Raw genomic sequence first — 72,089 nt, forward strand, 5'->3', positions numbered from 1 at the left:
GTTATAATTTTACATTTTGATCAGTTAGAATAAAGGTTTTCAATCACATTTCATTTGATATTACGTGCAAATTGGTTTTTGTTAAGCCTATGCATTGCATAATAGCCACAAGTCAGAATACTGAAAAATATATTCTGTTTTGAATAAGTGCTTTGCTGATTTTTTTTGTTTTTGTTTCTTTTCTTTACTGCATTTGTTGTCTTCATTAGTCAGATAAGTAGGAATTTATATTAGCATTTCGTTTAAGACTCAAGTGCAAAGTTATATTCTGCTATTGTGTGCACAGAAGACAGATTCTTAAGAATCTGATTTTTCTGATTTTCTGTGCATTGATTAACCTTGTAGTGATCTTGATGATTCATTGTTGTTTTCTTTTCTTGCTGCATATTTTGAATTTTTTTTAATTAGGTAGGATAGGGCCTTACATGAGCATTGCATTTAATCATAAGTACAAGTTGATTTTGCTGTTGTGTGTGCACAGAATACAGATTCCAAAGAATCTGATTTGCTGATTTTTCTAATTTGCTTGTATTGTTGCATTCTTTTCTTTCTTGTACATTTGTGTATCATTTTGTTTTGCATCGATCATCATGAATGAGGAGGATAGGAGGTGGTTCCTTCAAGAGACCCTAGCTGCTATAGACCACAAATTTGCTGAACTTGGCATGATGAACCAAAACAGAAATCATCAAAACAGAACCACTGAGGAAGGAAGCTTGAGGGTAGACTTAGCTGCGTTTAGTGGCCAATCCTTAAAACCCGAGGATTACTTGAAATGGGAGGCTAGGTTGGAGAGTTTCTTTGAGATCAAAGAAACCCATGAAGGACAGCAATACAAACTAGCCAAAAGCAAGCTAACCAAGCTAGCTGCTCTATGGCTTGAGAGAGTGCAAGGGCAAAGAAGGAGGGAGAACAAGGGAAAGATTAACACGTGGGCTAAACTGAAGAAACACCTCAGAATGAAATACGTGCCCTTGTACTATAGACAACTACCAAATCGTACACCCCTACCCCCACGCAAGACCATGACTACTCCTACAAAACAAAACAAAGCAAGGTATGAGCTGACCAAACGTGACTGTCATAAGGGAGTTCAGAATGGAAGAGGATCTAGGCATTTGATTATGAAACAAACTAATGAGGAACAAGACCAACAGCACAACAAAGCATTAAAAAAACTAGAAGGCAAAACTGTAGACATTGAGTTGACTAAGCCTACGACTGTTGATGATATTGAAATGAATAAATTGCGTTTGAAAGATCCATCTGCATACTATAATGAAAATGATTTTCAATTCATGTACGACAAGGAAACAAGCTATGTTCTGAATCACAGTGAATACCACAAAGAAATTCAGAATGGGGAAGAATTTGTGCATATGTTCACTAAGGAGATTAGTGAGAACCAAGTCCAACAGCAACCCAAAACTTGGAAATCAGTAGGAGATGGAGCATTAGGCACTGACTTGATTAAATGTATACCTACTGCTGATGTTGAACTAAATAAGGAGGACCTGCCCACCACAAGGATTAGTGAGGATCAAGCTAAACAGCAAATCAAAGCCTTGAATTCAGTAGAAGATGAAGCACTAAACACTGAGCTGATTAAAACCATACATATTGATGATATTGAATTAAACAACCTGCAATTGCAAGCTTCATCTACATGCTGTGAGATGAATGGCTTTTATTTCATAGAAGATGTGATTACTAACTTTTCTTATGATTGTAGGTACCATACAAATATTGAACGAAGGACTGAAAGGCTGCTACAAACACAAGAGGAACTCAGACATGAGGAGCTGCAGGAAGGACCTTTGACATGGAAGCATGTGCACTTGCTGAGTAACCATGAAGTCTCAACAGCCTCTACCTTTGATAACACAAGAAACCATGAGGGCAACGCAGAATTGAGGACAATTCTTTTTGAAGAAGGAGGGAATGATCCAAATATGGATCATGAGGACAACCCACAAGCCAAGACAAACCAAGGAGGAGGAGACATGGTTAGGCAACCTACTGATTTGATGCTCATTGACTTACCTACTGTCCTTGCTGAACATATTGACTTGGACGTGACAATTGAGGAAGGCCAATCCCAAGCTAGACCAAGCATGAACATGGAATCAAGGCAAGAGCAAGAAGTAACAAAGGAAAGCCTCACAATAACACGCAAGCAAAACAGAAGGCTGCTTCAAAGCCCACAAACAACAGAACCAGCAGCACGTCATGTCATCTGCCAGACCACCTTGCAAGGTCTAGAACGTTCAGCCTATTGTGTGTTTGAGCATGGGAACTTGGAGAATAGCATCTCTAGACATGGAATATTAAGCCAAGATTTAGAGCTAGCATGGAGAACCCTCACAGAGCCCACAAGACCAGCTCCAAGGTCACGTGTTCGCCAGCTGTTTGATAGTGGCTGATTTCAGAACACCAACCTTATGATCAGCTGACCTTGTTAGACATGGCTAGATCGTATCTTCCAAGCATTTGGGCCTCCAAGGGTAGAAATGGAATCTTTGTACTAGAAACTTGCCACCTCGAATAATCATGGCCATCAACAATCATTTTAAGAGCACAAGAAGATACGTGGAAGGTCACCTGCTCATTAGATTGTCAGAATGTTTCTGTTTAGCAAGTTCTCTTGTTTTAATGTGCACATGTTTTGCACGTGCCTTTTAATGGCCGTTATAATTAGTTATACGTGTCCTTAGCTTGCCAATGTACTTTCCCCTTTCCCCAAGTCTATATATAGGCGTCTCTAGCATTGTAAATAACAAGTTTCAAGTTGAATAAAATTCAGAATTTCAGAATCATTGGATTGTTTCCTTTGCTTCTTCCTTGAATGTGTATGTACATTCAAAAGGGTCTTGAGTAGTGCAAGATCTTCAACCTACTATAGCTGAGAGTAGTCCTTGGCTATACTTAGGGGATTGTTGGCCTTGGAGGGTTAAACTCCTAGTCTTTCAATCCAAGATTCACCCTACAAACTTGTTCTGTTTGTGTGAATCATATCCTTGTTTCATGTGTGTTTTGGGTGTGTTTGGCTATCATAATACGTGGGATTGAAGGTTGGCTTAGTTCTTTACATTGCATTGAGGAATTCCAACCCAAACACGCATCAAATTGTGAGCTCTTCATAATTGAATCAATCCCTCCTTCTTTAAACAGAATTGTCCTCAATTCTGCGTTGCCTTCATGCTTTCTTATGTTATCAAAGGTGGAAGCTGTTGAGATTTCGTGGCTACTCAGTTTGTTCACATGCTTCCTTATGAAGGTTCCTTTTTGCAGCTCCTCATACTTGATGTCATCTTCTCCTTTGGCACTGCACTTCTCCTCTTCTACCACGATATGCTTTTCGAGTTCGTTTTGTGGTTGCAGCACCCTTACAGTCCCTTGTTCATCATCTATATAGTACCTGCAAACAGGATCAATGTCAATGATAGTGTCATCCATGAAATAAAAGCCACTCATTTCACAGCATGTAGATGAATCTTGTAAATGCAGTTTGTTTGATTCAACATCATCAATATGTATAGTTTTGTTCAGCTCAGTGCCTAATGCTTCATCCGCTGGTGAATTCAATGTCTCGGTTTGTTGTTTGACATGATCACAGTATGTAGGTGAGTTTTCCATATGTAATTTATTTAATTCATTATCATCTTTAGCCAAGGGTTTAATCAACTCACAATCTAATGCCTTATCTTCTAATGATGTCAAGGCTTTGGTTTGTAGTTGGTGATCCAAACACGCAATGAAAACGTATGGGAATGGATTGAAAACGGAGATATATTGAGGATATTCCAAGACTGAACACAGTGCCTTGACAAGAGGTGGACTGCCAAGCCCCTTTTCAACGCAACAATGATGAATTCCTTTGATTAATCAATGGAATTATCAATGTTCTTGGATAGAATGACGTGCAATCTTAAAGACTGATCAAGGAGTTGCACAATCACGAAGGGTAGACTGACCCTTGGTAACCCAATTGCAAGCAACTGAAGAGAAAATTCAAACACTTGAAATTTTCTGAAATTTGGAATTTTATTCAACAATCAACGTCCATTACAATGCATGAATCAACTATATATAGAGCTAGGAATGAGAGGTAGGCTATTTACATGGATGCCTAACGGTTATTAACGGTCATATCTACACACGTGCCTATACACACGCTTAAGAAGTTTAAAACAGAATACTCAAGACTGTGCAGTAGCTGTTGGCTTGATCTGTTGACTAAGCGACCTTGTGCTCTGATTTCAATGCCTTTCCGTTGACTTTCAAGAGGGCTCTTGGACCATGGTGGCTAGACCCTTGTGCAAAGATTCCAACCCTACCCTCCACGTCAGCATACGGGTTCAGGTCGTGTCTGGATGGGCTTGCCAAGCTGGCCTGGTCAGTGGTCAGAAGCTGTTGCATGTTGACTGTGTGACCTTTGCCTCACTTTTCCACATGCTTCCAATGATCATGCGTAGGACCTTTGGACCATGGTGGCTAGGTTCCAGTGTGGAGATTCCAATTATGTCCTTCACGTCATCAAATGGGCTTAGGGTTCGTCTGGGTAGGCCCGCCAAGTTGGCCTGGTCAATGGAATTGGTCAGAGGATGCTGATGTCTCTGATCTTGGGTTGCTGCAGGTCTTCTGTATTCATTTGATGCTTCAAACTCTTGGCCTTTTTTTCCCATAATTAGTTCATGATCTTCCTTATTATTTTGATTTATCTTGATCTCCTTGTCATGTGTAGATAATGGCCTAATGTGCATAAAATCAGAAGCTATACAAACTCCATAAAAATTAACATGGTGGTGTTTGTTGCTCTTGTTGTTGTTGAATTCCATTCTTCTTGGGTTGCTTCTTGAGTCTTTGCTGCTATCTCCATTTGAGCCTAGCTGATATGGTTCAATCCCCCCTTCTTGAAAAAGAATTTTCCTCAATTCTAAGTTCGTGTGGTAGGGTGAAACATCATGGTTGTTGGCTGCATCAACAGAGTAGGTCTTTGCTACTGTTTGCACCTGAGCAGCGGTGTGTGGAACTATGCTTGTTGGCTTCCTGGTGTTCCATACACCTTTGTCCTGTAAAAGTAAATAGACTAAGGTAGTAGCATTCCAAGGATTAAGGTCATACATGCATGCAAATGAGAAATGTTCAGAATGGAGATGAGGATTTCCATTATGTGCAATTTCAGAGTGGGCTAAATTTTCACTCCAATCCTTGTTGTTCTCCTCAACTAAGTTCTTTAAGATATGCCCCAAGGTCTTATTGGTCACTCTCCTTTTATCATCCAGTTGAGGGTACCATGCAACATTGAATATTAATTTTGTGCTCAACATAGTGCAGAAATGACTCAGACGAATGTTAGGGGTGATGCGTGTTTGGGTTGGAAATCCTCAATGCAATGTGAAGATCTAAGCCAGCCTTCAATTCCACGTAATGTGATAGCCAAACAAACCCAAAACACACATGAAACAGTGATATGATTCACACAAACAGAACAAGTTTGTAGGGTGAATCTTGAATTGAGAGACTAGGATTTTAACCCTCCAAGGCCAACAATCCCCTTAATCCAACCAAGGACTACTCTCAGTTGCAAAAGGTGATGATCTTGCACTACTAAAGATCGTTGAATGTTCATACACATTCAAGGAGAAAACAAAGGATCAAAATCCAATGAATTAATTTTCTGAAATTTCAAACTTAAACTTGTTTATTACAAGGCTAATGCCATATATTTATAGACTTATGGGACGAGGGAAATATAATAAGAAGGCTAATGACACATCCAACTAATTATAACGGTCATAAAGGGACACGTGTACATCATGAGTTTATTTAAAAGAATGAAAAAACAAAGTAACTCAGCATTCTGATTTCTGAAGAGACTTGTTGACCAGGCGACCTTCGCTTTACTTTCTTGTGCTCTTTAAAAGGTTGATAATGGTCACTAAGAGTCTTGGTAGCAAGTTCCTAGTGTAGAGATTCCATTTCTACCTTTGGTGGCACAAGATACCATGAAACACGATCGGGCCAAAACATGCTAGGTCAGCTGGTCAGAACAATTCTGAAATGCTGATTTGTTCTGTTCTGGCACACCTTGCGACTGGCTGACCTTCACAGCTGATTTCGGTGGCTTCTCTATGATGTATAGCAACGTTCTTGGGCCAAGGCATGAAGGTCCATGTACCAAGATTCCATTTTTATCTTCCATGGCCTCTGAGTCCCTCCTGGTTGGTCTAGGCAAAGACTGCAAGGTCAGCTGCTTGACAGTTGACGTCTGATTCTGCTGTGTGGTCTGTGTGGTCGTTTTGAGTTCTGAATTCTCTTCTTCTGTTCTTGGATTAGTGTTCATGCTTGAGTTTGATTCCATGAATTTCTCTTCATCCATGTTGCTTATGTGAATCATCATTGAACCATCCCAATATGGTTCATTCCCCCCTTCTTTAGAAGGAATTGCCCTCAATTCAGCATCCCCTAAGTAAGGAGCTAAGTCCCCTGCGTTGAAGGTAAGAGGTATGTCAAATCCTTCTGTTATTTTCAATTTCATTGAGTTGTCCCCATATTTAATAATTATCTGAAATGGTCCAATAGCCTTGGTTATTAACTTATTCCTCCTGAAGTGAGGAAACCTTCTTTGCTTGAGTAGAATCCATGCAAATTCACCAAGCTGCATCAGTTTGTTCTGTTTTGCTTCTCTGTTCGCTCTGTGCTGGTGTCTTGCTTTTGTTTTCTTCAACTTCTTATGCACTGGTTTGTGGTTTTTCCGGAGATACTCAGCATGCTCATGAACATTAGTGTTATATCTGTATAAAACAAGGAGATCAATTAGTGATGAAGCAGGAGAAACAACTGAAAAATTCTTACTTATAGGCTTATCTTCCTTAGTGCTCACTATCCAACATTGACCTGCTGCCTTCTGCTCTTTCTCTTAGTTTTTCCTCATTATTAAGTGTATAGGTTGATTGGTTTTGGGAGGAGGTACAGATTTCTTCCCCTTAAGGGTGGTGTGTAGACTTTTCCTAATCACAACAGCCCTATGTTCTTCCTCAGGGTATATGCGCTCTTTCTGATTCTGAATCAGAAATATAAGGTGCTATCTCCCCTGATTCCTTCTGTATGTAGGTGCCATCAGGGTCATTGTCATTAGTAATGGTGCCCATCTCTTCCTCCCTACCATTGATGCTAACAAGGATGGTCTTAGGCCTCTCCTTGCTCTTAATTTCATCCCACTCAAGTAGGGTGAAGGATCTATTGTTAGGACAATCTACTTTGGAATGACCATGACCATGACACTTATAACAAACAACATCTTTGATTGGTGTGACACTCTTAGACTCAATGCTACTGGTCTTGGTGGAGGAACTAGTGTTCAAGTGCTGCTGATTGCTACTATGCACAGATGGTTCATTAATTTGTGTAGCTCTTTTCTTGGAATATTGCTCTAACATCAGTGCATGTTCACTATCTTGGGTGACTGTGTTCCATTGCATAGAGAGTTTCTGTGTGTAATTGCTAGGCACATACTTCCTCCTCATCTTTTTCTTAAGTTTCTCCCAAGATTTCAGCTTCTCTTTCCCTTCCCTCAACCTCTGCCTTTGAACTTTCTCGAACCATGTGGCAGCTAGTTTTGTGAGTTTTACTTTGGCCATTTTGAATTGCTTGTCTAAGGGTGTGTCCCTACACTCAAAGAAGTTATCAAGGCTGGTCTCCCAATCAATATAGTCCTCAGGTTTAAGAAATTGGCCACTAAACTCAGCTACATCTACCCTCAAACTCATATCCTCTTGTGTTCTGTTTTGAGGAGTCCTATCTTGGTTCATTAAGGTAAATTCAGCAAACTTATGGTCTATGGCGGCTAATGCTTCCTGAATGAACAATCTCTTATCCTCCTCGTTCATGATGCTCTATATGAATGAAAGCAAACACGGATGTACAGAGAAAGAAAAGAATGCAACAATACAAGCAAATCAGAAAAAAATCAGATTCCTATGAATCTGTATACTGTGCACACAACAGCAAAAAATCAATTTGTACTTTGAATTAAATGAAATTCTAATGCAAATCCCTATTTTATCTGATTATTTAAGACAGAAAATAAGAAAGAAAAGGAATAACTACTATGAACAGCAAAATCACTTGATCACAGAAGATCAGTTTCTAAGGATTCTGACTTTTGTGATTACAATGCAATGCATAGCCCTAACAAAAATCAATTTGCACGTAATATAAAGTGAGATGTGATTGCAAACCTTTATTTCTTCTAATTAAAACGTTAAGATATGAAGAAAAGATCAGAAATACCATTTATGAACCACATATCAGAATCTTGAATTTTCAAGATGCTGTTTCTGCAGTTTGTGCAAACACTTGCGCCAAATTTTGCACACAACGTGAAATCCAATTTTTCTTTCAAGAACTCAAAGTTAAGACACTAACCTTGATTTCTCTAAAAGGATTTGATGAAATTCTACGTCTACAAAAAGATATGCATAAATTTCTCACCAGACAGACTGTAAAATCACAAACAGGATGAACAAGGCTTTTCTTGATTTTCCGGCAACCGTAACCAAATGCTCTGATACCAAATTGATGCGTGTTTGGGTTGGAAATCCTCAATGCAATGTGAAGATCTAATCCAGCCTTCAATTCCACGTAATGTGATAGCCAAACAAACCCAAAACACACATGAAACAGTGATATGATTCACACAAACAGAAAAGTTTGTAGGGTGAATCTTGAATTGAAAGACTAGGAGTTTAACCCTCCAAGGCCAACAATCCCCTTAATACAACCAAGGACTACTCTCAGTTGCAAAAGGTGATGATCTTGCACTACTCAAGATCGTTGAATGTTCATACACATTCAAGGAGAAAACAAAGGATCAAAATCCAATGAATTAATTTTCTGAAATTTCAAACTTAAACTTGTTTATTACAAGGCTAATGCCATCTATTTATAGACTTATGGGACGAGGGAAATACAATAAGAAGGCTAATGACACGTCCAACTAATTATAACGGTCATAAAGGGACACGTGTACATCATGAGTTTATTTAAAAGAATGAAAAAACAAAGTAACTCAGCATTCTGATTTCTGAAGAGACTTGTTGACCAGGCGACCTTCCCTTTACTTTCTTGTGCTCTTTAAAAGGTTGATAATGGTCACTAAGAGTCTTGGTAGCAAGGTCCTAGTGTAGAGATTCCATTTCTACCTTTGGTGGCACAAGATACCATGAAACACGATCGGGCCAAAACATGCTAGGTCAGCTGGTCAGAACAATTCTGAAATGCTGATTTGTTCTGTTCTGGCACACCTTGCGACTGGCTGACCTTCACAGCTGATTTCGGTGGCTTCTCTATGATGTATAGCAACGTTCTTGGGCCAAGGGATGAAGGTCCATGTACCAAGATTCCATTTTTATCTTCCATGGCCTCTGAGTCCCTCCTGGTTGGTCTAGGCAAAGACTGCAAGGTCAGCTGCTTGACAGTTGACGTCTGATTCTGCTGTGTGGTCTGTGTGGTCGTTTTGAGTTCTGAATTCTCTTCTTCTGTTCTTGGATTAGTGTTCAAGCTTGAGTTTGATTCCATGAATTTCTCTTCATCCATGTTGCTTATGTGAATCATCATTGAACCATCCCAATATGGTTCAAGGGGGCTTAGGATCCTCATAACTACTAACACCTTTAAGTATTCCATGTAGTTTAATGGTCTTATAGAAGGTTAGATTGGTTATGTGTCTAACACTATCATCCTTGGCATAACACTCCTTCTTTCCTAATAAATGCGTAGGTGTTTCCTTCTCTGTGTAAGGACTAGTGATGGTGTTGTGAGGTTGTGTACTCTTGCTGTCAGTGGGTTGTGTAATCTCATCTTCTATGAAATAAAACCCATTCATCTCACAGTATGTAGATGAAGCTTGCAAGTGCAGCCTGTTTATTTCAACATTATCAACATGTATAGTCTTAAGAATGGGTGCATACTGCTGTGTTTCCCTAATTTTAGAGGAGTGCTGTGCAGTACTGCTGTGAGGAAAATGTGCAGCTTCCCTATTGCCAACAGGTGAGTCTTGTGCTGTGTTTTGTGTAGGTGCCCTATGGTTGCTGTGTTCTCTCATTTTACTGACCAAGGGTGTAGGTTGTGCAGCTCTCCTCTTTGCTGATTTCTCAAATGTTAGGGCACTATTGCATGCTCCTTCATAAGTCAAGTTCTGCATCACCTCCATTCTCTCCCTTAAGTCTTCCCTTAACCCACTTAAGAACCTCCCAATCTTCCTCTCTTCTGGTTCGTTTTTCTCACACAGGGCAGTCAATCTTTCCCCTTCTTGCATACACTCAGCTACTGTCCTAGGGTCTTGCCTCAAATCACTCCACTTGGTGTAGAGTTGTTACTTGTAATTAGTGGGAATGTACTTTCTCCTTAGGCGTTTTCTAAGTTTCTCCCATGAATGAATCTTAGGTCTATTCTCACGTTGCCTTTGCCTTTGTAAGCCTTCCAGCCATGTTGCAGCTAACATGGTCAGTTTTGCCCTGGCTATTTTATATTGTTGGCCTGGGGGTGTATCCTTAAATTCAAAGTAGCGTTCTACCCCTTTCTCCCACTCAATGTACACCTCTGGATCATGAGATGTGCCATCAAATTCATGAATATCAATTCTCATGGTTTTATCCTCTTTTGCATGTTCATGGTTAGGGTTAGGTTGTGGAGTTGATGGGTACTGTGGTGTGGTGTTCTTCAACTCATTAACAGTTAAACTCAATTGAGTGACCATATTTACTAATGCATCAAATTTTTCTTCTAAATTCATGATGATCTATATGAATGCAAACACACAAGGCTATGCAATATGCAAATATGCAATGATGAACTTGTAGGAATGTTAATAGATGATCGAATGCAACAAGAGGGGGGGGTGAATTGTTGTGTTGTTAGTTTAAGATTTTTTGCTCAACTTTTTGCGGAATTGTATCAAGTAAAGAACAAAACTTAAACTTGAAAACGAAAAGAGAAATAATAAAGGAGACAAGAATTTTACGTGGAAACCTTCTTGGCCTAATAAGAAGGAAAAACCACGACCCCCCGGGATTTCAAAATTCTCACTATGTTAAGGCAATCAATTACAATTACACATAACAATAATTTGCTTCACTTGAAGCTTCTCAATTCTCTAAGTGCTTTTCTCAAAGCTTCTCAACTTAGACCTAATTCTCTCTTCTATTCTCTCCTTCTCTTTCTCTTCTCACGATTCTCTCTTCTACTACCCTTAGACTTCCCACAAGTCTAATTACAACAATAACACTCAATTACCCTTTACAAGGCCAATTCATAAAGATCAAAATGAAATAGTTGCTTTAAGAAAAATATTATGAATTAATTGGCATTAAAAACTTAGAATATTTTTCTCAAATAAATCTCCCTCTTGATGGACACTCTTAATTCATGCATACCCATCTGAACCGTAAGTTCCCTCTTTTAAAAGGGGAACAGCAAGCAGTGCACTCAGCCCATGTTCTCCAGGAGCTGCACATATCCCACGTTCTCCATAACTAACTTACTCCCAAAGAAAACGGGAAGTTAGTTAAAGGTAAGAGTGAAATGTAACTGCTGTATGCACGGTTAAAACATCATGGGTCAAGGAGATCCTAAATTGTAGGAGACCAATTCAAAGTAGAGAACAAGTCTCTTGAATTCCGAGTTTATAGGAGATAAACAAGGAATTGATTTTCTCCATGTTTTTAGGCGAATTAAAATTATTTTGCCAATTAATAAATAAATTTAATTAAGCAACTAATTAAATTTTAACCTTTTACATTAACCAAAAACAGAAAACTTAATTTTCGTAATCTTCCAGTCAATGTCTTCTTCAGACCTGCATCGTAAGGAACAGCACACTGTCTCCATCTACAACCTTCGTCAGAACTTCAACTCCTAGGAACAGTAAACTGTTTTCCAGAGCCATTGCCCAACTTCTTGGATATTTGAGACATGTACAGCTTCCACGAATCAAGTCATAGGCTTCATCAACGATTCACATTAAATCGGATATGTTCCTACAAAACAATCTCTAATAATATGTTTGTTTATTAAAGGTAAAGTCATCATCAAAACCTTAAGAGGCCAACAAATTCCCCCTTTTTGATGATGGCAAACTTTATAAACAAACTTAAGTGCAAAATAGAGTAAAACATAATACATAGAGCATACTAGAGATTAAAGTAACTCTAATTAACTTAGCAAATCAACTTGTTAGAATATAATTTACCAAGCATTCATAATCAAACAGTTTACTCTAAAATATCAAATATTTTTCTAAAATTTTCAAAGTAATTAACTTAAAACTTCAATAAAATAAACTAAGTTAAAATAATATAAATATCCTGACATAATTAAAACTAATCACAATAAAACTAACATAATAACTAATATAATAAAACTATGAAAAACTAATATAATAACATAACTAATTAAACAAAACAAATATAAAACACAAAAAAAACATAAAACACAAAAAAAACATAAAACACACATTGCATTCATAAGAATCAATATAAATCAACAAGATATGTAACTGTGTAATCACTGCTCCTGTTAAGTTTGTGCAATAATTTATCTTCCCCCTTTTGACATCAATCAAAAAGAATTGGGAGTTATCAAATCTCAGCACAAACCATATAGATTTGTTAGTGATGAAAGCAACAAACAACAATAATAAAAGCAAGTGCTATGAACAATGATTAAACCTGCATAGAGTTAATATCCACAGACCATAGAAAATAAAAACAATGAAAAGTAGCAATTGTTCAAGATTACAACTACAATGTACCCCGGATGGTACAAGGTAAAGAGAAATTGTTTGTTAAGTAATACAACCAATAAGTTCTTTTAAAAACAGAGGGAGAGGATTAAGGGGCAGTCTCTTCATCAATATACTCAGTCTGCACCTCCACTGTGTCCAGCTTGGCACCAAGGCGTTGTTCCATTTGGTTCAGCTGATCCACAATTGAAGCTAGCGAGACACGAGTCTCATCCTGAAATGCAATTAATTGAGACTGTAGATCAAGGAGTTTTGAAAGGATGGAGTCTGAAGATGCTGTAGGAGTAGGGTCAGCACAACCAACACCAGGAGAGGATGGAAATGGTGGTGGTGTGAAGTGAATGGGTGATGGAGGTGGTGATAAGGTTTGAGTTGGTGGTGGAGTGGTTGGCTTGGGAGAAGGAGGGTCATATGAAGTAGGCTCAGGAATGGTTTTTGAAGTAACATCATCAACCTTTACTGCCTTACCCTTTGAAACAAGCCTCCTACTCTTCCTCTGAGTGGCTTTACCCTTCCTCAGCTTAGCAATCACGACCTCCTCATCACTGGAATCTCCTTCCTTTTCTCCTTGTTCCCCCTCAACTTTAGTCTCCTCTTCCTGTTCCCCCTTGTTTTCTGCTTCACTGGGAACAGGCCCTTGTTTTACTTCTTCTTTTTCTTCTTCTTCCTTTTCTTTTTCTTTTTCTTTTTCAATTCCTTTTTCTTTCTTTATTTTTATTTCTTTTTCAACCTCCTCTTCTTCTTCTTCTTCTACTTCTTCATCATCAGAACCAACAAAAACAACTTCTTCTAAGTCATTTATTAATACCCCCTCATCAGTCACTCTCAAATGCAAGTTTTTCAAACAACGAGCACCAATCTTCATATTTGGTCCCATTGGGTACTCCAACCCATCCAATGGCACACCAAATTTACGGAAAATCCAAGTTAACAGCCCCCCATACCCTACAACATTTTTCTTTTCTATACAGTCAGACAAATGCGAAATCATTAAAGATGGAAAATTGATTTTGATTTGATTATCCATGCAATAAATCAGAGTTGCATCACGCAGACTCACCTCACTCCTTTTGGAATTTCGGGGCAAGATGAATCTTCGTGCTACATTATAAAGTAATTTATGCAATGGGGACAACACATTGTGACTGATTTTACCCCTTTTCTGTTCAACCCCTAAAAACTTAAAGATTGTTTTTTCATTTATCCCAGAGAAAACTATCTTAGCACCAATACTGTATGTATCAAACCCTACATTCGAAATTTTAAACCATTCTGCCAATAAAGCACTATTAAACTCTATTTTAATGTTCCTAACCACACTGGAACACTTACCACAATCATTTGAAAAGTTTGAAATAAACTCTCTCATGATATTTGGGAAGAGAGAATTGCAACAATATTCAGTCATCAAACCTTCCCATTCTTGAAATTTTAAAATGTCATGGAGTTGTGGAAAGTAAGTAGAGTCATACCAGAATTTGTCAACCCCAAATCCAACAGTCATCTCTTTAGCAATCTCCTCGGCACTATTTGGGTCGACTTGCTTCAAACGTTTGGCAGTTTGGGATGATGATTCACCTCTTGGTGTGAATGATTTGCGTTTTGGTCGAGCACTGTCAGTGGTTTCTTGTGAGGGTGTTGGTGGTGGTGCATCTTTTAACAATGGGGATGGATGAACAACTTGTAAGGGTGTCGGCTGGATGTTTTGGTGGGATGAGGACGCTTTCTTTCCAGATTTTGATGTGTTCTTGCTTGATTTGGGAGTTTTCATGGTTGAGTGTTGAAGGTTTGAGGGAGAAGAAGGACAGTTTCTTGTGAAGGTTTGTGAGGAGGGAGAAGAATGACGGTTTGAGTGATTGTGATGTAGTGAGGGCTTTTTAAAGAGAGTTGACAGTTATCAAACGTCCCATCTCATCAAAGCCTTTTCATCAATGCATTAGATATGGAAGGATTGTGTATTTTGGTTATTAAAAACCATTTCCCATTAGTTTTAATTTTAAGTTGGCTGTACTAATTTCCAAACAATGTGATGATATAATATGAAAAGATATGAAATAAAATAAAATAATTTTTCGAGAACAAAATGAATTATTATTTTATGAAATATTATGGAGAAAATAATGAACATATTGCATTGGTCTGTTTGAATTAACAACATGCAAACGTAAAAACATTCATAGTACAAACTTTATTACGTGTTTACCTGATCCATGCAATAATTGATTTTCAATCAAGATTTTGAGATTGATTCCTGACCTCTTCATTCTCATAATGCTTCAAAGGGAAATATATGCAACTAACTTTAGTGGAGCTTGATCATACCAAGTTCCAATCTCATCTTTTCATATTGTTCCCTAGGAAGTGGTTTGGTCAGAATATCTGCAACTTGTTCATTTGTGTTAACATGCTTCAATACAATATTTTTGTGTTCTACATTATCCTTAAGAAAATGATGTCTAATATGTATATGTTTAGCACGTGAATGATGCACTGGATCTTTAGATATACATATGGCACTAGTATTATCACAATAAATAGGAATGCATTCAACTTTAATACCAAAATCTCTAAGTTGTTGTTTTATCCAAAGCATTTGGGAACAGCAAGCTGCTGCTGCTACGTATTCAGCTTCGGCAGTGGATAATGCAACCGTATTTTGTTTCTTGGAACTCCATGAAACTAAACATGAGCCAAGATATTGTACCATACCTGATGTACTCTTTCTATTAACAAGATCACCAGCATAATCTGCATCACTAAAACCTTTTAAATCATAAACATCACTTTTAGGATAAAATAGGGACAAGTCGTCTGTTCCCTTCAAATATCTCAAAATTCTCTTTACTGCCGTGAGATGTGATTCTTTAGGACTTGATTGAAATCTAGCACATAAACCAACACTAAAAGAAATATCAGGTCTACTTGCAGTTAGATACAATAAAGAACCTATCATGCCTCTATACATGGTTTGATCTACGTTGTTCCCATTTAGGTCTTCATCTAGTCTAACATTGGTAGCCATAGGTGTGTGGTTGGTTTTAGAGTTGTTTAGTCCATATTTCTTAAGAAGTTCTTTGATGTATTTTTGTTGATGAATGAAAATACCATTTTCAGTTTGTTTAATTTGCAAACCAAGAAAGAAATTTAATTCTCCCATCATGCTCATTTCAAATTCTGTACCCATAAGGTTAGCAAATTCTTTACATAATAAATCATTAGTAGCACCAAAAATAATATCATCAACATAAATTTGAACAACCAAAATATGAGAACCTTTATTCTTAAAGAACAAGGTTTTGTCGATTTTTCCTCTTACAAAGTTATTTTGAATCAAAAACTTTGAAAGTCTTTCGTACCATTGCCTAGGTGCTTGCTTCAAGCCATATAGGGCTTAGTCAAGCTTGTAGACATGATTAGGACAAGAGGTATTCTCAAAACCTGGGGGTTGTTCCACAAAAACTTCTTCATCAAGATAACCATTCAAAAAAGCACATTTCACATCCATTTGATATAGCTTAAAATTCATAAATGCAGCAAAAGAAATTAAGATTCGGATAGCCTCTAACCTTGCTACTGGAGCAAAAGTCTCAGTGTAATCAATACCTTTTTGTTGATTATAACCTTTAACCACAAGTCTAGCTTTATTTCTAACAATTATACCATGCTCATCAAGCTTGTTCCGAAATACCCATTTCAAACCAATAACTTTCTTGTTTTTCGGTTTGGGTTCCAAGTGCCACACTTTATTTCTCTCAAACTCATTTAGTTCATCTTGCATGGCAACTATCCAACCGGAATCCTTTAAAGCTTCCTCGTGATTTTTAGGTTCAAGTGATGATAGGAACGCAAAGTGTGCACAAAAGTTTCTCAATTGAGATCTAGTTTGTGTTCCCTTATTTATATCACTTACAATTGAATCAAGAGGATGATATCTTTGATACTTCCAAGGTTTAGGCACAAATTCTCTTGAAGGAACAGTAGCATGTTCTTGTTCAGTAACTTGATTGACATTCTGTTCAGCTACTAGATCATTTTGTTCATCTGTGGGAACAGCTGGATTGGGAACAGTCTGCTGGTCCTGTTGTGCTGGCAGTTCCTGGATTTGGTCAGTTTCTTCTGCCTCTTCTTGTATCGACTGTTCGCTTGCTGTTCCTCGATCTTGCACTTTTATTCCTTCATCTTCATCTTCCAAATTTGCAAGACCTATTTTAATATTACTTGTTTCCTGTTCACTTGTTGAAAAGTTAGTTTCATCAAAGATTATGTGAACAGACTCTTCTACACTCATTGTTCTCTTATTATATACTCTGTAAGCTTTGCTTTGTGATGAATAACCAAGAAACACTGCCTCATCACTTCTTTCATCAAATTTACCCAAATTTCGTTTTCCATTTACATGTACAAAACATTTGCATCCAAACACACGAAAATAGGAAATATTTGGTTTAACACCCTTAAGTAATTCATAGGGTGTCTTTGAAGTGATTGGTCTAATTAGTACACGATTCAATATATAGCATGCAGTGTTAACGGCTTCTGCCCAAAAATTCCTAGGTAGACCACTAGCAATCAACATTGTCCTTGCCATTTCTTCTAAAGTCCTATTTTTCCTTTCTACCACACCATTTTGTTGTGGTGTTCTAGGTGCGGAAAAATTGTGATTTATGCCATGTTCATTGCAATAATTCATGAAGTTTGAATTTTCAAATTCTTTTCCATGATCAGACCTAATGTGAACAATTTGATTATTGGTAGATTTTTGCGTTTTATTAGCAAAGGAAACAAACTCATCAAAAGCTTCATCTTTGCTTGCCAAAAATAATGTCCAAGTAAATCTACTGTAATCATCAACAACAACAAATACATACTTTTTGCCACTACGACTTTGTGTTCTCATTGGTCCACATAAGTCCATATGAATTAATTCTAATGGTCTAGTGGTAGTCACAACGTTTTTTGATTTAAAGGATGACCGCACTTGTTTTCCTTTAGCACAAGGATCACAAACTTCTTCTTTAAGGAATTTTATAGATGGTAAACCTCTAACTAGGTCTTTTGATCTTAATGTGTTTATCAATGAAAAACTAGCGTGACCTAATCGCTTGTGCCAAAAAAGTGGGTCTTCTTCAATAACACTTAAACACGTTAGACTGTTTCTGGGAACAGTGTCCAGGTCCACCACATAGGTGTTCCCTTTTCTGATTCCCTCCAGCACAGGGTCTCCTGTACTGTTCCTAGAAATTATGCATTTTTCAGAAGTAAACTTAACAGAGTTACCTTTGTCGCAAAATTGAGAAATACTTAACAAATTGTGTTTTAAATTCTCGACTAAAAATACATTATCAATGGCATGGGAACTAGACCTTCCAACCTTTCCTTTGGCGATTATCTCACCCTTCATGTTGTCACCGAAGGTTACTGTTCCCCCATCATAGGCTTCAAGTGAGAGAAATTTAGATTTATCACCCGTCATATGCTTGGAACACCCACTGTCGAGATACCATGAGTTGTTCCCCTTCACTTGAACCTGCAAAGCAAACTAATGGTTAGGTGCAGGAACCCATTCATCCTTGGGTTCCTTGTCGACAATATTTGAATCACATTTCTTAATCCATGTACGTTCGACATAATTTTTATTTGCTTTGACATGCTGTTCCCTCTTTATACATTGATGTTTTAGGTGTCCACTTTTGCCACAGAAGGAACAGACTTTACTACTAGGAAGATCTACGTATACCTTTTTCTTTTTATCATTCTTAATAAAGCCTAGACCTTCTTTACTCTTAGTTTTAGCATCTAGAATCCATTTGGGAATTTCTTTGATTTTCCCTTTTCCTCTTAAGTTTATTTGATCTTTTAGGAACTTATTTTCCTTCTCACTTGATTCTAGTTTTAATTTTATTTCTTGAACTTCCGTGCTAAACTCATGAGTGGTTTTATCATTTTCAACCGATTTTAATCCTAACAATTTGCTTTGATTTAATTCAATATTAAGAGTGATAAATTCCTGTTTTAATTTCTCCAACTGCTCTTTCAAAATTATATTTTTATCTAATAAATCAAAAAATCTACTTTGTACATCGATTCTAAAGGAGTTTAGATATGAGATATGATCTTCACTTAAGTTAAGATCTTTCTCAATCTGGAGACACTTAGCTGTTTTTTCATCTAGCTTTTCTTGTTTCTCTAAAAGTAATTTGATTAAATTGTTTTTACTCATGTTGGACAGTTGTTTAGGAGATGGAACAGAAAGCATTACCTCTTTTTCTTTGGATTCTTCATGAGATGCCATGAGGCATAGGTTTGCTGTTTCCTCCTCCACTGGAGCTTCTGTCTCAACCTCGCTCTCCGTATCTCCCCAAGCTGCTATCATTGCTTTCCTAAAATCAGTTTTGAAATTACCCTTCTTATATTGTCTTCCAACTTCTCTTGCTTTTCCCTTGCCCTTCTCATTTTTCCATTGAGGGCAATCCTTGATGAAGTGTTCAGTGCTCCCACACTTGTGGCATTCAAAACTTGTCTTCACGTTCGTTGTTCCCTTCTCTTTGTTATTTCTTTGATTTCCATATCTTCTGTTCCTGAAGAATTTTTTGAATTTTCGTGCCAACAGTGCTGCTTCCTCTTCACCAGTTTCAGATTCATCGCTATCATCTGCTGCTAGAGCCAGTCCTTTGTGTCGAGAACTGTCAACTGTTCCCAAATGCAATTCATGGGTCATAAGAGAACCAGCCAGCTCTTCCAAATTGAACTTGGTGAAATCTTTGGACTCCTGAATGGCTGTTACCTTTGCTCTCCAGCGTTCGTCTTGAGGAAGACTCCTAAGCACTTTTCTAACTTGTTCATCAACGGGAATGATTCTACCAAGAGAGACTAACTCATTCGTAATATTCGTGAATCTAGTGAACATCTCTTGAATGTTTTCCCTAGGTTCCATGACGAATCTTTCATATTTGGACATCAGCAAATCAATCTTGGATCTCTTTACTTCACTAGTACCTTCATGGGTAACTTCGAGCAGGTCCCAAATCTGCTTTGCGGTTTTGCAACCCATAATTCGATTGTGCTCATTTGGACCAAGCCCACAGTGAAGTAACTTGATAGCAAGAGCGTTCATCTCCATCTTTTGAAAGTCTTCCTTTTCATAATCAGTGATTGGCTTTGGGATTACTTCGTTATTGGAGTTGATGGTCGTCACCTCAAAGTCTCCAATTTCAATAACTCTCCATACTTGGTAATTTTCAGCCTTAATGAATATTTCCATTCTATTTTTCCAATAGGTATAAAATTTCCCATCAAACATAGGTGGCCTTTGTGTAGAGTAACCTTCTTCCATACGTTCGTTCATCTTCAACATCTTGACAGGGAACAGGATACTGCACTCAGGGTTTTCTGATTAAATGAGGAACAGGGCTATGATACCAATTGTAGGAATGTTAATAGATGATCGAATGCAACAAGAGGGGGGGTGAATTGTTGTGTTGTTAGTTTAAGATTTTTTGCTCAACTTTTTGCGGAATTGTATCAAGTAAAGAACAAAACTTAAACTTGAAAACGAAAAGAGAAATAATAAAGGAGACAAGAATTTTACGTGGAAACCTTCTTGGCCTAATAAGAAGGAAAAACCACGACCCCCCGGGATTTCAAAATTCTCACTATGTTAAGGCAATCAATTACAATTACACATAACAATAATTTGCTTCACTTGAAGCTTCTCAATTCTCTAAGTGCTTTTCTCAAAGCTTCTCAACTTAGACCTAATTCTCTCTTCTATTCTCTCCTTCTCTTTCTCTTCTCACGATTCTCTCTTCTACTACCCTTAGACTTCCCACAAGTCTAATTACAACAATAACACTCAATTACCCTTTACAAGGCCAATTCATAAAGATCAAAATGAAATAGTTGCTTTAAGAAAAATATTATGAATTAATTGGCATTAAAAACTTAGAATATTTTTCTCAAATAAATCTCCCTCTTGATGGACACTCTTAATTCATGCATACCCATCTGAACCGTAAGTTCCCTCTTTTAAAAGGGGAACAGCAAGCAGTGCACTCAGCCCATGTTCTCCAGGAGCTGCACATATCCCACGTTCTCCATAACTAACTTACTCCCAAAGAAAACGGGAAGTTAGTTAAAGGTAAGAGTGGAATGTAACTGCTGTATGCACGGTTAAAACATCATGGGTCAAGGAGATCCTAAATTGTAGGAGACCAATTCAAAGTAGAGAACAAGTCTCTTGAATTCCGAGTTTATAGGAGATAAACAAGGAATTGATTTTCTCCATGTTTTTAGGCGAATTAAAATTATTTTGCCAATTAATAAATAAATTTAATTAAGCAACTAATTAAATTTTAACCTTTTACATTAACCAAAAACAGAAAACTTAATTTTCGTAATCTTCCAGTCAATGTCTTCTTCAGACCTGCATCGTAAGGAACAGCACACTGTCTCCATCTACAACCTTCGTCAGAACTTCAACTCCTAGGAACAGTAAACTGTTTTCCAGAGCCATTGCCCAACTTCTTGGATATTTGAGACATGTACAGCTTCCACGAATCAAGTCATAGGCTTCATCAACGATTCACATTAAATCGGATATGTTCCTACAAAACAATCTCTAATAATATGTTTGTTTATTAAAGGTAAAGTCATCATCAAAACCTTAAGAGGCCAACAGAACTGAATGCAGCAAATTGTTCTGTTTTGCAACAGAGATCAGAAGTGGTAATGGTGTTCTGTGCACAATTTATTTTAAACTGAAACAATAACAATCACCTTGTATTTTTCATGAACTTGCTAATTTGAATTTGTTATTTAACAATGTATGACAACCAAATATGCCAAGAATAAGAGATTAATGCAACAATGGTTCTGTTTTTCAACAGAAAATTCAGATTTGCACAATTGTGTTCTGTGCAGCCTTCCTTGCAATGACTTAACATCAATTACTTGGTTCTTTAGGTGGTATGTTAAATGCAAATTCCTTAGTTATTGTTGATGACAATCAAATATGCACGAGATGGTGTGAAAAATCAATTATGAATATCAATATCACACAAATCAGAACAGCAATGTGATTTCTGTGATGGTATGCAATGTATAGCCACAATCACAATGAATTTGTAAACAGGATGCAATGATGATGTAAATGTAACTTTATTTTAACTAATTCAAATGAAATTTAAACGGATGTGCAAAGGAAAATCGCCAATTTCAGAAACTCCTTCAAGAACTGAGTTCTTTAGGGTTTTAAAACCGATTTCGTGAAATTCAGATGATGTATGCACAATTGACCAAACAAATGTAATGGAAATGCAACGAATTATATGCAGGAACACTAATTCACAAAGAAATTAAACAAAAGGAAGAAAAACAACCGAAATTTGTAGAGATTGCCACTGAAATCGAACACGAACAATCCAATCGCCTGACTTCTTGATTGCTCTGATGATACCAACTAGGATATTAAGAACTCGTCTTCACCACTGACTGATGATGAAATTCAAGCCCTACACGTCCTTGCTCTGATACCAATTGATCCAAACACGCAATGAAAACGTATGGGAATGGATTGAAAACGGAGATATATTGAGGATATTCCAAGACTGAACACAGTGCCTTGACAAGAGGTGGACTGCCAAGCCCCTTTTCAACGCAACAATGATGAATTCCTTTGATTAATCAATGGAAGTATCAATGTTCTTGGATAGAATGACGTGCAATCTTAAAGACTGATCAAGGAGTTGCACAATCACGAAGGGTAGACTGACCCTTGGTAACCCAATTGCAAGCAATTGAAGAGAAAATTCAAACACTTGAAATTTTCTGAAATTTGGAATTTTATTCAACAATCAACGTCCATTACAATGCATGAATCAACTATATATAGAGCTAGGAATGAGAGGTAGGCTATTTACATGGATTCCTAACAGTTATTAACGGTCATATCTACACACGTGCCTATACACACGCTTAAGAAGCTTAAAACAGAATACTCAAGACTGTGCAGTAGCTGTTGGCTTGATCTGTTGACTAAGCGACCTTGTGCTCTGATTTCAATGCCTTTCCGTTGACTTTCAAGAGGGCTCTTGGACCATGGTGGCTAGAACCTTGTGCAAAGATTCCAACCCTACCCTCCACGTCAGCATATGGGTTCAGGTCGTGTCTGGATGGGCTTGCCAAGCTGGCCTGGTCAGTGGTCAGAAGCTGTTGCATGTTTGAGCTTACTGACCATGTTGACTGTGTGACCTTTGCCTCACTTTTCCACATGCTTCCAATGATCATGCGTAGAACCTTTGGACCATGGTGGCTATGTTCCAGTGTGGAGATTCCAATTATGTCCTTCACGTCATCAAATGGGCTTAGGGTTCGTCTGGGTAGGCCCGCCAAGGTGGCCTGGTCAATGGAATTGGTCAGAGGCTGCTGATGTCTCTGATCTTGGGTTACTGCAGGTCTTCTGTATTCATTTGATGCTTCAAACTCTTGGCCTTGTTTTCCCATAATTAGTTCATGATCTTCCTTATTATTTTGATTTATCTTAATCTCCTTGTCATGTGTAGATAATGGCCTAATGTGCATAAAATCAGAAGCTATACAAACTCCATCAAAATCAACATGGTGGTGTTTGTTGCTCTTGTTGTTGTTGAATTCCATTCTTCTTGGGTTGCTTCTTGAGTCTTTGCTGCTATCTCCATTTGAGCCTAGCTGATATGGTTCAGTTGGGTTTGATCCTTACTAGTTTTCTTTATGATCAAATGCCTAGATCCTCTTCCAACAAAAATCTGAACTCCCTTGTGACAGTCACGTTCATTCAGAACATAACTTGTTTTGTTTAGTTTTGTAGGAGTAGTCATGGTCTTACATGGAGATGGGGGTTTAAGATTTGTTAATTTTCCTTCATTTTGGTTTATGGCTAACCTAGCCACTGTTTGTGAGGGCTGTTGGATAGCTAAAGCCATCGCAGCAAATCTTTCATCCAAATTCATGATATTCTCAGAGCCACAATTCACGAATCCTTAAACAGTAATTTTTCAGAAACGAAGATGAATGTACAAACAATAACAAACGCAGTAACTGAATTGGTACTTTCTGACAGCAATGAGAGAAGCAAAATTTCAGATGCACAATCAATATGCACTCACTGTTAGTTTCTAAGGATAAGCACAACTGAATTGAATTTTCCTTACAGCAATAGATCATGCAATGACTTAGATATACAGGTGATATCAAGAACACAGTACAAATGATAGCTATCTTCTGAATCAGCAAAGGAAATGGATTTTTTCCAGATGTACAATAAAAAAAATCAAGAGCACAGCATGGATGGTTCAATGTCTTCTGACAGTAGCAAGGGGAAAAGCAACAAATTTATTACAAAACAGTACCAATACCATATACAGATGAATGTACACTACTTGACATCAATAAGTGAAGCAACAATTCAGGTGCACAGTAATAACAAGAGCATAGCACATATGGATTCAATGGCTTCTGACAGCAGTGAGAATTCAACAAGCAACACTTGGATTTTTTTGATTCTTTAGAATTGTTACACCAAAATCTTTTGATTAGGATCAATTTTATCAAATCACACAAAAAGAAGAACAAAATTTCTCACAAAAGTAACCAATGCACACGAATTTCTGGGCAATAACAGAATTCTGACACAAACTTTGGGTGTTCTGTTTCTGAATGTGATTATGCAATGAAAAACCGAGAATGTGATATCATGGATTACAAATTTTGCACATAAATTCAATGAATAGTCTAATGATATTAAATGCTTCAGACAATTAACGCAACAACAAGTGCAAACCCTAATTTTTCAGAACAAAGACAAATTCACAAATACCAAACCCTAATTTTTCAGAATAAATTTCGCAAATCAGATTGTTATGATCAATCTTTGAAAGAAAAACGTAATACTTAATGATTCACAACAAATTCTACCCAATTCTTATCAGAAATTACATTAACAACAATCACAAATGAGTAATTAACAAAGAAAGATTGAATTATAGAAGTATAAGATTGAATTCGTACCTGTATTCGTGAAAATTGAAAAAAAAAGGCACAATACCTGATTTTCCAGATTGTTCTTACCAGCACGTATGTTGCCCTCTTTTATCTGATCTTCTCGACTCTTCTTGATCGTGTCCCTTCTCGAAACGCGACTCTGATACCAATTGATGCGAGTATGGAGTGGAATGATCCAAGAACCCGCTAAATGCCTTCAAGAACGTTGCCAAGACCACTCTTGACACACGCTGAACAAACCAAACCTTCTGTTTTGTATGAAAACAGAAGGGTGACAAGAACAATTCGGATGAATAGTTCTATGTCGTGGATGGAGACAATGAACCTTCACTCGGTTCCTGGCCTCCTCCTCACACTAAAGTCGAGATTCACTCTCTCAACCTTCGTGGAAAATGGCTGAATACTACCTTTCTTCACTCACAAAGTTGATACTCAGGGTTGTAATTGCTCTCAATTACTGAATGAACTTTTTATTAATCAACAACTGAGTTTTTGTTACAATGGGGATGCCCTTATATAGAGAGCTATCAACGGCTAGTTGGGGGTTTTAACAAACTAAACTACCCCGTGCCTATTATTACAAACACGTGCATAATACAACTCAAAACAGAAACATGAAAATTAGTCTAAGTATTCTGATTTTAGCCTATGTCCAGAACTGACGAGTGTGGGACCTTGTAGTTGTTCCCATGGGCTTTGTGAAGACTCTCTGTGTGTTCCTTGAGTCTTGGCCTCTTCTCCCATGTCTAAAGATGCCATTCCTCGAAACCCCACGCTCATACACACACCAAGCTAGACGTTCCAATGCTCGCAAGGTGGGCTGGTCGTCAGGTTGGTGTTCTGAAATCATCCACTATCAAACAGTTGGCGAACACCTGACCTTGGAGCTGCTCTTGTGGGTTCTGTGAGGACACTCCGTGCTAGCTCTAAGTCTTGGCTTAATATTCCATGTCTAGAGATGACAACCCTTGGGTTTCCTCGCTCATACGTGCACCAAGTTGGGCGTTCCATGATTCGCAAGGTGGGCTGCCAGGCAGGTCGATGTCTTTGCTGTTCTGTAGCTTGCTGACCTGGGAACAGCCTTCTGTTCTGTCTGATGTTTGCTAGAAGGCTTCCTTGTGTTTCCTCTTGCTCTTGCCATGCTTTCATGTTCATGTTTAGTCCATCTTGAAGTTGATCTCCTTCCTTCAAGCTATGATCAGCATGTTTAGTACGTGGAGGTTCAATGGGCTTTATTAGTGCTTTGATACAATTATGTACGTATTTGATATTGAATTGTGAGCTCTTCATAATTGCATCAGTTGCCAAGACTACTCGTGATACACACAGAACAAACAAACCTTCTGTTTTGAATGAAAACAGAAGGGTGACAAGAACAATTCGGATGAATGGTTCTATGTCGTGGATGGAGACAATGAATCTTCACTTGATCCCTGGCCTCCTCCTCACACTAGAGTCGAGATTCACTCTCTCAACCTTCGTGGAAATGACTGAATACTTCCTTGCTTCACTCACAAAGATGATACTCAGGATTGTAATTGCACCAATTACTTGAATAAGATTTTCATTCACCAAAAACTGAATTCTATTACAAAGAGGTTGCTCCTTTATATAGAGCTATAACGGCTATAATGGGGTGTCTAACAATCATACTAACCCCGTGCCTTATTATTAAAAACACGTGCAAAACAAGAACTAAAAAACAGAAACATAAAAATAACTCTTAACACATTGAATCAGCCATTTTCAAACAACTGGCGAACATGAGACCTTGGAGCTGTTCTCGTGGGTTCTGTGAGAGCTAGCTCCATCATCCTTGGGTCCTGGCTTCTTATTTCATGTCCAAAGATGACAACCCTTGGATTTCCTCGCACATACACACACCAGGCTAGACGTTCCCATGCTCGCAAGGTGGGCTGCCAGGCAGATTTATGTCTTTGTTGTTCTGTTGCTTGCTGACTTGGGAACAGCCTTCTGTTCTGTCTGATGTTTTCTGGAAGGCTTCCTTGTGTTTCCTCTTGCTCTTGCCATGCTTTCATGTTCATGTTTAGTCCATCTTGAAGTTGATCTCCTTCCTTCAACCTATGATCAGCATGTTTAGTACATGGAGGTTCAATGGGCTTTATTAGTGCTTTGATGCAATTATGTCCTAGTTTGATATTGAATTGTGAGCTCTTCATAATTGCATCAATCCCTCCTTCTTCATAACTGATCGTTGTTCATTCTTCATCGTTCAATCTTCAATGATCATTGATCCTTGTTCATTCTGCTTCGTTCATTCATTTTTTATCATTGATCCTTGTTCATTCTTCATCATTCATTCTACAATGCTCATTGATCCTTGTTCATTTTGGATCGTTCATTGTTCATTGATCCTTGTTCATTCTTCATCGTTCATTCTTCAATGATCATTGAACCTTGTTCATTCTAAATCGTTCATTCTTCAATGATTATTGATCCTTGTTCATTCTTCAATGATCATTAATCCTTCTTCATTCTTAATTGTTCATTCTTGATCGTTCATTGTTCAATGATCATTGATCCTTGTTCATTCTTCATCGTTCATTCTTCAATGATCATTGATCCTTGTTCATTCTTAATCGTTCATTCTTCATTGATCATTGATCCTTGTTCATTCTTCATCGTTTATTCTTCATTGATCATTGATCCTTTTTAATTCTTAATCGTTCATTCTTCATTGATAATTGATCCATGTTCATTCTTCATCGTTCATTCTACAATGCTCATTGATCCTTGTTCATTCTTCATCATTCATTCTTCATTGATCATTGATCCTTGTTTATTTTTCATCGTTCAAGCTTCAATGATTATTGATCCTTGTTCATTCTTCATCTTTCATTCATTATTGATCATTGATCCTTGTACATTCTTCATCGTTCATTCTACAATGCTCATTGATCCTTGTTCATTCTTCATCGTTCGTTGTTCATTGATCATTGATCCTTCTTCATTCTTCATCGTTCATTCATTATATATCATTCATCCTTGTTCATTCTTCATCGTTCATTCATTATTTATCATTGATCCTTGTTCATTCTTCATCGTTCATTCTACAATGCTCATTGATCCTTGTTCATTCTTGATCGTTCATTGTTCATTGATCATTGATCCTTGTTCATTCTTCATCGTTCATTCTTCAATGATCATTGATCCTTGTTCATTCTAAATCGTTCATTCTTCAATGATCATTGATCCTTGTTCATTCTTCATCATTTATTCTTCAATGATCATTAATCCTTCTTCGTTCTTCATTGTTAATTCTTCATCGTTCATTCTTCATTGATCATTCATCCTTGTTCATTATTAATCGTTCATTCTTCATTGATCAATTATCCTTTTTCATTCTTCGTCGTTCATTCTTCATTGATCATTGATCCGTGTTCATTCTTCATCTTTCATTCTTCAATGTTCATTGATCCTTGTTCATTCTTTATAGTTCATTCAGTATTGATCATTGATCCATTTTCATTCTTCATCGTTCATTCTACAATGCTCATTGATCCTTGTTCATTCTTCATCGTTCATTGTTCATTGATCTTTGATCCTTGTTCATTCTTCATCGTTCATTTTTCAATGATCATTGATCCTTGTTCATTCTTTATCGTTCATTCTTCAACGATCATTGATCCTTGTTCATTCTTCATCGTTCATTCCTCAATGATCATTGAGTGTTGTTTATTCTTCATCGTTCATTCTTTATTGATCATTGATCCTTGTTCATTCCTCATCATTCATTCATTATTGATCATTGATTCTTGTTCAATCTTCATCGTTCATTCTACAATGATCATTGATCCTTGTTCATTCTTCATCATTCATTGTTTATTGATCGTCGATCCTTGTTCATTTTTCATCGTTCATTCTTCAATGATTATTGATCCTTGTTCATTCTTCATCGTTCATTCTTCATGGTTCATTCTACAATACTTATTAATCCTTTTTCATTCTTCATTGATCATTGATCCTTTTTAATTCTTTATCCTTCATTCTTCATTGATAATTGATCCATGTTCATTCTTCATTGTTCATTCTACAATGCTCATTTATCCTTGTTTATTCTTCATCATTCATTCTTCATTGATCATTGATCCTTGTTTATTTTTCATCGTTCATGCTTCAATGATTATTGATCCTTGTTCATTCTTCATCGTTCATTCATTATTGATCATTGATCCTTGTACATTCTTCATCGTTCATTCTACAATGCTCATTGATCCTTGTTCATTCTTCATCGTTCATTCTTAATTGATCGTTGATCGTTGTTTATTCTTCATCATTAATTCTTCAATGATCATTAATCCTTGATCATTCTTCATTGTTCATTCATTATTGATCATTGATCATTGATCCTTGTTCATTCTTCATCGTTTATTCTACAATGCTCATTGATCCTTGTCCATTCATGATCGTTCATTGTTCATTCTACAATGCTCATTGATCCTTGTTCATTCATGATCGTTTATTGTTCATTGATCATTGATCCTTGTTCATTCTTAAACGTTCATTCTTCATTGATCATTGATCGTTGTTCATTCTTCATCGTTCATTCTTCATTGATCATTGATCCTTGTTCATTCCTCATCATTCATTCATTATTAATCATTGATTCTTATTCATTTTCATCGTTCATTCTACAATGCACATTGATCAATGTTCATTCTTCATCGTTCATACTACAATGCTCATTGATCCTTGTTCATTCTTCATCGTTCATTCTTCAATGATCATTGATCCTTGTTCATTCTTTATCGTTCATTCTTCAATGATCAGTGATCCTTGTTCATTCTTCATCGTTAATACTTCAATGATAATTGATCCTTGTTCATTCTTCATCGTTCAATCTTCATTGATCATTGATCCTTGTTCATTCTTCATCGTTCCTTATTCAATGATCATTCATCCTTGTTCATTCTTCATCGTTCATTGTTCATTGATCTTTGATCCTTGTTCATTCTTCAATAATCATTGATCCTTGTTCATTCTTTATCGTTTATTCTTCAATGATCATTGATCCTTGTTCATTCTTCATCGTTCATTTCTCAATGATCATTGTTCCTTGTTCATTCTTAAACGTTCATTCTTCATTGATCATTGATCATTGTTTATTCATCATCGTTCATTCTTCATTGATCATTGATCCTTGATCATTCCTCATCATTCATTCATTATTGATCATTCATTCTTTTTCAATCTTCATCGTTCATTCTACAATGATCATTGATCCTTGTTTATTCTTCATCGTTCATTGTTTATTGATCATTGAACCTTGTTCATTCTTCATCGTTCATTCTTCAATGATCATTGATCCTTGTTCATTCTTAATCGTTCATTCTTCATGGTTCATTCTATAATGCTCATTAATCCTTTTTCATTCATCATTGATCATTGATCCTTTTTCATTCTTCATCGTTCATTCTTCATTGATAATTGATCCATGTTCATTCTTCATCGTTCATCCTACAATGCTCATTGATCCTTGTTCATTCTTCATCATTCATTCTTCATTGATCATTGATCCTTGTTTATTTTTCATCGTTCATGCTTCAATGATTATTGATCCTTGTTCATTCTTCATCGTTCATTCATTATTGATCATTGATCCTCGTTCATTCTTCATCGTTCATTCTACAATGCTCTTTGATCCTTGTTCATTATTCATCGTTCATTCTTAATTGATCGTTGATCGTTATTCATTCTTCATCGTTAATTCTTCAATAATCATGAATCCTTGATCATTCTTCATTGTTCATTCATTATTTATCATTGATCCTTGTTCATTCTTCATCGTTTATTCTACAATGCTCATTGATCCTTGTTCATTCATGATCGTTCATTGTTCATTCTACTGTGCTCATTGATCCTTGTTCATTCATGTTCGTTCATTGTTCATTGATCATTGATCCTTGTTCATTCTTCATCGTTCATTCTTCAATGATCATTGATCCTTGTTCATACTTCATCGTTCATTCTTCAATGATCATTGATCCTTGTTCATTATTAATCGTTCATTCTTTATTCTTCATTGATCATTGATCCTTGTTCATTCTTCATCGTTCATTCTTCATTGATCATTGATCGTTGTTAATTCTTCATCGTTTATTCTTCTTTGATCATTGATTTTTTTCATTCTTTATCATTCATTCATTATTGATCAATTATTCTTATTCATTATTCATGGTTCATTCTACAATGATCATTGATCCATGTTCATTCTTCATCGTTCATTCTCCAATGCTCATTGATCCTTGTTCATTCTTCATCGTTCATTGATCTTTGATCCTTGTTCATTCTTCATCGTTCATTCTTCAATGATCATTGATCCTTGTTCATTCTTTATCGTTCAATCTTCATTGATCATTGATCCTTGTTCATTCTTCATCGTTCCTTATTCAATGATCATTCATCCTTGTTCATTCTTCATCGTTCATTGTTCATTGATCTTTGATCCTTGTTCATTCTTCAATAATCATTGATCCTTGTTCATTCTTTATCGTTCATTCTTCAATGATCATTGATCCTTGTTCATTCTTCATCGTTCATTCCTCAATGATCATTGTTCCTTGTTCATTCTTAAACGTTCATTTTTCATTGATCATTGATCGTTGTTTATTCTTCATCGTTCATTCTTCATTGGTCATTGATCCTTGTTCATTCCTCATCATTCATTCATTATTGATCATTGATTCTTGTTCAATCTTCATCGTTCATTCTACAATGATCATTGATCCTTGTTCATTCTTCATCGTTCATTGTTTATTGATCATTGAATCTTGTTCATTCTTCATCGTTCATTCTTCAATGATCATTGATCCTTGTTCATTCTTCATCGTTCATTCTTCATGGTTCATTCTACAATGCTTATTCATCCTTTTTCATTCTTCATTGATCATTGATCCTTTTTCATTCTTCATCGTTCATTCTTCATTGATAATTGATCCATGTTCATTCTTCATCGTTCATTCTACAATGCTCATTGATCCTTGTTCATTCTTTATCATTCATTCTTCATTGATCATTGATCCTTGTTTATTTTTCATCGTTCACGCTTCAATGATTATTGATCCTTGTTCATTCTTCATCGTTCGTTCAATATTGATCATTGATCCTTGTTCATTCTTCATCGTTCAATCTACAATGCTCATTGATCCTTGTTCATTCTTCATCGTTCATTCTTAATTGATCGTTGATCGTTGTTCATTCTTCATCGTTAATTCTTCAATGATCATCAATCCTTGATCATTCTTCATTGTTCATTCATTATTGATCATTTATCCTTGTTCATTCTTCATCGTTTATTCTACAATGCTCATTGATCCTTGTTCATTCATGATCGTTCATTGTTCATTCTACAATGCTCATTGATGCTTCTTCATTCATGTTCGTTTATTGTTCATTGATCATTGTTCCTTGTTCATTCTTAAACGTTCATTCTTCATTGATCATTGATCGTTGTTCATTCTTCATCGTTCATTCTTCTTTGATCATTGATTCTTGTTCATTCCTCATCATTCATTCATTATTGATCATTGATTCTTGTTCATTCTTCATCGTTCATTCTACTATGCTCATTGATCCATGTGATGCGTAACCGGGGCTGATTAAGGCCTTGGTTATGCAAGGATGAATGTTTCGTGGAAGCTTTAATGATTACTACAAACAATACTACGAAATGATCATGAAAAGAACACGAAACAACCACAAACAGAACCAAGAACTCCGTTCTTGATTTTCTGATGTTGATCACCTGTGACCCTCCTCTATGATCGACTCGAAACTGATATGTACAAAGCCTTCCTGACCTTGCACTCGAGGTTTTCTTAAAGTATCAAGGCTGCTCCGCAACTCTTAACGCTCTAAGGATCAAAAGTTACGCCGTAGCCTTTGATGAAATTGCCTCCAACTTCGAAGAAGAAAACAGAAAACTCTTTTCTTAATTACCTCTCTATATATTGAATTATCAAAATGAACGTGAATTTTCCTCTTATTACATGGGTGAGGCCCTCCTTATATAGAGTCCTCAACTACCTTAATGGCTATACTAGCACACGCCATTTTAAAAAGCCACGTGCTATTACAAGGTAATTAAAACAGAAACAGAAAGCAACAAAATCACTTAAAACAGATTCTGATCCAAAAACTATCGAGCAGCCCTCCTTTAGCTCAGCTTCTAGGACTCCACGTGGATTCTTAGCATAGTCCTACGCCTTTGATGGCTAGATCCAAGTACCAAAATTCCATTTCCACGTTAACCCAGGTCCTGGATGTACTAGTTTGATCTCCACGTGTCGTGCAAGGTGCCCTGGTCGCTGGTTTGATGTGCTGTTCTGAAACCATGAGCTGTTCCCCTTTCCATGTGCATGATGCTGTTCCTTGGTACTAAATTGCCTTCCTTGTACCCAATACATGATGTTGAGGTTATACTCAATCCTTGGAAAGCATCCTTGGCCAACTTCTGCCCTTCATGACTATTTGGCGTACATGTCAAGTCAGAACACTGTCTCTGGGAAACATGATCTTTGCAAGCTGTCCGTATGGGTTTCAACACTTGATACATTTGTATCAATTCCTCCCTCTTGGATAGAATTGTCCTCAATTCTAATTCCTCCATGGCTTGCTGAACTAACGCCCAATACACCTAATGCTTGTTGGTTCAGATTTGTAAAAAATGCACATACTTCCCTTACTGTCACATGATCTGTTGTAAGGGTTGTACTGCACTACTGCTGCACTTACAACCTTGCTGATTTCTGCTTGTTGTTTGATATTGTTGTTGGTCTTAATTTATGGACATGCTATTGTATTCTTTCACACTAAGCTGCCATCTGATCCACATACAAACACTCCACAAACCAAGTCCCCCATAATCATCACACATGCAAGGATGAAAGCTCTTGTCCTCACTTGCATAATGAACCATACCCATATGTAAAACAAGCTTACCAAGAAGATTAGCTTGCTTGTATTACCTAGACCATAATTAACTTGTATCATTCCCCCCTTCTTAGAAAAAATTCGACCTCGAATTTTTGTAGGGTTAAACTCCACAAACGTACTAACATGAACATATTCAACAAAATCATCAACCCTTACATACTCATGCTTCCTTGCTGGCTCTATTTGCAAGCCAAGCTCCAATCTCGGATGAAAGTCCACTATTTCAAAGCACTCCATTGTGGAACCAACATTCTCCATGCAAATTGTCTCAACAACCTCCTCAAGGTCATTAACACTTTCATCACAAGGTGTTTCAACCATGCTTTCAAGATCATGAACAACCTCTACATAAGATGTTTCAACCACTTCTTCAAGAGCTTCAACAAACTCTTCACAATCTGATTCTGAATATTCATCATAGATAGGAATCACATTTGCATACAAGTCAAGTTCCTCTTGTTTAGAAGCAATATCACCACCTTTAAGATCATTACTCATTTCTGCATGAATTTCTTTAATCGCCTTGTCAAGTTCATTGATATTCTTAAAACGAGGTGGAGGGTGCGCAACTGTATCAACATACTTTGAAGTGACGTTAAATATAACCCTACGCTTAGCATTAGGGTCATACTTAAGAACAGTTACCACTTTAGAATCCCCATATTCCTCTAGCAATCTCTGTTGGATTCTCAATTTTTCTTGCTGAAGATGAAGCTTTCTCTTCTCTATATGAAGGACCATATATCTATGGCACTTCTGCCCTTGAATCAAAACATGGCCAAACTGTTCCGAATAATGCTTGAACATACCCCAATCACATTGTTTTATACATGCTAGTTGCAACCTTTTAATGTTTTGCTCCTTAATCTTCAATTGTTTTAGAACAGATTCATTAAGGTCATAAGCTAGATCTTCAAGTCTATCCATTCTTTCAGCCATGCTTATGTGTTCGTTTGATGACTTCATATTCTAAGACTCAAGAATCTCTCAAAATGAAGTGTGAGAGTAAAGATAAGAATGAAAAGAAAGAAAGAAAAAGACACGAAGTTTGGGAATTTTTGTGTGCACTAAACAGAACACAAACAGAACCAATCAGCACAATTTCAGAATCTGTGTGCTCCACTTTCACTACTGTGAACCCAATCAAAACAACTCCAATACTGATGAAAATTGGTAACAACACAGCTAAAGATGTCTACAAACACTCAGAATTGAAATTACTCAAAAATATTGTGTGGTTTGATCACAAATCAAATTTCACTACACACATACAGTCTGAATTGTTTCTATGACCTTTGGTCAAAAACACTTGCGCATCTTTTTTTCCACAACCCCACTGACTACACAACAAGGCTCCCCAAAAACAAGACTCAAAATGAATCAATGTGAAAAAAATAAACAATGAAAAAGACTCAAAAATGAAGGATGAAAAAATAAAATTCAGAAGACACAAAAAAAAATGAACCCCCCCTGTACTTTTTCAAAGCAACACTGAAATGGGTGAATCAAGAAGCCAATGAAACGTAAGGAAAAGTGCACACATGGGTGAATCAAGAAGCCAATGAAACGTAAGGAAAAGTGCACACACGATGTGTTTTGATGAATACAGGATTTTAAGTGATAATGTGATGGAAAATGAAGGCCAAAGGAAAGAATCTTGATAGGTTTTCGAAGACAACTTACCACACATGTACAGAACTGATCGATGGTGCGCAGTCTGTAACGAATCATGCATATCTCCTTCAATACTCCACCAAATCCAATAATTCCAACGCCAAAAAATCACCAACTCAATGAAAAATATTGTGCAAAAATAGTTTTGAAAAATAACCTCAAACGGTCCTCCAAATCGATCAAGTTTCAAACCCCAAAAACTGACAGAATCTAAACAATGGTTCCTCTGTGCGTAACTTGTCCCCTTCGCGAACCGTGCTCTGATACCAATTTGATGCGTAACAGGGGCTGATTAAGGCCTTGGTTATGCAAGGATGAATGTTGCGCGGAAGCTTTAATGATTACTACAAACAATACTACGAAATGATTATGAAAAGAACACGAAACAACCACAAACAGAACCAAGAACTCCGTTCTTGATTTTCTGATGTTGATCACCTGTGACCCTCCTCTATGATCGACACGAAACTGATATGTACAAAGCCTTCCAGACCTTGCACTCGAGGTTTTCTTAAAGTATCAAGGCTGCTCCGCAACTCTTAACGCTCTAAGGATCAAAGGTTACTCCGTAGCCTTTCATGAAGTTGCCTCCAACTTCGAAGAAGAAAACAAAAAACTCTTTTCTGAAATACCTCTCTATGTATTGAATTATCAAAATGAACGTGAATTTTCCTCTTATTACATGGGTGAGGCGCCCTCCTTTTATAGAGTCCTCAACTACCTTAATGGCTATACTAGCACACGCCTATTTAAAAAGCCACGTGCTATTACAAGCTAATTAAAACAGAAACAGAAATCAACAAAATCACTTAAAACAGATTCTGATCCAAAAACTATCGAGCAGCCCTCCTTTAGCTCAGCTTCTAGGACTCCACGTGGATTCTTAGCATAGTCCTACGCCTTTGATGGCTAGATCCAAGTACCAAAATTCCATTTCCACGTTAATCCAGGTCCTGGATGTACTAGTTTGATCTCCACGTGTCGTGCAAGGTGCCCTGGTCGCTGGTTTGATGTGCTGTTCTGAAACCATGAGCTGTTCCCCTTTCCATGTGCATGATGCTGTTCCTTGGTACTAAATTGCCTTCCTTGTACCCAATACATGATCTTGAGGTTATACTCAATCCTTGGAAAGCATCCTTGGCCAACTTCTGCCCTTCATGACTATTTGGCGTACATGTCAAGTCAGAACACTGTCTCTGGGAAACATGATCTTTGCAAGCTGTCCGTATGGGTTTCAACACTTGATACATTTGTATCACCATGTTCATTCTTTATCGTTCATTCTACAATGTCCATTGATCCTTGTTCATTCTTCATCGTTCATTCTTCAATGATCATTGATCCTTGTTCATTCTTTATCGTTCATTCTTCAAAGATCAGTGATCCTTGTTCATTCTTCATCGTTCATACTTCAATGATCATTGATCCTTGTTCATTCTTCATCGTTCATTCTTCATTGATCATTGATCCTTGTTCATTTTGCATCGTTCATTATTCAATGATCATTGATCCTTGTTCATTCTTCATCGTTCATTCATTATTGATCATTGATCCTTGTTCATTCTTAATCGTTCATCCTACAATGGTCATTGATCCTTGTTCATTCTTGATCGTTCTTTGTTCATGGATCCTTTTCATTCTTCATCGTTCATTCTACAATGCTCATTGATCCTTGTTCATTCTTGATCTTTCATTGTTCATTGATCATTGATCCTTGTTCATTCTTCATCATTCATTCTTCAATGATCATTCTTCAATGATCATTGATCCTTGTTCATTCTAAATCGTTCATTCTTCAATGATCATTGATCCTTGTTCATTCTTCATCGTTCATTCTTCAATGATCATTGATCCTTGTTCATTCTTTATCGTTCATTTATTATTAATCGTTGATCCTTGTTCATTCTTCATCGTTCATTCTACAATGCTCATTGATCCTTGTTCATTCTTAATCGTTCGTTCTTAATTGATCATTGATCCTAGTTCATTCTTCATCGTTCATTGTTCATTGATCATTGATCCTTGATTATTCTTCATCGTTCATTCTTCAATGATCATTGATCCTTGTTCATTCTTCGTCGTTCATTCTTCAATGATCGTTAATCCTTGTTCATTCTTCAACGATCATTGATCCTTGTTCATTCTTTATCGTTCATTCATTATTGACCATTGATCCTTGTTCATTCTTCATCGTTCATTCTATAATGCTCATTGATCCTTGTTCATTCTTCATCGTTCATTCTTCATCTTTCATCCTTCATTGATCATTGATCGTTGTTTATTTTTTATCGCTCATTCTTCAATGATCATTGATCCTTGTTCATTCTTCATCGTTCATTCATTATTGATCATTGATCCTTGTTGATTATTCATCGTTCATTCTACAATGCTCATTGATCCTTGTTCATTCTTCATTGATCATTGATCGTTGTTCGTTCTTCATCGTTCATTCTTCAATGATCATTGATCCTTGTTCATTCTTCAACGTTCATTCTTCATTGATCATTGATTGTTGTTCGTTCTTCATCGTTCATCGTTCATTCTTCAATGATCATTGATCCTTGTTTATTCTTCATCGTTTATTCATTTTTGATTATTGATCCTTGTTCATTCTTCATCGTTAATTCTACAATGCTCATTGATCCTTGTTCATTCTTGATCGTTCATTGTTCATTGATCCTTGTTCATTCTTCATCGTTCATTCTTCAATGATCATTGATCGATGTTCATTCTAAATGGTTCATTCTTCAATGATCATTGATTTTTGTTCATTCTTCATCGTTCATTCTTCAATGATCAATAATCCTTCTTCATTCTTCATTGTTCATTCTTGATCGTTCATTGTTCAATGATCATTTATCCTTGTTCATTCTTATTCGTTCATTCTTCATTGATCATTGATCCTTGTTCATTCATCATCGTTCATTCTTCATTAATCTTTGATCTGTGTCCATTCTTCATTGTTTATTCTTCAATGATCATTGATCCTTGTTCATGCTTCATCATTCATTCTTCATTGATCATTGATCCTTATTCAATATTAATCGTTCATTCTTTATTGATTATTGATCCTTGTTCATTCTTCAATGATCATTGATCCTTGTTCATTCTTCATCGTTCATTCTTCATTGATCATTGATCCTTATTCATTCTTGATCTTTCATTCGTCATTGATCATTCATCGTTGTTCGTTCTTCATCGTACATTGTTCATTAACCATTGATTCTTGTTCATTCTTCATCGTTAATTCTTCATTGATCATTGATCGTTGTTCATTCTTCATCGTTCATTCTTCAATGAGCTATGATCCCTTTTTATTCTTCATCGTTCATTCATTTTTGATCATTGATCCTTGTTCATTCTTCATCGTTCATTCTACAATGCTCATTGATCCTTGTTCATTCTTGATCGTTCATTGTTCATTGATCCTTGTTCATTCTTCATCGTTCATTCTTTAATGATCATTGATCCTTGTTCATTCTAAATCGTTCGTTCTTCAATGATCATTGATCCTTGTTCATTCTTCATCGTTCATTCTTCAATGATCATGAATCCTTCTTCATTCTTCATTGTTCATTCTTAATCGTTCATTATTCAATGATCATTGATCCTTGTTCATTCTTCATCGTGCATTCTTCAATGATCATTGATCCTTGTTCATTCTTAATCGTTCATTCTTCATTGATCATTGATCCTTGTTCATTCTTCATCGTTCATTCTTCATTGATCTTTGATTCGTGTTCATGATTCATCGTTCATTCTTCAATGATCATTGATCCTTGTTCATACTTCATCGTTCATTCTTCATTGATCATTGATCCTTATCCATTATTAATCGTTCATTCTTCATTGATCATTGATCCTTGTTCATTCGTCATCGTTGAAGAATGAACAAGGATCAATGATCTATGAAGAATGAACGATGAAGAATGAACAAGGATCAATGATCATTGAAAAATGAACAAGGATCAATGGTCAATAAAGAATGAACGATAAAAAATGAACAAGGATCAATGATCAATGAACAATAAACGATAAAGAACGAACAAGCATCAATGATCATTGAAGAATGAACAATGATAAATGGTTAATGAAGAATGAACAATCAAGAATGAACAAGGATCAATGGTCAATGAAGAATGAACGATGAAGAATGAACGATGAAGAATGAACAAGGATCCATGATGATTGAAGAATAAACAAGGATCAATGGTCAATGAAGAATGAACGAAGAAGAATGAACAAGGATCAATGATCAATGAAGAATGAACGATAAAGCACGAAACAGGATCAATCAATATTGAAGAATGAACAAAGATCAATGATCAATGAAGAATAAACGATGAAAAATGAACAAGGATCAATTATAAATGAAGAATGAACGATGAAGAATGAACAAGAATCAACGATCAGTGAAGATTGAACATGGATCAATGGTCAATTAAGAATGAACGATCAAGAATGAGCAAGGATAAATGATATGTGAAGAATGAACGATGAAGAATGAACAAGGATAAATTATCAGTGAAGAATTAACAAGGATCAATGATCATTGAAGATTGAGCACGGATCAATGGTCAATGAAGAATGAACGATCAAGAATGAGCAAGGATCAATGATCAATGATGAATGAACAATGAAGAATGGACAAGGATCAATGATCATTGAAGAATGAAAGATGAAGAATGAACAAGGATCAATGATCTATGAAGAATGAATGATAAAGAATGAACAAGGATCAATGATCAATGAAGAATGAATGATGAAGAATGAACAAAGATCAATGATCATTGAAGAATGAGCACGGATCAATGGTCAATGAAGAATGAATGATAAACAATGAACAAGGATAAATGATGATTGAAGAATGAACTAGGATCAATGGTTAATGAAGAATGAACGATGAAGAACGAAAAAGGATCAATGATCAATGAAGAATGAAAGATCAAGAATGAACAAGGATCAATGATCAATGAAGAATGAACGATGAAGAATGAACAAGGATCAATGATCATTGAAGAATGAACAAGGATCAATGATCAATGAAGAATGAACGATGAAAAATGAACAATTATCAATGATCAATGAAGAATGAACGATGAAGAATGAACAAGGATCAATCATCATTGAAGAATGAACAAGGATCAATGATCAATGAAGAATGAACGATGAAAAATGAACAAGGATCAATTATCATTGAAGAATTAACGATGAAGAACGAACAAGTATCAACGATCATTGAAGACTGAACATGGATCAATGGTCAATGAAGAATGAACGATGAAGAATGAATAAGGATCAATGATCAATGAAGAACGAACGATAAAGAACGAATAAGGATCAATCATTATTGAAGAATGAACAAGGATCAATGATCAATTAAGAATGAAGGATGAAAAATGAACAAGGATCAATGATCAATGAAGAATGAACAATGAAGAATGAACAAGCATAAACGATCAGTGAAGATTGAACAAGGATCAGTGGTAAATGCAGAATGAACGATAAAGAATAAGCAAGGATCGATGATCAATGAAGATTGAACGATGAAGAATGAATAAGGATCAATGATCATTGATGAATGAACGATGAAGAATGAACAAGGATCAATGATCAATGAAGAATGAACGATGAATAATGAACAAGTATAAATGATCAATGAAGAATGAACGATGAAGAATGAACAAGGATCAATGATCAGTGAAGAATGAACAAGGATCAATGGTCAATGAAGAATGAGCACGGATCAATGATCATTGAAGAATGAGCACGGATCAATGGACAATGAATAATGAACGAATAAGAATGAACAAGGATCAATGATGATTGAAGAATGAACAAGGATCAATGGTTAATGAAGAATGAACGATGAAGAAGGAACAAGGATCAATGATCAATGAAGAATGAAAGATCAAGAAGGAACAAGGGTCAATGATCAATGAAGAATGAACGATGAAGAATGAACAAGGATCAATGAACATTGAAGAATGAACAAGGATCAATAGTCAATGATGAATGAACGATGAATAATGAACAAGGATCAATGATCAATGAAGAATGAATGATGAAGAACGAACAAGGATCAATGATCATTGAAGAATGAACCAGGATCAATGGTCAATGAAGAATGAATGATGAAGAATGAACAAGGATCAATGATTAATGAAGAACGAACGATAAAGAACGAACAATGATCAATCATAATTGAAGAATGAACAAGGATCAATGATCAATGAAGAATGAATGATGAAAAATGAACAAGGATCAATGATCAATGAATAATGAACGATGAAGAATGAACAATCTGTGAAGATTGAACAACGATCAATTGTCAATGAAGAATGAACGATCAAGAATGAGCAAGGATCAATGATCAATAAAGAATGAACGATGAAGAATGAATAAGGATCAATGATCATTGAAGAATGAACGATGAAGAATGAACAAGTATCAATGATCAATAAAGAATGAACAAGGATCAATGATCAGTGAAGAATGAACAAGGATCAATGGTCAATGAAGAATGAGCACGGATCAATGATCATTGAAGAATGAGCACGGATCAATGGTCAATGAAGAATGAACGATGAAGAATGAACAAGGATCAATGATGATTGAAGAATGAACAAGGATCAATGGTTAATGAACAATGTACGATGAAGAACGAACAACGATGAATGATCAATGAAGAATGAAAGATCAAGAATGAATAAGGATCAATGATCAATGAAGAATGAACGATGAAGAATGAACAAGGATCAATGATCATTGAAGAATGAACAAGGATCAATGATCAATGAAGAATGAACGATGAAGAATGAACAAGGATCAATGATCAATGAAGAATGAACGATGAAGAACGAACAAGGATCAATGATCATTGAAGAATGAACCAGGATCAATGGTCAATGAAGAATGAACGATGAAGAATGAACAAGGATCAATGATCAATGAAGAACGAATGATAAAGAACGAACAAAGATCAATCATCATTGAAGAATGAACAAGGATCAATGATAAATGAAGAATGAACGATGAAAAATGAACAAGGATAAATGATCAATGAAGAACGAACGAAGAAGAATGAACAAGGTTCAACTATCAGTGAAGAATGAACGATGAAGAATGAACAAGGATCAACGATCAGTGAAGATTGAACAACGATCAATGGTCAATGAAGAATGAACTGATACAAACACAGTATCAAAGGTCAAGGCTCTCCAAAAGGACATGCATGAGCATGACAGTGTATTAGACTGAACATCTACGCCAAATGCACGTGGGACTCAAGGAACCTCCATTGACACTTCTCAGCAACTAAGGATAGACCCAAGCACGGATGAACAGACAGAACCCAGAACCAGAGCTACAGAACTGTCTGCCAAACAGCAGACCTTGCTGAACCGCCTGAACTCGGACGGGGGACACTTGGACCGGGAGGAAGGCTGGAATGGTATCTCACCACATGGGCCAAGCCACCAAGGGCCAAGGATACTACTAATAGCGCATCAGGGAGTCTGTGGAACAAGCTAAAGGAGATCCAGTCAGCAACTTGGAAAAATCAGAAATCTGACTAAGTGTTGAGCATTCTGTATAGCTTTCTGTTTTGTTAGTTGCTTACGTGTAATAGTCACATATCGTTCTAACGGCTAGTTCTAGTTTCCAAAGCCTATATATACATGGGCTCTCATTGTAATAAACACGTTGAATATTGTTTGATCATTAATAACACTTGAGGTATTTTCAGAAAAAGGATTTTTCTGAGTTTTGAAGTTTGTTTGCAAACTTCATCGAAGGTTGTGGAGAAACCTTTGGCCGGAGAGAAGACGAATTACGGAGTGATTTAGAATCTCAAGGGCACCCTGCAATCAAGGCCTGGGAGTCCTTGCGTTGTACCTATCATCAGTATAGTCAGAAAGTGAAACCAAGGTACTCCGTTCACCGATATCAGAGAAACAAGAAACATGTTCTTTGCATGTTTTGTGTGCCTAAGCGCCTGTTTGTCGATTGATTTGGGATTGTGAGTATGTCATTGATTGAAGTTGTGGAACAACATTGATCTTTGTGTCACAAAGTCTATATTCAGCCTTTGTTTCGCATCATGAACGATCAAGAATGAGCAAGGATCCATGATCAATAAAGAATGAACAATGAATAAGGATCAATGACCATTGAAGAATGAACAAGGATCAATGATCAATGAAGAATGAACGATGAAGAATGAACAAGTATCAATGATCAATGAAGAAAGAACGACGAAGAATGAACAACGATCAATGATCAGTGAAGAATGAACAACGATCAATGGTAAATGAAGAATGAACAAGAATCAATGATAAATGAAGAAGGAACGATGAAGAATGAACAAGGATCAATCATCAATGAAGAATGAACGATAAAGAATGAACAAGTATCAATGATCAATGAAGAATGAACAATGAAGAATGGAGAAGGATCAATGATCATTGAAGAATGAACGATGAAGAATGAACAAGGATCAATGATCTATGAAGAATGAACGATGAAGAATGAACAAGGATCAATGATCAATGAAGAATGAACGATGAAGAATGAACAAGGATCAATGATCATTGAAGAATGAACAAGGATCAATGGTCAATGAAAAATGAACGATGAAGAATGAACAAGGATCAATGATCAATGAAGAATGAACGATAAAGAACGAACAAGGATCAATCATCATTGAAGTATGAACAAGGATCAATGATCAATGAAGATTGAACGATGAAAAATGAACAAGGATCAATGATCAATGAAGAATGAACGATGAAGAATGAACAAGGATCAACGATAAGTGAATATTGAACAAGGATCAATGGTCAATGAAGAATGAACGTTCAAGAATGAACAAGGATCAATGATCAATGAAAAATGAACGATAAAGAATGAATAAGGATCAATGATCATTGAGGAATGAACGATGAAGAATGAACAAGGATCAATGATCAATAAAGAATGAACGATTAAGAATGAACAAGTATCAATGATCAACGAAGAATGAACGATGAAGAATGAACAAGGATCAATGATCTGTGAAGAATGAACAAGGATCAATGGTCAATGAAGAATGAACAATGAAGAATGAACAAGAATCAATGACAAATGAACAATGAACGATGAAGAATGAACAAGGATCAATGATCAATGATCAATGAAGAATGAACGATGAAGAATGAACAAGTATCAATAATCAATGAAGAATGAACAATGAAGAATTAACAAGGATCAACGATCAGTGAAGATTGAACAAGGATCAATGGTCAATGAATAATGAACGATCAAGAATGAGCAAGGATCAATCATCACTGAAGAATGTACAAGGATCAATGATCAATGAAGAATTGATGTGTAAACAAGATGGAAAACTTGTTCACAATAAGTATAAAATAAGGGGTCCTTGGGTTTTGTTTAACTTAGGAAAAATGTTTAAATTAATCAAGATAGTTAAGGGTAACTCTCACCCTAAACTTGAGGATATAACAAGGAGGAACACTCACTCACTTGTTTGGGTGTAGCTTAGATTAGGGAACTCTCACCAAATCGTCAACTACAAGCTCTAGTTTTAGGAACTCTCACTAAAACTCTAACTCTTCAAATTTTGAACACTCAAATTTGGACAATTAAAATTGACTAAACACAAGTCAAGTTCAATAAACAAACACACGTTTTTCTTTGGCAAATTTCTGGATGATTTTTCATTCATGTTTAGCATGCTATTTATAGCTTTCATACATCCAACAATTCCATCAACAACTTGCCTAATTAATAGCAACAAAACAAAAAAATAAATGCTGAAAATAAAAGATGATGAAAGGGCTCATAACCATCCACTTTAATCCCATTCAACAATAATTAAAAGACTACTTAAAACTAAGCTTAAAACAAGGATAAATGTTCAGCAATTAATCTCTCAAAAACTGTCCAATACCGTCATTCAAAGCTGCCCCTTGAATTCCAAAACCGCTGCTTTAAATGAGATTAAAAACAAGCTGCCCCTTGAATTCCAAAACCGCCGCTTTAAATGAGATTAAAAACCAGCTTTAAATCTCCTTAAAACATACCCCTTTGTATTCCAAAACTGCAGCTTTAAATGAGATTAAAAACCAGCTTTAAATCTCCTTAAAACACGCCCCTTTGTATTCCAATTAATGCTCTTCAACGGCTTGCAATCAAGCCTTATAATCGCCACGTTTAAGTTTCGCCTTCATTGTAACCGTGTTCAATTTGTCTCTTCAATAAGATAATAAGTTATACTTAGCAAAGTACAACCATTTGATGACTTATTTCGACCGTGCATGCCATGATCAAAATAAGACTTCAAAAAAATTAATTCCCTTGCATTGGATTGGACATGGACATCTTGGACATTCGTACCTTGACCATCTTGGTCAAGAATGAACGATGAAAAATGAACAAGGATCAATGAACAATGAAGAATGAACGATGAAGAATTAACAAGGATCATCGATCAGTGAAGATTGAACAAGGATCAATGGTCAATGAAGAATGAACGATCAAGAATGAGCAAGGATCAATGAACAATGAAGAATGAACGATGAAGAATGAATAAGGATCAATGATCATTGAAGACTGAACGATGAAGAATGAACAAGGATCAATGATCAATGAAGAATGAACGATGAAGAATGAACAAGTTTCAATGATCAATGAAAAATGAACGATGAAGAATGAACAAGGATCAATGATCAGTGAAGAATGAACAAGAACCAATGGACAATGAAGAATGAGCACGGATCAATTATCATTGAAGAATGAGCACGGATCAATGGTCAATGAAGAATGAACGATGAAGAATGAACAAGGATCAATGATTATTGAAGAATGAACAAGGATCAATGGTTAATGAAGAATGAACGATGAAGAACGAACAAGGATCAATGATCAATGAAGAATGAAAGATCAAGAATGAATAAGGTTCAATGATCAATGAAAAATGAACGATGAAGAATGAACAAGGATCAATGATCAATGAAGAACGAACGATAAAGAACGAACAAAGATCAATCATCATTGAAGAATGAACAAGGATCAATGATCAAGAAAGAATGAACGATGAAGAATGAACAAGGATCAACGATCACTAAAGATTGAACAAGGATCAATGGTCAAAGAAGAATGAACGATCAAGAATAAGCAAAAATCAATGATCAATGAAGAATGAACGATGAACAATGAATAAGGATCAATCATCATTAAAGAATGAACGATAAAGTATGAACAAGAGTCAATGATCAATGAAGAATGAACGATGAAGAGTGAACAAGTATCAATGATCAATGAAGAATGAACGATGAAGAATGAAAAAGGATCAATGATCAGTGAAGAATGAACAAGGATCAGTGGTCAATGAAGAATGAACGATGAAGAATGAGCAAGGATCAATGATCAATGAAGAATGATTAACGATCAATGATCATTGAAGAATGAACGATGAAGAATAAACAAGGTTCAATGATCAATGAAGAATGAACGATGAAGAATGAACAAGTATCAATGATCAATGAAGAATGAACGATGAAGAATGAACAAGGATCAATGATGATTGAAGAATGAACAAGGATCAATAGTTAATGAATAATGACTGATGAAGAACGAACAAGGATCAATGATCAATGAAGAATGAAAGATAAGGAATGAACAAGGGTCAATGATTAATGAAGAATGAACGATGAAGAATGAACAAGGATCAATGATCAATGAATAATGAACAAGGATCAATGGTCAATGAAAAATGAACGATGACGAATAACAAGGATCAATGATCAATGAAGAATGAACGATGAAGAACGAACAAGAATCAATGATCGTTGAAGAATGAACAAGGATCAATGATCAGTGAAGAACGATTGATAAAGAACAAACAAAGATCAATCATCATTGAAGAATGAACAAGGATCAATGATCAATGAAGAATGAACGATGAAGAATGAAGAAGGATCAAGAATTACAGAAGATTGAACAAGGATCAATGGTCAATGAAGAATGAACGATCAAGAATGAGCAACGATCAACAATCAATGAAGAATGAACGATGAACAATGAATAAGGATCAATGATCATTGAAGAATGAACGATGAAGAATGAACAAGGATCAATGATCAATGAAGAATGAACGATGAAGAGTGAAGAAGTATCAATGATCAGTGAAGAATGAACGATGAAGAATGAACAAGGATCAATGATCAGTGAAGAATGAACAAGGATCAATGGTCAATGAAGAATGAATGATGAAGAACGAACAAGAATTAATGATAAATGAAGAATGAACGATGAAGAACGAACAAGGATCAATGATCAATGAAGAATGAACGATGAAGAATGAACAAGGATCAATGATCAATGAACAATGAACAATGAAGTATGGACAAGGATCAATGATCGTTGAAGAATGAGCACGGATTAATGGTCAATGAAGAATGAACGCTGAAGAATGAACAAGGATCAATGATCAATGAAGAACGAGCGATGAAAAATGAACAAGCATCAATGAACATTGAAGAATGAGCACAGATTAATGGTCAATGAAGAATGAACGATGAAGAATGAACAAGGATCAATGATGATTGAAGAATGAACAAGGATCAATGGTTATGAGGAATGAAAGATGAAGAACGAACATGGATCAATGATCAATGAAGAATGAACAATCAAGAACGAACAAGGATCAATGATCATTGAAGAATGAACAAGGATCATGGTCAATGAAGAATGAAGAATGAAGAATGAACAAGGATCAATGATCAATGAAGAACGAACAATGAAGAACGGACAAGGATCAGTGACCATTGAAGAATGAACAAGGATCAATTGTCAATGAATAATGAACGATGAAGAATGAACAAGGATCAACGATCTATGAAAAATGAACGATACAGAACGAACAAGGATCAATCATCATCGAAGAATGAACAAGTATCAATGGTCAATGAAGAATGAACGATGAAGAATGAACAAGGATCAATGATCAATGAAGAATGAACGATGAAGAATTAACAAGGATCAATGATCAATGAAGAATGAACGATGAAGAATGAACAAGGATCAACGATCAGTGAAGATTGTACAAGGATCAATGGTCAATGAAGAATGAACGATCAAGAATGAGCAAGGATCAATGATCATTGAAGAATGAACGATGCAGAATGAAATAGTATCAATGATCAATGAACAATGAACGATGAAGAATGAACAAGGATCAATGATCAGTGAAGAATGAACAAGGATCAATGGTCCATGAAGAATGAGCATGGATTAGTGATAATTGAAGAATAAGCACGGATCAATGGTCAATGAAGAATGAACGATGAAAAATGAACAGGGATCAATAGTTAATGAAGAATGAACGATGAAGAACGAACAAGGATCAATGATCAATGAAGAATGAAAGATCAAGAATGAACAAGGGTCAACGATCAATGAAGAATGAACGAAGAAGAATGAACAAGTATCAATGGTCAATGAAGAATGAACAAGGATCAATAATCAATGAAGAATGAAGGATGAAGAACGAACAAGAATCAATGATCATTGAAGAATGAACAAGGATCAATGATCAATGCAGAATGAAAGATGAATAATGAACAAGGATCAATGATCATTGAAGAATGAGCACGGATTAATAGTCAATGATGAATGAACGATGAAGAATGAACAAGGATTAATGATGACTGAAGAATGAACAAGGATCAATGGTTAATTAAGAATGAAAGATGAAGAACGAACAAGGATCAATGATCAATGAAGAATGAAAGATCAAGAATGAACAAGGATCAATGATCAATGAACAATGGACAATGAAGAACGAACAAGGATCAATGATCATTGAAGAATGAACAAGGATCAATAATCAATGAAGAACGAACGATGAAGAACGAACAAGGATCAAAGATCATTGAAGAATGAACAAGGATCAATGGTCAATGGAGAATGAACGATGAAGAATGAACAAGGATCAATGATCAATGAAAAATGAACGATAGAGAACGAACAAGGATCAATCATCATTGAAGAATGAACAAGGATCAATGGTCAATGAAGAATGAACGATGAAGAATGAACAAGGATACATGATCAATGAAGAATGAACGATGAAGAATGAACAAGTATCAATGATCAAAGAAGAATTAACGATGATGAATGAACAAGGATCAATGATCAGTAAAGAATGAACAAGGATCAACGGTCAATGAAGAATGAACGATGAAGAACGAACAAGAATCAATGATAAATGAAGAATCAACGATGAAGAATGAACAAGGATCAATGATCAATGAAGAAAGAACGATGAAGAATGAACAAGGATCAATGATCCATGAAGAATGAACAATGAAGAATGGACAAGGATCAATGATCATTGAAGAATGAACAATGAAGAATGAACAAGGATCACTGATCCTTGAAGAATGAACGATGAAGAATGAACAAGGATCAATGATCAATGAAAAATGAGCGATGAAGAATGAACAAGAATCAATGATCATTGAAGAATGAGCACGGATCAATGGTCAATGAAGACTGACGATGAAGAATGAACAAGTATCAATAATGATTGAAAACTGAACAAGGATCAATGGTTAATGTAGAATGAGCGACGAAGAACGAACAAGGATCAATGATCAATGAAGAATGAAAGATCAAGAATGAACAAGGATCAATGATCAATGAAGAATGAACGATGAAGAACGAACAAGGATCAATGATCTTTGAAGAATGAACAAGGATCAATGGTCAATGAAGAATGAACGATGAAGAATGAACAAGGATCAATGATCAATGAAGAATGAACGATTAAGAACGATAAAGGATCAATCATCATTGAAGAATGATCAAGGATCAATGATCAATGATCAATGAAGAATGAACGATAAAAAATAAACAAGGATTAATGATCAATGAAAAATGAACGATGAAGAACGAACAAGGATCAATGATCATTGAAGAATGAACAAGGATCAATGATCATTGAAGAATGAACGATGAAGAACGAACAAGGATCAATAATCATTGAAGAATGAACAAGGATCAATGGTCAATGAAGAATGAATGATGAAGAATGAACAAGGATCAATGGTCATTGATGAATGAATGATGGAGAATGAACAAGGATCAATGGTCAATGAAGAATGAACGATGAAGAATGAACAAGGATCAATGATCAATGAAAAATGAACGATACAGAACGAACACGGATCAATCATCATCGAAGAATGAACAAGGATCAATGGTCAATGAAGAATGAACGATGAAGAATGAACAAGGATCAATGATCAATGAAGAATGAACGATGAAGAATTAACAAGGATCAATGATCAATGAAGAATGAACGATGAAGAATGAACAAGGATCAACGATCAGTGAAGATTGTACACAGGATCAATGGTCAATGAAGAATGAACGATCAAGAATGAGCAAGGATCAATGATCAATGAAGAATGAACGATGAAGAATTGATACAAACGGAGTATCAAAGGTCAAGGTCCCCACTAATGGGGTGGAAGAACAGAATAGCACAATGGATTTGTCATCTACGCCAAATTCACGTGGGACACAGGAAACCTCCATGAATACTTCTCAACAATCAAACATGGGCTTAAGAACACATATCAAGGCCAAAGAAATCCAAAGCATTACAAGAGCTAGCAACCAAGACTCAGAAGAACAGACAGACTCCAAGAACAAGGCAACAGAACTGCCTGGCAAACAGCTGACCTTGGTGAACCGCCTGAGTTCATACCGGAACCACTTGGACCGGGAGGAGGGCTGGAATGGCATCTCACCACATGGGCCAAGCCACCAAGGGCCAAGGGTTTTACTGATAGTGCACCAGGAGGACGGTGGAACAAGATAAAGGAGGGCCAGTCACAAACTTGCAAAAATCAGAAAAAACGACTAAGTGTTGAGCTCCTGTTTATGATTCTGTTTTGATTAGTTAATCCACGTGTATTAGTTGGTTGTTTTGTAACGGCTAGTTTAGTTCCCAAAGCCTATAAATACATGGGCTCTCAATGTAATCCACACGTTGAACATTGTTTTGAATATCAATAATACTTGAGGTATTTTCAGAAAAGGATTTTCTGAGTTTGAAGTTTGTTTGCAAACTTCTTCACGGAGGTTGTGGAGCGACTTCTGGCCGGAGGGAAGATAAACTACGGAGTGGTTTTGAATCCTAAGGGCACCTTGCAATCAAGGCCTGGAAGTCCTTGCATTTTGCTTATCATAGGAAGGTCATATCAGGGAGGCAACGTTCATTTGTCCGCCATCATCAGAAAAACAAGAACCCAGTTCTTTGTATGTGTGTGCGAGTCTGTGTGTTAATTGATTAGTGTTTGAATGTTTGAGTGTGTTTACGTTTGAATCAATTAGTCTATTTCAATCTTTACACCACAAAGAACATTCCTCGCCCTTGATTACGCATCAACTTGGTATCAGAGCCCAGCCACGAATTGGGCAAAGGCTGCACATATTGGAGTTCCGAGGAAAGAGGTTTCATAGTTTCTGGGTTTTCAGAAGGAGAAAAGCGTTGGGCGATTTTGACGCATGGTGTAAAATTCAATCATCATTGATTCCACGACATACAGGGAGTGATTTCTCCTATACTTTTCATTTGTCATTCAATTGTTTACATATTTTTTTCTTTTTGGACACAAACACACACGAAATTTCTGGATTTGTTGATTCTTGCATTTTCGTTTTTCGCATACATTTCTTAAACATCATTTGTCGTGCATTGCTGGTTAAATTAGTTGTCTCTGGTCGAGTGGATATGACCATGGAGGAAAGATTTGGGATATTAGAAGAAAATATGAGATTAGTCATGCAAACCCTAAATCAATTAAGAATCGACAATCAACAGGATAGGACACCAAACCCTAATTTGCGACCCTACGAGGATAGAACGGTTAAAATTGATATTCCTGAATTCGATGGACATTCCTATGACCCTGGGAAGTATCTTGAATGGGAAGATCGAATGGATAACTATTTTGAATTCAAAAACACACCCCCAGATCAACAGTACAGATTAGCCAAAGTGAAATTGATTAAATCGGCTGCTATTTGGCTTGAAGGAGTACAGAAGCGTAGAGTTAGGGAGGAAAGGGGTAGGATTAATTCTTGGACCAAGCTCAAGAAACACATGAAAAGGAAATATGTCCCTACCTCATACAAACAACAGCAATACATCCAACTAAATGCCATGAAACAGGGAACGAAATCTGTGGATGAGTATAGAAATGAGTGGGAAAGGTTGTATGCGCTTTGTGACCCCCATGAAACTGAGGAGATGAGAGTGGGAAGGTTCATAGCTGGGCTAAGGGAGGAAATCAGGGATAGGCTTATGACTACACCTGACCTCACAGTGCACATAGGCAGTTTGCAGGCTGTGGAGATTGAGAGACAAATCAATAGGGCAGCCCACTCCCAAACCAGAGGCACAAGGACCTACACCCCTAGGAATACGAGCACCATCCCTGCACCTAAGAGAGACACTTCCAGCAGTGGGATAAAGGTTAACACCACTAGAGGAGACCCCACTACCAACCCTAAGGATATGGTCTGTTTCAAATGTAATGGGAGGGGCCATTACAAAAGAGACTGCCCTAATGCAAGAGCCTTCACCATGAGGGAATGGAATGAAATCAGACAGGACACAAGACCAAAGAAAATCTTAGTAGCCAAGAATGGGCAGGAAGAGGAGATGTACCCCCCAAATTTGAGTGATGATGATGGCACCTGTATAAGGGATGATGAGGGAAACTTATAGAGGTTTGAGGGAGACACTGAAGAGGATGAAGATGAGGAGCTGAAGAGAGTGTTGCCTGAGGAGGAGCACCTGATTCTGGTCATTAGAAGGAGCTTTCACACCACACCCTTAGCCAAGAGATCTGACCAGAGGGAAAATATATTCCAAACCAAGTGCAAAATACAGGGGAAAGTGTGTGATCTTATTATTGACAGTGGGAGTGAGTCCAACTGTGTGAGCAGGCAATTAGTGACCGAGCTGAATCTTGATACCAAGCCTCACCCTCACCCTTATAAGATGAAGTGGCTTGACAACAAAGCAAGTGGGTCAGTGAGCAAGCAGTGCTTAGTGAGCCTGACCTTGGGAACATATGCTGATGAGGTTTTGTGTGATGTGCTTGAGATGGAGGCTTGCCACTTATTGCTAGGTAGACCTTGGCAATATGACAAGAAGACCACCCACAATGGTTACACTAACACATACACCCTTAAGCATAATGGGAAGAGAAAGGAGCTGGTGCCCCTGCCCCCACATAAAGTTGTTCCACCTAGACCATCCAAGGCACCTATACATTTGATGACTAGAAGGGAGTGTGAGAGGGAGATTGAGAAGGAGGAAGTCCTGTATATATTAATCAGTAAAGAAGTACAGGATACCACACCCATACCCCCTGAGTTACAGAGCCTGTTGGATCAGTTTAGTGATGTTTTTCCAAGTGACCTACCACTTGGCCTACCTCCTGTGAGGGGTATTGAGCACCAATAGACTTAGTCCCAGGAGCCAACTTGCCTAACAAGCCTGCCTATAGATCCAACCCTAAGGAAACTAAGGAATTACAAAGGCAAGTGGATGAGCTAATACAAAGAGGATATGTTAGGGAAAGCTTAAGCCCCTGTGCTGTGCCTACTCTGTTAGTCCCAAAAAAGGATGGCACATGGAGGATGTGCATAGACAGCCGTAGCATGAATAATATAACCATCAAGTATAGATTCCCTAGACCAAGAATTGATGATATCCTGGATGAATTAGGAGGCTCAGAATGGTTTAGCAAGGTGGATCTTAGAAGTGGATATCACCAAATACGCATTAAACAGGGGGATGAATGGAAAACTTCATTCAAGACCAAGTATGGGCTGTATGAGTGGCTTGTGATGCCCTTTGGCTTGACTGGAGCCCCCAGCACTTTCATGAGGCTGATGAATGAGGTGCTTAGACCCTTCTTAGGGAAGTTCATAGTAGTCTACCTAGATGACATACTTGTTTACAGTAAGGGAATAACAGAACACTTAAACCACCTCCAACAATTATTTGAAGTGCTGAGAAAACAGAGACTCTATGCTAAGCTTGAGAAATGTAGCTTCCTCCTACCTGAAGTGAGTTTCCTAGGCTATATTGTAGGAAAGGAAGGAGTAAGGGTTGATCCTGCTAAGGTCCAAGCCATACAAGAGTGGCCTACACCCACCACCCTCACACAGGTAAGAGCCTTTCATGGCTTGGCCTCCTTCTACAGGAGGTTCATAAGGAATTTCAGCTCTGTTTTAGCACCTGTAACAGAGTGTACCAAACAAGGGAGGTTTGAGTGGACCCTTGCTGCTCAAAGGGCCTTTGAAACCCTCAAGGAGCTGATGTGTAAGGCCCCTATCTTGAAGCTACATGACTTTACCAAGCCATTTGAGTTGGAATGTGATGCTAGTGGGGTAGGTATTGGAGCTGTGCTAGTTTAGGAGGGGAGACCTATTGCGTTTTTTAGTGAGAAATTAAACCACAGTAGGTTGAACTATTCCACTTATGATAAGGAGTTCTATGCAATTGTTAGGGCTCTTGAGCATTGGTCCCATTACCTGAAAGTACAACCATTCATCTTGCACACAGACCATGAATCCCTAAAGCACATAAACAGCCAACAGAAGCTAAGCAGCAGACATGCTCGATGGGTTGAATTTATGCAGACTTTTGATTTTTCAGCCAAATATAAAGTAGGAAAAACCAATATTATAGCTGATGCCCTCAGTAGGAAGTACAATTTACTTGGGATAGTAGGATCTAAAATCTTAGGCTTTGAATTCATAAAGGATCAGTACCCTGTTTGCCCTGATTTTGCTGAAATATATCAGTCATGTAGAGATAAACCTCAAGGCTTATTTAACATTCACCAAGGTTTTCTGTTTAAAGGAAACAAATTATGCATACCTAAGCTTCCTCTTAGGACTATTTTGGTGAAAGAAGTTCATGAAGGTAGCATAGCAGGCCATTTTGGAATCCAAAAAACCTTAGACATGCTAGCCAAGCACTTCTACTGGCCTAAGATGCTTGGCACAGTAGGAAAACATATTCTGAAATGTGAGGCTTGTCTTAAGGCCAAAGTGACCTTTCACAAGGGAGAATACATACCCCTACCTGTTGCACACAAGCCTTGGGAGCACATTAGCATGGATTTTATAGTGGCTTTACCAAGGACAAAGAGAGGCAAAGATGCCATCATGGTGGTTGTAGATAGATTTTCTAAGATGTCTCACTTTATAGCCTGCACCAAGGTGGATGATGCTCAAAGCATTGCAAGGCTGTTCTTTGCTGAAATAGTTAGGTTGCATGGCATACCAAAAACTATTGTTTCAGATAGGGACAGCAAGTTTCTCAACTATTTTTGGAAAAGCTTGTGGAAAATGGTAGGCTCTAAGCTATTGTTTAGCACTGCTTACCATCCACAAACGGATGGCCAAACAGAGGTGACCAATAGAACCGTGGGCACCCTGCTCAAGTCTTGAAACTTTGTCATGCTGAGTTTGCATATAATAGAGCACCAAGTCATGCTACAAAATACTCACCATTTGAATGTGTTTATGGCACTAACCCTTTACTTCCTGTATCTCTTATTGATCTACCTGTGTGTGACAGCAAGAGCTTGGAAGCAGAAGATATGATTAAGCAAATGGAAGCAATACACAAGCAAGTACATGACAATTTGGAGATCACTAACTCAAGGTACAAGCAACAAGCAGACAAGCATCTGAAGAGGAAGCAGCCTATCAAGGAAGGGGATCTAGTCTGGGTATACCTCAGAAAAGAAAGATTTCCCCAACTCAGGAAAAACAAACTAATGCCCAGAGCTATTGGTCCATTCCCAGTGAAGAAACAATATGGGGAGAATGCTTTTGAGATCCAACTACCAGCAGAGTATAATATCTCTTCCACATTCAACATAGGAGACCTTACCTTGTATGAGCCGGACAAAGAATTGAGGACAATTCTTTCCCAAGAGGGAGGAATTGATACAAACGGAGTATCAAAGGTCAAGGTCCCCACTAATGGGGTGGAAGAACAGAATAGCACAATGGATTTGTCATCTACGCCAAATGCACGTGGGACACAGGAAACCTCCATGAATACTTCTCAACAATCAAACATGGGCTTAAGAACACATATCAAGGCCAAAGAAATCCAAAGCATTACAAGAGCCAGCAACCAAGACTCAGAAGAACAGACAAACTCCAAGAACAAGGCAACAGAACTGCCTGGCAAACAGCTGACCTTGGTGAACCGCCTGAGTTCAGACCGGAACCACTTGGACCGGGAGGAGGGCTGGAATGGCATCTCACCACATGGGCCAAGCCACCAAGGGCCAAGGGTTTTACTGATAGTGCACCAGGAGGACGGTGGAACAAGATAAAGGAGGGCCAGTCACAAATTTGCCACGTGCATTAGTCAAGCCTTGTAACGGCTATTTTTTGGGATGTAAAACTCTATAAATACGTAGGACATTCATGTATATTGATTCATGTTTTGATATTGAGAAATAAAGTCAGATTTCAGTTTTCAGACAAAGTGTTTGTTTGTTCGAGTTTGTTTGCAAACTTGTTCCAAGGGGTGTTCCTTCTTGGGCCGGAGAATTCATAGGTTTTCAGGCAAACCTATATTCTCAGGATAGCATACAAGGCGGGGAACCATTCCCCTTGCTTTGAGTTTCTGTAGGAGGGTGCAAAAGGGTGGGACAACATCCACCAGTTCAGGCATCAGAAAATCAAGAATTACCTTCTTGAGTGTTCTGAGTGTTCTGAGCCCTTTTGTATCGAGTGATTTAGGATTTTGCATGAGTGATTGGGCCATACGCTGATTCCACATTGATCTAGGCATAACAAAGACCACATTAAGTCTTTGTTTTACATCAACTTGGTATCAGAGCCAATTCACGTAAGGGACAAAGGAGGGTATATCAGAAGGACATTCAAAGAAATTGTCATTTGTTCTGGGTTGTTTTGAAGAAGGAGTCTGAAGGCGATTTACAAAGCGAAAGAATTGGAGATTTGTGCATTTCCATTCCTACAACGTTCAGGGAGTGTCTTCCTTTACTTTGAATTCATTTTTAATTGTCATTACAGCTTTGCAATTCATTACATCATTCTTTTGTATCTGGACACGATTTGTTCTTCGAATTTTGCGATTTTTTTTCTTCGATATTTGAAAATTTTGGGATTATTCTGTGCTGGTTATCTAATTGTTGTGACTTAGAGACCATGGACCGTGATGATAGGTTTGAAGCGCTAGAAGATAAGCTGGATAGATTGTTCACGCATCTAGGGTTAGACAATCAAACTCACAGACCACCAAACCCTAATTTTTGCACATATGAGGATAGAACCATTAAAATTGATCTTCCTGAATTTGACGGCTTGTCTTATTACCCAGCCAAGTACCTGGAATGGGAGGGAAGGATGGAACAATACTTTGAATTTAAAGAAACACCCCCAAACCAACAATATAAGATTGCCAAGATTAAACTGACCAAATCAGCTGCAGTTTGGTTAGAAAGCATTCAAAAACAAAGACTTAGGGAAGAGAGGAATAGGATTAGCACTTGGGACAAACTTAGGAAGCAGATGAAGAGGAGATATGTCCCAGCCACATACAGGCAGCAACTGATTGTGCAGTTGTATGCCATGAAACAAGGAGCTAGGTCTGTAGAGGACTACATGAATGAATGGGAGAGACTACATCACCTTTGTGACCTTCATGAGGCTGAGGAAATCAAAGTGGGAAAGTTTGTAGCTGGGTTAAGGGAGGAGATTAGGGACAGACTGATGAATACGCCTGATCTCACATTGCACCTAGCCCTTTCACAGGGCACAGAAATTGAGAGGCAAGCTCACAAGGCAGCAAACTCCCAAATGAGGAACACCAGGACCTATGCACCTAGGAATACAAGTAGTTTAACTATGCCTAGGAGGGAGCTGCCAACCCCTGGACCTAAACCTGCTAACACCAGAACAGAGCCACACACCAAACCACAGGACATAGTGTGTTTTAAATGCAATGGGAGGGGCACTATAAGAGGGACTGTCCCAATGCCAGGGCTTTCACAATGAGGGAGTGGACTGACATTAGGCAAAACACTAACCCTAAGAGACTCTTGGTATTAAAGAATGGGCAAGAGGAAGAGTTAGACCCCCCCAGTTTGAGTGATGGTGATGGTACATTCATAGGGGATGAGCAGGGGAACTGGCGCCCTTTTGAAGGAGATTCTGAGGAAGGAGGAGGGAACTGGAAAAGATTTTACCTGAAGAAGAACACATGAGCCTGATTATTAGAAGGAGTTTCCACACTACACCAATGTCAAAGAAGTCTGACCAGCGAGAAAATATCTTTCAGACCAAGTGTAAAGTGCAAGGGAAGGTCTGTGATGTGATTATTGATAGTGGGAGCGAGTCAAATTGTGTTAGTAGTCAGTTGGTAGGAGAGCTAAACCTCAAAACCAAACCTCACCCCCATCCATACAAGATGAAATGGTTAGATGACAAGGCAAGTGGGACAGTAAGTAAACAATGCCTGGTAAGCTTGACTTTAGGAACCTATGTTGATGATATCCTGTGTGATGTGCTTGATATGGATGCTTGCCATCTACTTTTGGGTAGACCATGGCAATATGATAGGAAAACCACACATAATGGATATACCAACACATATACCATTAGTCATAATGGGAAGAGAAAGGAATTGATTCCCCTGCCTCCACATAAGGCTGTTCCTCCTACAACTACTAAAGTACACGTCCATTTAATGAGCAGAAAGGAGTGTGAAAGAGAAATTCAAGGGGAAGGAGTGATATACCTAATGGTTGCCAAGGAAGCCCATGAACCTGTGCCTATACCCCCTGAATTGAGGGGACTGTTAGACCAATACAAGGATGTTTTTCCTGCTGAGTTGCCCCCTGGTTTACCCCCTATGAGAGGTATTGAGCACCAGATAGATTTAATAACAGGGGCTAGTTTGCCCAATAAACCTGCCTATAGATCCAACCCCAAGGAAACCCAAGAACTACAAAGGCAAGTAGAGGACCTGATGCAGAGAGGATATGTCAGAGAGAGCTTAAGCCCTTGCGCAGTACCCACTTTACTTGTTCCAAAAAAAGATGGCACATGGAGAATGTGTATTGACAGCCGTAGTGTTAACAACATAACCATTAAGTATAGGTTTCCTATACCTAGGATTGATGACATCTTGGATGAGTTAGGAGGTTCTCAATGGTTCAGCAAGGTAGACCTTCGGAGTGGATACCACCAAATCAGAATGAAAACAGGGGATGAGTGGAAATCCGCATTCAAGACCAAGTATGGGCTGTACGAATGGCTTGTGATGCCCTTTGGCTTGACTGGAGCACCTAGCACATTCATGAGACTTATGAATGAGATATTGAGACCATTCTTAGGAAAGTTTACAATTGTTTACCTAGATGACATACTCATCTATAGCAGGAGTATAGCAGAGCACTTAGATCATCTCAAACAACTATTTGAAGTCTTAAGAAAACAGAGGCTGTATGCAAAGTTAGAAAAATGCAGCTTCCTTCTGCCCGAGGTCAGCTTCTTAGGATATATTGTGGGCAAGGAAGGTATTAAGGTAGATCCAGCAAAAGTCAAAGCTATACAAGAGCGGCCTACACAAACCACCCTAACACAAATCAGGTCTTTCCATGGATTAGCCTCCTTTTACAGAAGATTCATCAAGGATTTTAGTTCTGTTATGGCACCCATAACAGAGTGCACGAAACAGGGGAAGTTCAGTTGGACACCAGCTGCTCAACAGGTCTTTGAGGCTCTCAAAAATATGATGTGTAGTGCTCCCATTCTCAAACTACCTGAGTTCACTAAACCCTTTAAGCTGGAGTGTGATGCTAGTTGCATGGGAATTGGGGCAGTGCTGGTACAGGAGGGTAGACCAATTGCCTTTTTTAGTGAGAAACTCAATAATAGCAGGCTGAATTACTCCACTTATGACAAAGAATTCTATGCTATCATTAGGGCCCTAGATCATTGGTCTCACTATTTAAGGATTCAACCTTTCATCCTACACACAGACCATGAATCCTTAAGATACATAAACAGTCAGCACAAATTGAATAGTAGGCATGCTAGATGGGTGGAATTCATGCAGACTTTTGATTTTTCAGCTAGATATAAAGTAGGAAAAACCAATGTCATTGCTGATGCCCTAAGTAGAAAATACAGCATGCTTGGAATATTAGGAGCTAAGATTTTGGGCTTTGAATTTATTAAGGACCAATATCATACCTGTTCTGATTTTGCTGATATCTACAAATCTTGTGAAACCACACCCCAAGGTCTGTTTAGTATTCATCAAGGATACTTGTTTAAGGGAAATAAACTTCGCATTCCTAAGCTACCTTTGAGAACAGTGTTGGTGAAGGAGGTACATGAGGGTAGCATAGCTGGACATTTTGGAATTCAAAAGACCCTTGACATGCTTGCTAAACACTTTTATTGGCCAAGGATGCTTTGCACAGTAGGCAAACACATACTAAGGTGTGAGACTTTCTTTAAGGCAAAAGTGACTTTTCACAAAGGAGAATATCTACCCTTACCTGTAGCTAACAAACCATAGGAACACATTAGTATGGACTTCATGGTAGCCTTACCTAAAACTAAGAAGGGAAAGGACGCTATTATGGTAGTAGTAGACAGGTTTTCTAAAATGTCACACTTCATAGCATGTACAAAAACTGATGATGCACAACATATCGCCAAGTTGTATTTCACAGAGGTTGTTAGACTGCATGGTATACCCAAGTCCATTGTTTCTGACAGAGACAGAAAATTTTTGAGTCATTTTTGGAAAACCTTGTGGAAGATGTTGGGCACTAAACTGTTGTTTAGTACGGCCTATCATCCTCAAACTGATGGTCAAATAGAGGTGACCAACAGGACTTTGGGTACCCTTTTAAGATCATTAGTGACCAAGAATGTTAGGGAATGGGATTTAAAGTTATGCTATGCTGAATTTGCCTATAATAGGGCCCCAAGTCGTGCCACAAAACACACCCCATTTGAGTGTGTGTATGGCACTAACCCACTACTTCCTACATCACTAATTGACTTGCCTATTTGTGACAGCAAAACAGGGGAAGCAGTGGAATTAGTCAAGCAAATTGAGGAGATCCATACACAAGTACATGCCAACTTGGAGGAGACGAACAAGAAGTACAAAAAGCAAGCTGACAAACGTCTTAAAGCAAGGCAACCAATCCAGGAGGGTGATCAAGTATGGGTTTACGCAAGAAACGCTTTCCACACCTCAGGAGGAATAAACTACAACCTAGAGCCATAGGTCCCTACAAGGTGTTAAAAAAAATTGGAGAAAATGCCTTTGAAATCCAGTTGCCTGCAGAGTTCAACGTCTCCCCTATCTTCAACATAGGAGACCTGACACGGCATCAACCAGTCCAAGAATTGAGGACAATTCTCTCCCAAGGGGAAGGAGTTGATGCAAAGGCATCCCAGAACAAGGATTCAACAAAGGCATCAGACCATACTAATGGATATTCATCTACGCCAAATGACCATGGGACAAAGGAAAGCAATAAAGACACCTTGGACATGACAAAAAGGGACCTACAAAGGTTCCAAGAAGCTGAGACAAGCCAAAACATCTCAAAAAAGGACGATGAACACTTATACAAGCCAACAGACTACAACAAGGAAGCAACAGAGGAGCCTAGCGACCAGCAGACCTTGCTGGCCCTGCTGTGCTCAGATCAAGGACGTCAAGATCAAGATAAAGGCACCAGCGGCATCTCCTTACATAGGCCAAGCCATAGAGGCCCTAGGGTTCTGCTAACAAACCACCAAGAAGGCCCTAGGATAGGCTGAAGGAGGCCTGGTCAGAAGAAAAGGACATCCGGATTTTTGGCTAAGTGTTGGCCCTTGTTTTAATTTTCTGTTTTGTTAGTTATTTGCCACGTGCATTAGTCAAGCCTTGTAACGACTATTTTTTGGGATGTAAAACTCTATAAATACGTAGGACATTCATGTATATTGATTCACGTTTTGATATTGAGAAATAAAGTCAGATTTCAGTTTTCAGACAAAGTGTTTGTTTGTTCGAGTTTGTTTGCAAACTTGTTCTAAGGGGTTCCTTCTTGGGCCGGAGAATTCATAGGTTTTCAGGCAAACCTATATTCTCAGGATAGCATACAAGGCGGGGAACCATTCCCCTTGCTTTGAGTTTCTGTAGGAGGGTGCAAAAGGGTGGGACAACATCCACCAGTTCAGGCATCAGAAAATCAAGAATTACCTTCTTGAGTGTTCTGAGTGTTCTGAGCTCTTTTGTATCGAGTGATTTAGGATTTTGCATGAGTGATTGGGCCATACGCTGATTCCACATTGATCTAGGCATAACAAAGACCATATTCAGTCTTTGTTTTACATCAAGAATGAACGATGAAGAATGAACAAGGATCAACGATCTGCGAAGATTGAACAAGGATCAATAGTCAATGAAGAATGAACGATCAAGAATGAGCAAAGATCAATGATCAATGAAGAATGAACGATGAACAATGAATTAGGATCAATGATCATTGAAGAATGAACGAAGAAGAATGAACAAGGATCAATGATCAATGAAGAATAAACCATGAAAAGTGAACAAGTATCAATGATTGATGAAGAATGAACGATGAAGAATGAACAAAGATCAATGGTCCATGAAGAATGAACGATGAAGAACGAACAAGAATCAATGATGAATGAAGAATCAACAATGAAGAATGAAAAAGGATCAATGATCAATGAAGAATTAACGATGAAGAATGAACAAGGATCAATGATCAATGGAGAATGAACAATGAAGAATGGAGAAGGATCAATGATCAATGAAGAATGAACGATGAAGAATGAACAAGGATCAATGATCAGTGAAGAATGAATAAGGATCAATGGTCAATGAAGAATGAACGATGATGAACGAACAAGAATCAATTATAAATGAAGAATCAACGATGAAGAATGAACAAGGATCAATGATCAATGAAGAATGAACGATGAAGAATGAATAAGGATCAATGATCAATAAAGAATGAACAGTGAAGAATGGACAAGGATCAATGATCATTGAAGAATAAACAATGAAGATTGAACAAGGATCAATGTTCCATGAAGAATCAACGATGAAGAATGAACAAGGATCAATGATCAATGAAGAATGAGCGATGAAGAATGAACAAGGATCAATGATCATTGAAGAATGAGCATCGATCAATGGTCAATGAAGAATGAACGATGAAGAATAAACAAGGATCAATGATGATTGAAGAATGAACAAGGATCAATGGTTAATGAAGAATGATCGATGAAGAACGAACAAGGATCAATGAAAGATCAAGAATGAACAAGGATCAATGATCAATGAAGAATGAACGATGAAGAACGAACAAGGATCAATGATCATTGAAGAATGAACGATGAAGAATGAACAAGGATCAATGATGATTGAAGAATGAACAAGGTTCAATGGTTAATGAAGAATGAACGATGAAGAACGAACAAAGATCAATGATCAATGAAGAATGAAAGATCAAGAATGAATAAGGGTCAATGATCAATGAAGATTGAACGATGAAGAATGAACAAGAATCAATGATAAATGAAGAATAAACGATAAAGAATGAACAAGGATCAATGATCAATGAAGAATGAACGATGAAAAATGAACAAGTATCAATGATTAATGAAGAATGAACGATGAAGAATGGAGAAGGATCAATGATCATTGAAAAATGAACGATAAAGAATGAACAAGGATCAATGATCTATGAAAAATGAACGATGAAGAATGAACAAGGATCAATGATCAATGAAGAATGAACGATGAAGAATGAACAAGGATCAATGATCATTGAAGAATGAGCACGGATTAATGGTCAATGAAGAATGAGCACGGATTAATGATAATTGAAGAATGAGCACGGATGAATGGTCAATGAAGAATGAACGATGAAGAATGAACAAGGATCAATAGTTAATGAAGAATGAACGATGACGAACGAACAAGGATTAATGATGAATGAAGAATGAAAGATCAAGAATGAACAAGGGTCAACGATCAATGAAGAATGAACGAAAAAGAATGAACAAGGATCAATGGTCAATGAAGAATGAACGATGAAGAATGAACAAGGATCAATGATCAATGAAGAATGAACGATGAAGAACGAACAAGGATCAATGATCATTGAAGAATGAACAAGGATCAATGATCAATGAAGAATGAACGATGAAGAATGAACAAGGATCAACAATCACTGAAGATTGAACAAGGATCAATGGTCAATAAAGAATGAACGATCAAGAATGAGCAACGATCAACGATCAATGAAGAATGAACGATGAACAATGAATAAGGATCAATGATCATTGTAGAATAAACGATGAAGAATGAACAAGGATCAATGATCAATGAAGAATGAACGATGAAGTGTGAACAAGTATCAATGATCAGTGAAGAATGAACGATGAAGAATGAACAAGGATCAATGATCAGTGAAGAATGAACAAGGATCAATGGTCAATGAAGAAAGAATGATGAAGATTGAACAAGAATCAATGATAAATGAAGAATGAACGATGAAGAATGAACAAGGATCAATGATCAATGAAGAATGAACGATGAAGAATGAGCAAGTATCAATGATCAATGAAGAATGATCTTTGAAGAATGGAGAAGGATCAATCATCATTGAAGAATGAACAATGAAGAATGTAGAAGAATCAATGATCAGTGAAGAATGAACAAGGATCAATGGTCAATGAAGAATGAACGATGAAGAACGAACAAGAATCAATGATAAATAAAGAATGAACGATGAAAAATGAACAAGGATCAATGATCAATGAAGAATGAACGATGAAGAATGAACAAGGATCAATAATCAATGAAGAATGAACAATGAAAAATGGACAAGGATCAATGATCAATGAAGAATGAGCACGGATTAATGGTCAATGAAGAATGAACGATGAAGAAGGAACGATGAAGAATGAACGATGAAGAATGAACAAGGATCAATGATCAATGAAGAACGAGCGATGAAGCTTGAACAAGCATCAATGTACATTGAAGAATGAGCACGGATTAATGGTCAATGAAGAATGAACGATGAAAAATGAACAAGGATCAATGATGATTGAAGAATGAACAAGGATCAATGCCTAATGAAGAATGAAAGATGAAGAACGAACATGGATCAATGATCAATGAAGAATGAACAATGAAGAACGAACAAGGATCAATGATAATTGAAGAATGAACAAGGATCAATGGTCAATGAAGAATGAACGATGAAGAATGAACAAGGATCAATGATCAATGAAGAACGAACGATGAAGAACGAACAAGGATCAATAATCATTGAAGAATGAACAAGGATCAATGGTCAATGAAGAATGAACGATGAAGAATGAACAAGGATCAATGATCAATGAAAAATGAACGTTACAAAACGCACAAGGATCAATCATCATTGAAGAATTAACGATGAAGAATGAAAAAGTATCAATGATCAATGAAGAATGAACGATGAAGAATGAACAAGGATCAATGATCAGTGAAGAATGAACAAGGATCAACGGTCAATGAAGAACGAGCACTAATTAATGATAATTAAAGAATGAGCACGGATCAATTGTAAATGAAGAATGAACGATGAAGAATGAACAAGGATCAATAGTTAACGAATAATGAACGATGAAGAACGAACAAGGATCAATGATCAATGAAGAATGAAAGATCAAGAATGAACAAGGGTCAACGATCAATGAAGAATGAACGAAGAAGAATGAACAAGGATCAATGGTTAATAAAGAATGAACGATGAAGAATGAACAAGGATCAATGATCAATGAAGAATGAACGATGAAGAACGAACAAAGATCAATGATCATTGAAGAATGAACAAGGATCAATGGTCAATGTAGAATGAATGATGAAGAATGAACAAGGATCAATGATCAATAAAGAACGAACGATAAAGAACGAACAAAGATCAATCATCATTGAAGAATAAACAAGGATCAATGATCAATGAAGAATGAACGATGAAAAATGAACAAGGATCAATGATCAATGAAGAATGAACGATGAAGAATGAATAAGGATCAACGATCTGTGAAGATTGAACAAGGATCAATGGTCAATGAAGAATGAACGATCAAGAATGAGCAAAGATTAATGATCAATGAAGAATGAACGATGAACAATGAATCAGGATCAATGATCATTGAAGAATGAACGAAGAAGAATGAACAAGGATCAATGATCAATGAAGAATAAACCATGAAGAGTAAACAAGTATCAATGATCGATGAAGAATGAACGATGAAGTACGAACAAGAATCAATGATAAATGAAGAACCAACAATGAAGAATGAACAATGAAGAATGGAGAAGGATCAATGATCAATGAAGAATGAACGATTAAGAATGAACAAGGATCAATGACCAGTGAAGAATGAACAAGGATCAATGGTCAATGAAGAATGAACGATGATGAACGAACAAGAATCAATTATAAATGAAGAATCAACGATGAAGAATAAACAAGGATCAATGATCAATGAAGAATGAACGATGAAGAATGAACAAGGATCAATGACCAATGAAGAATGAACAATGAAGAATGGACAAGGATCAATGATCATTGAAAAATGAACAATGAAGATTGAGCAAGGATCAATGTTCCATGAAGAATCAACGATGAAGAATGAACAAGGATCAATGATCAATGAAGAATGAGCGATGAAGAATGAACAAGGATCAATGATCATTGAAGAATGAGCATCGATCAATGGTCAATGAAGAATGAACGATGAAGAATAAACAAGGATCAATGATGATTGAAGAATGAACAAGGATCAATGGTTAATGAAGAATGATCGATGAAGAACGAACAAGGATCAATGAAAGATCAAGAATGAACAAGGATCAATGATCAATGAAGAATGAACGATGAAGAACGAACAAGGATCAATGATCATTGAAGAATGAACGATGAAGAATGAACAAGGATCAATGATGATTGAAGAATGAACAAGGTTCAATGGTTAATGAAGAATGAACGATGAAGAACGAACAAAGATCAATGATCAATGAAGAATGAAAGATCAAGAATGAATAAGGGTCAATGATCAATGAAGATTGAACGATGAAGAATGAACAAGAATCAATGATAAATGAAGAATAAACGATAAAGAATGAACAAGGATCAATGATCAATGAAGAATGAACGATGAAAAATGAACAAGTATCAATGATTAATGAAGAATGAACGATGAAGAATGGAGAAGGATCAATGATCATTGAAAAATGAACGATAAAGAATGAACAAGGATCAATGATCTATGAAAAATGAACGATGAAGAATGAACAAGGATCAATGATCAATGAAGAATGAACGATGAAGAATGAACAAGGATCAATGATCATTGAAGAATGAGCACGGATTAATGGTCAATGAAGAATGAGCACGGATTAATGATAATTGAAGAATGAGCACGGATGAATGGTCAATGAAGAATGAACGATGAAGAATGAACAAGGATCAATAGTTAATGAAGAATGAACGATGACGAACGAACAAGGATTAATGATGAATGAAGAATGAAAGATCAAGAATGAACAAGGGTCAACGATCAATGAAGAATGAACGAAAAAGAATGAACAAGGATCAATGGTCAATGAAGAATGAACGATGAAGAATGAACAAGGATCAATGATCAATGAAGAATGAACGATGAAGAACGAACAAGGATCAATGATCATTGAAGAATGAACAAAGATCAATGATCAATGAAGAATGAACGATGAAGAATGAACAAGGATCAACAATCACTGAAGATTGAACAAGGATCAATGGTCAATAAAGAATGAACGATCAAGAATGAGCAACGATCAACGATCAATGAAGAATGAACGATGAACAATGAATAAGGATCAATGATCATTGTAGAATAAACGATGAAGAATGAACAAGGATCAATGATCAATGAAGAATGAACGATGAAGTGTGAACAAGTATCAATGATCAGTGAAGAATGAACGATGAAGAATGAACAAGGATCAATGATCAGTGAAGAATGAACAAGGATCAATGGTCAATGAAGAAAGAATGATGAAGATTGAACAAGAATCAATGATAAATGAAGAATGAACGATGAAGAATGAACAAGGATCAATGATCAATGAAGAATGAACGATGAAGAATGAGCAAGTATCAATGATCAATGAAGAATGATCTTTGAAGAATGGAGAAGGATCAATGATCATTGAAGAATGAACAATGAAGAATGTAGAAGAATCAATGATCAGTGAAGAATGAACAAGGATCAATGGTCAATGAAGAATGAACGATGAAGAACGAACAAGAATCAATGATAAATAAAGAATGAACGATGAAAAATGAACAAGGATCAATGATCAATGAAGAATGAACGATGAAGAATGAACAAGGATCAATAATCAATGAAGAATGAACAATGAAAAATGGACAAGGATCAATGATCAATGAAGAATGAGCACGGATTAATGGTCAATGAAGAATGAACGATGAAGAAGGAACGATGAAGAATGAACGATGAAGAATGAACAAGGATCAATGATCAATGAAGAACGAGCGATGAAGCTTGAACAAGCATCAATGTACATTGAAGAATGAGCACGGATTAATGGTCAATGAAGAATGAACGATGAAAAATGAACAAGGATCAATGATGATTGAAGAATGAACAAGGATCAATGGCTAATGAAGAATGAAAGATGAAGAACGAACATGGATCAATGATCAATGAAGAATGAACAATGAAGAACGAACAAGGATCAATGATAATTGAAGAATGAACAAGGATCAATGGTCAATGAAGAATGAACGATGAAGAATGAACAAGGATCAATGATCAATGAAGAACGAACGATGAAGAACGAACAAGGATCAATGATCATTGAAGAATGAACAAGGATCAATGGTCAATGAAGAATGAACGATGAAGAATGAACAAGGATCAATGATCAATGAAAAATGAACGTTACAAAACGAACAAGGATCAATCATCATTGAAGAATTAACGATGAAGAATGAAAAAGTATCAATGATCAATGAAGAATGAACGATGAAGAATGAACAAGGATCAATGATCAGTGAAGAATGAACAAGGATCAACGGTCAATGAAGAACGAGCACTAATTAATGATAATTAAAGAATGAGCACGGATCAATTGTAAATGAAGAATGAACGATGAAGAATGAACAAGGATCAATAGTTAATGAATAATGAACGATGAAGAACGAACAAGGATCAATGATCAATGAAGAATGAAAGATCAAGAATGAACAAGGGTCAACGATCAATGAAGAATGAACGAAGAAGAATGAACAAGGATCAATGGTTAATAAAGAATGAACGATGAAGAATGAACAAGGATCAATGATCAATGAAGAATGAACGATGAAGAACGAACAAAGATCAATGATCATTGAAGAATGAACAAGGATCAATGGTCAATGTAGAATGAATGATGAAGAATGAACAAGGATCAATGATCAATAAAGAACGAACGATAAAGAACGAACAAAGATCAATCATCATTGAAGAATAAACAAGGATCAATGATCAATGAAGAATGAACGATGAAAAATGAACAAGGATCAATGATCAATGAAGAATGAACGATGAAGAATGAATAAGGATCAACGATCTGTGAAGATTGAACAAGGATCAATGGTCAATGAAGAATGAACGATCAAGAATGAGCAAAGATTAATGATCAATGAAGAATGAACGATGAACAATGAATCAGGATCAATGATCATTGAAGAATGAACGAAGAAGAATGAACAAGGATCAATGATCAATGAAGAATAAACCATGAAGAGTAAACAAGTATCAATGATCGATGAAGAATGAACGATGAAGTACGAACAAGAATCAATGATAAATGAAGAACCAACAATGAAGAATGAACAATGAAGAATGGAGAAGGATCAATGATCAATGAAGAATGAACGATTAAGAATGAACAAGGATCAATGACCAGTGAAGAATGAACAAGGATCAATGGTCAATGAAGAATGAACGATGATGAACGAACAAGAATCAATTATAAATGAAGAATCAACGATGAAGAATAAACAAGGATCAATGATCAATGAAGAATGAACGATGAAGAATGAACAAGGATCAATGACCAATGAAGAATGAACAATGAAGAATGGACAAGGATCAATGATCATTGAAAAATGAACAATGAAGATTGAGCAAGGATCAATGTTCCATGAAGAATCAACGATGAAGAATGAACAAGGATCAATGATCAATGAAGAATGAGCGATGAAGAATGAACAAGGATCAATGATCATTGAAGAATGAGCATGGATCAATGGTAAATGAAGAATAAACAAGGATCAATGATGATTGAAGAATGAACAAGGATCAATGGTTAATGAAGAATGAACGATGAAGAACGAATAAGGATCAATGAAAGATCAAGAATGAACAAGGATCAATGATCAATGAAGAATGAACGATGAAGAACGAACAAGGATCAATGATCATTGAAGAATGAACGATGAAGAATGAACAAGGATCAATGATGATTGAAGAATGAACAAGGATCAATGGTTAATGAAGAATGAACGATGAAGAACGAAAAAAGATCAATGATCAATGAAGAATGAAAGATCTAGAATGAATAAGGGTCAATGATCAATGAAGATTGAACGATAAAGAATGAACAAGAATCAATGATAAATGAAGAATGAACGATGAAGAATGAACAAGGATCAATGATCAATGAAGAATGAATGATGAAAAATTAACAAGTATCAATGATCAATGAAGAATGAACGATGAAGAATGGAGAAGGATCAATTATCATTGAAGAATGAACGATAAAGAATGAACAAGGATCAATGATCTATGAAAAATGAACGATAAATAATGAACAAGGATCAATGATCAATGAAGAATGAACGATGAAGAATGAACAAGGATCAATGATCATTGAATAATGATCACGGATTAATGGTCAATGAAGAATGAGCACGGATTAATGATAATTGAAGAATGAGCACGAATCAATGGTTAATGAAGAATGAACGATGAAGAATGAACAAGGATCAATACTTAATGAAGAATGAACGATGAAGAATGAACTAGGATCAATGATCAATGAAGAATGAAAGATCAAGAATGAACAAGGGTCAACGATCAATGAAGAATGAACGAAGTAGAATGAACAAGGATCAATGGTCAATGAAGAATGAACGATGAAGAATAAACAAGGATCAATGATCAATGAAGAATGAACGATGAAGAACGAACAAGGATCAATGATCATTGAAGAATGAACAAGGATCAATGGTCAATGAAGAATGAACGATGAAGAATGAACAAGGATCAATGATCAATGAAGAATGAACGATAAAGAACGAACAAGGATCAATCATCATTGAGGAATGATCAAGGATCAACGATGAATGAAGAATGAACGATGAAAAAT

The 72,089-nt window shown here is 36.8% G+C and overlaps 2 protein-coding genes across 2 annotated transcripts; one reads left to right on the top strand and one right to left on the bottom strand.

Annotated features, from left to right (window-relative positions):
• Window positions 1-3,802: 3,802 nt before the first annotated feature.
• LOC130821241 (uncharacterized) lies at window positions 3,803-22,318 on the bottom strand. Its single transcript, XM_057686924.1, has 2 exons — window positions 22,183-22,318; window positions 3,803-6,797 (listed from the first exon to the last, which is right to left on the bottom strand). Exon 2 carries the CDS (start codon window positions 5,328-5,330, stop codon window positions 4,404-4,406), a length of 927 nt encoding a protein of 308 aa, XP_057542907.1. The 5' UTR covers window positions 5,331-6,797; window positions 22,183-22,318; the 3' UTR covers window positions 3,803-4,403.
• A 28,705-nt stretch (window positions 22,319-51,023) lies between these two features.
• Window positions 51,024-56,919, top strand: LOC130821564 (uncharacterized). Its single transcript, XM_057687355.1, has 7 exons — window positions 51,024-51,317; window positions 51,623-51,735; window positions 51,875-53,209; window positions 53,276-53,967; window positions 54,018-54,949; window positions 55,049-56,010; window positions 56,148-56,919. Exons 1-7 carry the CDS (start codon window positions 51,024-51,026, stop codon window positions 56,917-56,919), a joined length of 5,100 nt encoding a protein of 1,699 aa, XP_057543338.1.
• Window positions 56,920-72,089: the final 15,170 nt, after the last annotated feature.

Source organism: Amaranthus tricolor, chromosome 8, assembly GCF_026212465.1.
Source record: "Amaranthus tricolor cultivar Red isolate AtriRed21 chromosome 8, ASM2621246v1, whole genome shotgun sequence".
Classification (NCBI taxonomy): domain Eukaryota; kingdom Viridiplantae; phylum Streptophyta; class Magnoliopsida; order Caryophyllales; family Amaranthaceae; genus Amaranthus; species Amaranthus tricolor.

Bases quoted from the DNA above. Each gene is read 5' to 3' on its own strand.
- LOC130821241 (XM_057686924.1), bottom strand. From the start codon at position 5,330: ATGTTGAGCACAAAATTAATATTCAATGTTGCATGGTACCCTCAACTG.
- LOC130821564 (XM_057687355.1), top strand. From the start codon at position 51,024: ATGGATTTGTCATCTACGCCAAATTCACGTGGGACACAGGAAACCTCC. The intron at 51,318-51,622 runs GTTTTACTGATA...TTCTTCACGGAG, and splicing joins CAAGCCACCAAGGGCCAAGG to GTTGTGGAGCGACTTCTGGC. The intron at 53,210-53,275 runs GTACCCCCCAAA...AAACTTATAGAG, and splicing joins AATGGGCAGGAAGAGGAGAT to GTTTGAGGGAGACACTGAAG.